General features: G+C 34.6%; 1 protein-coding gene and 2 pseudogenes across 1 annotated transcript; 2 read left to right on the top strand and 1 right to left on the bottom strand.

Annotated features, from left to right (window-relative positions):
- Positions 1–15,871: 15,871 nt before the first annotated feature.
- On the bottom strand, positions 15,872–26,320 carry LOC149207798 (disease resistance protein RPV1-like). The gene is made up of 3 exons (XM_089398150.1): positions 26,259–26,320; positions 22,906–23,439; positions 15,872–16,772 (listed from the first exon to the last, which is right to left on the bottom strand). Exons 1-3 carry the CDS (start codon positions 26,318–26,320, stop codon positions 15,872–15,874), a joined length of 1,497 nt encoding a protein of 498 aa, XP_089254276.1.
- A 24,424-nt stretch (positions 26,321–50,744) lies between these two features.
- Positions 50,745–50,842, top strand: LOC149207799 (U6 spliceosomal RNA; annotated as a pseudogene).
- A 12,356-nt stretch (positions 50,843–63,198) lies between these two features.
- LOC149207800 (U6 spliceosomal RNA) lies at positions 63,199–63,294 on the top strand (annotated as a pseudogene).
- Positions 63,295–72,089: the final 8,795 nt, after the last annotated feature.

Below are 72,089 nucleotides of genomic sequence, written 5' to 3' on the forward strand. Positions count from 1 at the left end.
CTTAACCACACAGCTTGGCATGTTGTTGATTTCGCTGCTACTTATTTTTCTTTTTTTGACGATATTGTCGCAATAGGCTTCTTCCTAGATTCCCATGCTATCACGCCTAAACCAAGATGGAACACACAACCAAAACTTCTTTTCCTATCATCCAAAATTCTTGCAAAATCATTGTTTATATATCTCATAAATTCCTCCTCTGTGCTTGCATACATTATGCCATAATATGTAGTTCCTGCTATGTATCTCAAAATTATTTTTCCTACTCTCCAATGTGTGCCTTTTGGAGTCTCCATAAATATGGAAATAAAACTCATTCCTTGCATAATATCTGGTCTTGTAGTTGTGAGATCCATGAGGCTGCCAACCAATCTTTTGAATAGAGTTAGATTGACATCTGATCCTTAATCATCTTTACTTAATTTTGTACCTATTACAACTAGTGTAGGGAGAAGTTTGCAATTATCCATCCTAAATATTTTCAACAAATATTTGGCATATTTATTTTGGCAAATAAAAATTACTTTTATAGATTGCTCAACTTCTATACTAAGAAAATATTTCATGATACCAAGATCTGTCATCTCAAATTATTTCTTCATGGTTGTTTTAAATCCATCTAACTCAAGATCACATGTATAAATCATGTGATCCACATAGTAAGCAAACAATCAAAATTTTTCCATTCTCATTTACCTCTGTGTACAATGTAGCCTCAATGTTTCTTCTACAAAATCCATTCTTGATCATGTAGCTGGCAATTTTGCTATACTGAGCTCTTGGTGCCTACTTGAGGCCATAGGAAATTTCTTCAACTTGTAAACCTCGTATTATTAACATTCAACTTCATAACATGAAGGTTGTTGCAAATAAATTTATTCTTCTAGAATTCCATTTCTTGAAGGTTGATTTCACATCCCTCTGATATACTTTCCATTTCTTCTGAGCTGTTGTGGCTAAGACTGCTCTTACAGTATCCAATCTGGCTATAGGAGCAAACATTTCTCCAAAATTTATTCCTAATTGTCATGAGAATCCTTTTGCTAGAAGTCTTGCTTTAAATCTATCAATTTCACCTTTCTCATTCAACTTTTTCTTGTAGATCCAATTCACACCAATGAGATTTTTGTCCTTTGGCAATTCAACTAAATCCCATGTATCATTCTTTTCAATAGCTTCAATTTCTTCATCCATTGCTTGCGTCCAATTTTCCTCTTTGATTGCTTCCTCAAACGAAGAAGGTTGGAATGACAACAATGCAAAGTTTGAACTAACATCCAAATCATTATAAATATCTTTCAAACTTCTCATTTTTATCTTACCATTGCCTGATTCACCAACTGATTGATTGCTGCGAGAATTTTGATCTGTTGATCTGCTTGAAGATCCATGTTGTTCAGAATATCTTGGATTCCTTGCTGGCATGACTCTGTAAGGTGTCTCCTCTTGTGATTCTAGTTGATCCTTTCCTTCTACAACCTTTTCTTACATCAGTGGCACTTTTGCATCAACTGTTTTTCTATACTACCATTCCATGACTCTCATTTTTTGAACACAACATCTCTGTTAATTATGGTCTTCTTGGCGAGAGGGTTATACAATTTGTAAGCTTTTGACTGCTCACTATAACTAGTAAATATGCATTTTTCACTTTTATCATCCAATTTTTATGTTAGCTCCTTAGGAACATGTACATAAGCTATGCATCCAAACACTCTAAGATGAGATATGCTGCAAGACTTAATTGAGCATGCTTCTTATGGTACTCTGTTCATCACACTCTTTGTAGGGGATCTATTTATCACATAAACAACACATGCAACTCACTTTGCCCAGTGCTCATTATAAAGTTTCTTCTTTTCAACATGTTAATGATTTTCATGTTATTTGCAGTAATCATGGAATTCCCTTGAATCATATTTCCCGCCATGATATGACCTCAATACCTTCATCTGTCAATCACTTTGGTTCTCTACTAAGGCCTTAAATTCTTTGAACTTTGCAAAAGTTTCATACTTATGCTTTAGGAAGTAAACCCAAGTCTTTCTTCTATAATCATCAATGAATGTGAGGACGTAACAACTTCCACCAATGGATTGTGTCCTCTTAGGTCTACACAAGTCTGTAGGCACTAACTCAAGACACTGATTTTCTCTATATGCAAGTCCCTTTGGAAAACATTCACGGTGTTGCTTTCCTAAGATACAACAGTCAAAATTATTAGCATGTTCTTTGATGGGAGGTAAATCTCTAACCATTTGTTTCTGCTACAATAATGTTAAACCAAAGAAGTGCAAGTGTCTAAATTGAAAGTTCCATAATCAATAATCATTAGAACACGCAACTATAAAAGAACTAACTTGATCATTGTAATTCATAATTAGAGGAAAGATTTTGTCCATCGTCATCTATACCTTTGTTATTAGCTGCTTGCTTGGGGGTTGTTATGTATAACTCATTTTTGTTCTTGAAAGATAACTCTATATTCTTTATGTGTCAATTGACCAACACTTATCAAACTATCTTTGAGACCAGAGACATAATATACCTCTGAAGTTCACTTTACCTACCCATGCTTGGTCATAATGTTTACCACTCCTTCACCATCTACATCCATAGTCTTTCTAGTCCCCAACTTTAACTCCATTTTCACAGATTGATACAAATTTGCAACCAAATTCTTGTTGCCTGTCATGTGGTTATTGCAACCACTTCTAATAGCAACACATTGTCAGAAGGTTCATGCATGGTATGGAAAGCTAGGAACAAGGAGTTAGCATTCTTTGTAGTGATATTAGATATTTCTTTTCCTTGATCAGTTATCCTTTTTCTACAATCACAGACATAGTGACCAAATTTATTACAATAATAACATCTCACCTTTGGTTTGTTAACACTTTAATTATTGTTTAAGCTTATATTTCTGCTCCCACTTTCATGTTCCTGCTCTTCTCTTCCATCTTTTTGAGCACCTGATATTTTGCCTCATCCTCTACCTTCGATCTACCTCTACCTCAACCTATGTCTCTTGAAATAGAAACCTTGCTTTTGAAAGCAGTTTCTAGAGTGGAATCCTTATTTCTATCTATCCTTGCCTCATGGGACACAAGTGATTCCATCAACTCATCAACTGTCAATGTTTCCAAATCCTTGACTTCTTCTATGGCTGCTACTACAACGTCAAATTTGGTAGACAAAGATCTAAAGACTTTATCAACCATTGTTTGATCTTTAATATCATTAGCATAAATTTTTAAATTATTTACGACAATCATGAACCAATTCATGAATGAATTGATGTTCCTTGTCTCCTTCATTTACAAACTTTCAAAATCTCTCTTGGTATTCTGCAACTTAATAATATTGATTTTGGTCATACCCTTATATCTTGTCCCCAAGGTCTCCCATGTTGACTTTGCTGAAGATGTGATCATAATTCTCTGGAACACTACTCGGTTCAGTCCCTGTTGGATAAGCTGCAATGTTTGTGCTTTCTTCTTTATGTCTTTCTTACATAGTTCCCTCTCTGCATTAGTGAGGGTTCTTTCTTGTATTTCATTCTTAGGTTTGGGAAATCCATCGTAACATAATCCGAAACATCATGCGCCTTCAACGTGGTCTCCATTGTAATTGCCCACACATCATAATTTTTCCCTGCAAATGGTGGAAACTAGGGCTAGAAACTTGATGACGCTATCTTAAAAAAAAATATCTTCCCTTATGAAACCTAAATTTCTCCTTTTATAAGCTTTGCAAAGCCTTTATAAATAATCCCACTATTATTTTTTTATATAAAAAAAACTATAAATCAATCACGCTATATAAGGTCCCGAAACGCTATATCAAACACTTTATATAGCCCTTTTCCAAAAAACCTTCCACCAAAACTTTAACGAAAAATAACTTTGATAAGCTCCACTCACAAATAAAATCTTAAGTAAAAAATCCACTCACGAATTTCGATGTGACCTTTGAACCTTTTGAATTAACGCATGACCTTTTTAATACTCACGGGATTTGCGCACCCTTGACACAGAGAAACTATGTAAATTTCGCGAATTTATTATCGCAGTTTTTACATTAACAAGGTGCAAATTTCACACCCAATTTGCACACTTCTAATTCCTTAAGAGTGCAACAATTTTACAATGCAATTTAAGAAAAAAGTGGTCAATCTTTTTCACTTGGCCCTCTCCTTACTGGCTATATTGGCTCCATGGATCTATATTCCTTCCATGACTCTTATACCAATTTGTTGGAAAGGAAGAGGAGGATATCCACAAAATAACACAAATAATTCACACGGAACACACACAAGATGCCGCTTTTATATTGATCACACAAAAGCTTGATGATTACAATAAACCGGATGAAGGGTATTTAAACCTTTTCCGACTAGTCACTTGCCTAAAATAACTTGACATGCAACCACAGACTAATTGGACTATGACTTAACTCAACTTAACTCAACCTGATTCAGTTAACCAACTCTCTAATTTTAGCCAACCTCTTCATGCTAGAGTAATTAGCTATCTTTTAACACAATTCAGCTTCGATTGAAAATTGACATCATTTGTGACAACATATCATATCTATTGATAGGTATATGATATCTAAGGCACCTATTAAATTTCTCTGCAACATTTCAGTAAGAAGAGAAAAACAATACAGTGATGTGTGTTTTAACGATAAGTTTCATTGGGTGAAGCCCACCAGACCGCGGTTCAAATCTCATTGAGTATAGTGTCCTCCTGTGATCTCTTCTCAAGGAGTAGAGTCTTGTTAAATCATAAGAATTTGGTATGTTGTGCTCCCTCAAATTAATCCAAACAATTGCGAATTCACCATGTAGTTAAAAAAGAAGAAGAAAAGAAATGTAGTTAAAAAAAAAGAAGAAATAAGTTGTGCTCCCTCAAATTAATCCAAACAATTATGGATTCACCACGTAGTTTAAAAAAAGAATAAAGAAGGAATGTAGTTGAAAAAAAAAGAAGAAAGAAGAAGAAAATTAATCCAAACAATTTGGGATTCACCATGTAGTTAGAAAAAGGAAGAAAGAAGAAGCAAGTTTCCAAAAGCCGAAATCACCATTCTGACTCTTGCTAAATCATAAGCCTCAAATTAATCCAAACAATTACAGATTCACCATGTAGTTAAAAAAAAAAAAAAAAATTAACAATTACGGATTCACCATGTAGTTAAAAAAATAAGAAAGAAGAAATGTAGTTAAAAAGAAAAAGAAAAAACAAGAAGCAAATTAATCCAAACAATTATGATTCACCATGTAGTTAAAAAAAAAAAAAAAGAAACAAGAAGTTTCCAAAAGCCGCAATCACCATTCTGATTCTTGCTAAATCATAAGCCTCAAATTAATCCAAACAATTATGGATTCACCATGTAGTTAAAAAAGGAAAAAAAGAAAAAGAGAGTTTCCAAAAGCCTCAATCACCATTCTCACTCTTGCTAAATCATAAGCCTCAAATTAATCCAAACAATTAGGGATTCGCCATGTAGTTAAAATGCTAAATCACAAGCCTCAAATTAATCCAAACAATTAGGGATTCACCATGTAGTTAAAAAAAGGAAGCAAATTAATTCAAACAATCACTGATTCACCATGCAGTGGAAAAAAGAAAGAAAGAAGAAGCAAGTTTCCAAAAGCCTCAATCACCATTCTACTCTTGCTAAATCATAAGAACTTGGTATATTTGGCTTGCAGGTTGTGATTCGCCATGTAGTTAAAAAAAAAAAAAAAAAGCAAATTAATCCAAACAATTACAGATTCACCATGTAGTTAAAAAAATAAAGAAGCAAGAAACAAGAGAAAGAAGAAGCGAATTAATCCAAACAATCACAGATTCACCATGTAGTTAAAAAAATAAAGAAGGAAGAAGCAAGTTCCAAAAGCCGCAATCAGTGTTCTGAATCATAAGAATTTGGTATATTTGGCTTGTAGGTTGTGCTCCCTCAAACTAATCCAAACAATTACTGATTTACTATGTAGTTAGAAAAAAACAAATTAATCCCAACAATTACGGATTCATCATGTAGTTAGAAAAAGGAAGAAAGAAGAAGCAAGTTTCCAAATACCAGCAGCAATCACCATCTGACTCTTGCTAAATCATAAGAATTTGGTATATCTGAGTTGTAGGTTGTGCTCCCTCAATCCAAACAATTACAGATTCACCATGTAATTAAAAAAAAATGGTATATCTCGCTTGCGGGTTGTGTTCCGTCAATCCAAACAATTACAGATTCACCATGTAGTTAAGAAAAAAAAAAAACAAGTTTTCACAAGCTGCAATCACCATTCTGATAACCCAGATATTTACCCAAAATAAGTATTAAATAAGTTCTCGTTATATTTTAAATATTCGAAGTTTTAGTTTTTATGGTGATATATTTTAATTTTTTTCAATTAGAACGCAATAATTTTCAGGACCATTTTTGTTCTTACCGTCGACTCATATTTAAAACAAGTAACGAAATAAAATGTGGAGAATTCCTTAGATCGTAGAAATCATTTATGGTTAAATACCTTTGAAGGTATACTGACATATCTATGAATGCAGTCGACTCATATTTAAAACAAGTAACGAAATAAAATGCGGAGAATTCCTTAGATCGTAGAAATCATTTATGGTTAAATACCTTTGAAGGTATACTGACATATCTATGAATGCAGCCTGTAGTGAGGAGGTGGCCTCTTGAGCAGGATTGTAATTATTGATTGATTTGATCGATTTTAATGACACGGATTACGGATTAGGTTGGACAGCATAAGCCATGTAAGCTATCAAGAACACTGGTGGGTTTCTTTGCAAATTTATTTCAAACACCAAAACTCTAGAGGCTGTAGTTGTTGATGGGACTTGCTTTTTTATTGCTTGTATTTCCCTACACTACAGCGTATGGGTGATGCCTCCAGAGATTTGAACATGGGGAGTGTAACAATCCTAGCTTATCTCTTTATTGAGCAAATTGTTTAATAAATATGGTGCATGTTGTTGATTTTTACCATATTCTTATATTAAACAAAAAAAAATATCTGCACATCTCCTAAAAAAGTGCCGTTCAGTTTCCATCGTACTTTTATATTGTAGAATATGTAAATTCTTTCTTCCTAAACATGCTTGGGTATCCACCTGTCCTGAGGTCATGTGATCTCTTCCTCAACTATGCAGCTAATGTTGGCGATTTGTCTGTCAAAATCCCAAAAACAATATAAACTGCGCACAGAGACAATACTCTGATGCTGCCACAGGATCTCTAACACAGCGGAAGTTTAAAAGATTGTTTTTTCAGTATGCTACGCTGCTGCGTATTACAAACATTCACTTGCGCTGCTGCGCTTCTGCACACACTCACTCTCTCTGCGGACTTCTGAGCACTACTACATTTTTTTTTACACAACTACATAAAAACTGATTACATACAAAATTTGAGCGAATTAATGAATGAGGATGGAGACCCATGCTGTGAGCTGCTCGAGGCTGTCCTTCTTGTCCTCGACTGAGTTTCATATTTACTGTGGTGGCTGAGAAATTCAATGTGAAAGAGTTGGATTGCAACCTGTTTCCTTCTTCGGCCATACTAAGAATTGAATGCAGTCGCCTACTGCTGTACTGCTTCACGTCCGCTCTTAACTAGCTCCGCGCCAATTCTCTGTTTCTCCTCATATTTGAAAATATATGAAAAGCACTGCAGAACACATAAAGTTTCCTTTTGACGGACTTCAAAAGTTAAACCATTATGCTTCGGAAACCCATCGGGTCCGGGCTTCATCGCATAGCACTCATATAAAAGATTGTGTACCCATGGTTTCCCCGATTGCAATATGTCGATCGCGCTATGGGCCGATACCTCCGATCATATATATATATATGCCTGAAATACATTAAAACACGAAAAAGAGCCGCTTACGGAACTGAAATAATATTAAACAAAATTTTGAATACCCGTCGGGTCCGAGTTATCGGGTCGCAACATAACCCATGGTAAAGCCTGCCATATTGAAAATGCCGATAGCGATACGCCGATGCGATACCGACGATCGCTCATCGCAATCTTTAAATGCATCTTTGTAAGTCCTCCACTGCAACTTCGCCGATGCGATATCAGCGATTGCTCATCGGTGATATTTCTTATCGCTGCCACTACCTGCCTGCGATTTGGATTTTTCTCATAATATTGGAGTGTTTATGCCTCCAGATCCTTGGTAACTTTCCGGCGCTGTTTTGGTAGGAATGCAAGCGCTCGGTCATTAGCTTAGTGCTGCTGCACGCCTCAACTGTTGCACAATTGAAATTACATTTTCAACACTCCCCTTTAATTTCAACTGTTGGGCATTCAATCATACCCAAACACTTCCTCAAAAATTCAAAGCTTTTCTGATCCAATGGCTTTGTCAAAATGTCTGCTACCTGTTCCTGAGTCCTGCAATGTTGTAAACTGATTTCTCCATTGCTTACCAATTCTCTGATATAATGAAACCTTGTATCAATGTGTTTCGTTCGCTTGTGAAACACAGAATTCTTGGACAACGCAATAGCTGAGCTATTGTCACAATAAATCACTGTTGCTTTTGCCTGCTCTTGGCCTAAGCTCCTCAACATTCTTCTCATCCACACTGCTTGACATGCTGCTGCTGTAGCTGCCACGTACTCTGCTTCTGCTGTAGACAACGCCACAATTGGTTGTTTCTTGGAAGCCCATGAAATGGCTCCTGAACCCATGTGAAAAACGTAACCGGATGTGCTTTTCCGATCATCCACACTTCCAGCCCAATCGCTATCAGTATATCCAACTAAATCTGAACTTTCTGAAAAAGTATATAAGATGCCAAATCCTTTTGTACCTTTGATATACCTCAGAATTCTCTTTGCTGCCTGCCAATGTGCCTCTTTTGGCCTCTCCATGAATCTGGAAATTAAACTAACAGCATGCATTATGTCAGGCCTAGTTGCAGTTAAATACATAAGACTGCCAACTATGCTCTTATATAAGCTAGGATCAAAATCCTTGCTGCTGTCCTCTTTGCTGAGTTTTAATCCCATTACCATGGGAGTGTTTGCTGCTTTGCATTCTTGCATATTAAACCTGCTCAACACTTCATTTACATATCTTGCTTGAGAGATAAAAATTCCATTTTCATTTTGATTTACTTCTATCCCTAAGAAGTATCTCAGCAAGCCCATGTCAGTCATCTCAAACTCTTCTTTCATGACTGATTTAAAATTTTCAATGAGGTAGTCATCATTACCTGTAAAAATCACATCATCAACATACAAGACAACTATTAAAATCTTACCATCCTTTTCTTTGATGTAGACAGTGGGTTCTCCCTCACATTTGTCAAATTCATTTTCCAGTAGATAGGAATCTATTCTACTGTACCACGCTCTTGGAGCTTGCTTCAGCCCATAAAGAGCTTTCTTCAATTTGCAAACTTTGTGTTCTTGGCCTTTCTTCTCATAGCCTAGAGGCTGCTCAATATATACCTCCTCCTTTAACACTCCATTTAGGAATGCTGACTTCACATCCATTTGGTAGACTTTCCATTTGTTTTGTGCTGCTATGGACAGCACTGCTCTCACGGTTTCCATTCTTGCAACCGGTGCGAAAGTCTCCTCATAATCTCTCCCATATTGCTGCTTGTATCCCTTGACGACCAGCCTTGCCTTATGTCTTTCAATTTTGCCTTCAGCATTGCACTTGGTCTTATAGACCCATTTGACTCCAATAACTTCTTTACCTTTTGGTAGCTCAACCAAATCCCATGTCTTGTTTCTTTCTATGGCATTCATCTCCTAATCCATAGTTTCCATCCATTTCTTATCTTTAATAGCATCTTCAAAATGAATAGGGTCTTCAACATGACAATACAAGGCAAATAAGGAATTCATTCCTTCATTATAAATGTCACTTAGATTCCTAAACTTCTTACCTCTTTCACTTGGTGTGCAAATGCTTGAAGATGCACTTGAATCTCCTCCTTGTGGTGTGCTTGGAGAAGCACTCTCATTTCTTCTCAAGGGTGTTCCTTGCTGTCCTTGTGTTGGTGCTGCTGTTTGGGGATGTATTTCAACCACCTCTTCATCATCTTCATCATGAGACAAACAGTTTTTAACATTAACTGTTTTCTCTATGCTTCCATCCCAAGCTTCCTCCTCAATGAACTGAACATCTCTGCTCACAAAGAATTTCTTGGTGGATGGGATATACAGCCTGTAAGCTTTGGATTCCTCACTGTATCCGATGAAGATACATTTCTCCCCTTTGCTGTCCAACTTCCTCCTTAGCTGATCAGGAATGTGTGCATAGGCCACACATCCAAAAATTTTCATGTGGGTGACTCCTTGTTTTCTCCCACTCCATGCTTCTTCCGGCACTTTGTTCATCACAGCTTTTGTAGGACACCTGTTCAAAATATATACTGCACAGTTTACGGCTTTAACCCAATAATCATTTGGCAAATGCTTTGCCTTCAACATGCTCCTCGCCATATCCATAATGGTCCTGTTCTTCCTTTCAGCAACTCCATTTTACTGTGGGGTGTACCTAGCTGTAAACTGTTTATGAATTCCATTTTCTCTGCAAAATCGTAGGAATTCCTTGGAGATATACTCACCTCCTCTGTCTATTCTCAAGACTTTAATACGCAGCCCACTTTGATTTTCCACAAGTGCTTTGAAATTTCGGAATTTTTCAAACACTTCCGATTTGTTCTTCAAGAAATAAACCCAAGTCTTTCTTGTAAAATCATCAATAAATGTTAGAAAATATTGGCTGCCAGCTAAAGATGGGGTTTGCATTGATCCACATAAATCTGAGTGGACAATCTCTAAGGGTGCTTTTGCCCTTATGCTTTTCCCTGATGGAAAACTTTCTCTGTGTTGTTTTCCCAATATGCAGCCTTCACAAAGGCTGTCAGGTTTCTCTATCAATGGTAATCCTCTTACCATTCCTTTTCTGCTCAACAAGTTAAGACCTCCAAATTTGAGATGTCCAAATCTCAAGTGCCACAACCAATTTTCATCCTTTGGCACACTTTGGAGAGCCTCTTGGGAAACTGCTGCAATTACTTCTTTGTTTTTCAATTCTGCTCTTATTCTGAGAGGGAACATCCTGTTCCTCGTCATCTTCACTTCAGCAATGCATCTTTTGCTGGGTGCTATATCCATGATGGTGCATACATCATTCTCAAAGAAAACATTGTAACCTTTTTGGACAAGTTGTCCAATACTCAAAAGATTACATCTCATTCCAGGAACATAATAGACATCTGCTATGGTTTTCTTTTCACCTTGCTTTGTAAATATTTTAACTTCACCTTTACCCATAACAGAAATTTTGCTATCAGTCCCAAGTGTGACTTGTGACTTTACACTTTGATCTAAAGCAGAAAACAAAGCTATGTTTCCTGTCATATGGTTGCTGCAACCGGAGTCTAGAAACCATATATCTTCACTGTTTGTTTCAGCCATATTACAAGCTAACAATACATTATCTTGGCTGACATTTTCTCTAGTAATATTTACATTAGATCTATTATTCACATCATGCTGCTTCTTCCTACATTCACTGGCATAATGCCCATATTTTTTACAATAATAACATTGGACATTGGATTTTTCATACCTTTGTCCTTGAGCATGATGTTGTCCTCTTTGTTGGCTGCTGCCTTGGCCTTGGTTCTGATTTGGATTGCTGCCTCTTCCTTGAGCATTTGCAGAGCTGTTCCTTCGACCTCGGTTTTGGCTTCTGCCTCTTCCTCTCTTGTTTCCTCTGCCTTGACCTCTTCCTCTTCCAAAGGACATCTGGGTCTTGAAGGCTTGCTCTAGAGATGAGTTTTCATTTCTACTCAACCTCTGCTCATGTGTGATCATTGATGCATGAAGCTCATTAACTGAAAAGTTTGAGAGATCCTTTGTCTCTTCTATGGTGGTGACAATCACATGGAACCTTGAGGGTAGGCACCTCAATAGTTTCTCCACAATCCTCCTTTCTTCAAGTATCTCTCCATGAGATCTTATTTGTGTGACCAGGCCAATTACTTGAGTGAAGAATGAGTCAATATTGTCTGACTCCTTCATGCACAGGTTCTCAAAATCTTTCCTTAGCAACTGCAATTTCGTTGTCTTCACTTTCTCCATGCCTTGATAGGCTGTCTTGAGAGTTTGCCATGCATCTTTGGATGTCTTAGCTGCTGCTAATCTTGGAAACATGCTTCCATGCACTGCCTGATACAAGAAGAAGAGGGCTTTTGAGTCCTTCTTCTTGTGGCTCTTTAATAGATCCTTCTCTCCCTGAGTTAATGCATTAAACTCATTTTCATTTGCTGGTTGTTCAAAACCATCTTCAACTATTTCCCATAAGTCTTGGGAAGCAAACAAGGATTTCATTGTTATTGCCCAATAGTCATAGTTTTTACCATCAAATAATGGGAGCTGCATATCCATGCTATTGCTGGTGCTGGTGCCAGCCATTTTTGCACTCTTAACTATGCTTCCAATACTTCACTGTGTATTTAAAATAACAGACTGTCTTCAGCAGCAACACTCAAAAAAACTTGAGAAATACTTTGGATTCTTTTGCCTGAGTCTTCACACTGCTGGAGAAGTTGCTGCAAAAAGAATCCTTCCTTCAACTTCTTTGAACCCTTCAAAGAGCCTGGACTTGGCTCTGATACCACTGTTGGGGATTTGTCTGTCAAAATCCCAAAAACAATATAAACTGCACACAGAGACAATACTCTGATGCTGCTACAGGATCTTTAACACAATGGAAGTTTAAAAGATTGTTTTTTCAGTATGCTACGCTGCTGCGTATTACAAACATTCACTTGCGCTACTGCGCTTCTGTACGCACTCACTCTCTTTGCAGACTTCTGAGCACTACTACATTTTTTTTTACACAACTACATAAAAAACTGATTACATACAAAATTTGAGCGAATTAATGAATGAGGATGGAGACCCATGCTATGAGCTGCTCGAGGTTGTCCTTCTTGTCCTCGACTGAGTTTCATATTTACTGTGGTGGCTGAGAAATTCAATGTGAAAGAGTTGGATTGCAACCTGTTTCCTTCTTCGGCCATACTAAGAATTGAATGCAGTCGCCTACTGTTGTACTGCTTCACGTCCGCTCTTAACTAGCTCCGCCCCAATTCTCCGTTTCTCCTCATATTTGAAAATATATGAAAAGCACTGCAGAACACATAAAGTTTCCTTTTGACGGACTTCAAAAGTTAAACCATTATGCTTCGGAAACCCATCGGGTCCGGGCTTCATCGCATAGCACTCATATAAAAGATTGTGTACCCATGGTTTCCCCGATTGCGATATGCCGATCGCGCTATGGGCCGATACCTCCGATCATATATATATATATATATATATATATATATATATATATATATATATATATATATATATATATGCCTGAAATACATTAAAACACGAAAAAGAGCCGCTTACGGAACTGAAATAATATTAAACAAAATTTTGAATACCCGTCGGGTCCGGGTTATCGGGTCGCAACATAACCCATGGTAAAGCCTGCCATATTGAAAATGCCGATAGTGATACGCCGATGCGATATCGGCGATCGCTCATCGCAACCTTTAAATGCATCTTTGTAAGTCCTCCACTGCGACTTCGCCGATGCGATATCAGCGATCGCTCATCGGCGATATTTCTTATCGTTGCCACTGCCTGCCTGCGATTTGGTTTTTCTCATAATATTGGAGTGTTTATGCCTCCCGATCCTTGGTAACTTTCCGGCGCTGTTTTGGTAGGAATGCAAGCGCTCGGTCATTAGCTTAGTGCTGCTGCACGGCTCAACTGTTGCACAATTGAAATTACATTTTGAACAACGAACAACCTTTTCTTTTCCTAGCTGTGCCTAAATATGTTTTCACAAAACTCTTTATGAAATGTCATCATAATTTAATGCTCGATGAACCCATTGCAGTTTTGGACACCCTGACACATGTAGCTCCTCCAACGACGTGAAATGCTCAATTAGGGGTAGCATTCGTATATTGGAACACTTGCCCACGTAAAGATATTTGAGACTTGTTAAGTTCCCGATTGAGTCTGGGAGCATATGCAACCTGTAGCACGTGTACAAGTTAAGAGTTCAGAGACTTGTTATGTTCCCAACCCAACTTGGTAGTGTTTGTAAAGTGGAGCAGTAGCCTAGGTCAAGACTTCTTAGGCTTTTTAAGTTCCCAATCGAGTTCGAGAGTGGCTGTAAAGTGGAGCAACCTTGCAAGTTAAGATTTCAAAGGCTTGTTAAGTTCCCAATCGTGAATGGGAGCCTCTGCAAAGTGGAACAACAACGCAAATCAAGACGTTGGAGGCTCGTTAAGTTCCCAAGAAAGTCTGGGAACATCTACAAAGTGGAGCACCCCGCCATGTGAAGACATTGCAAGTTCATTAAGTTCCCAATCCTGTCTGGAAGCGTCTGCAACCTGGAGCACCGAGTCAAGTGAAGCTTTTGAAGGCTAGTTAAGTTCCCAACTGAGTCTGGAAGCATCTGCAAATTGGAGCACCCCGCCATGTCAAGACTTTGAAGCCTTCTTAAGTTCCTAGTAGAGTCAGGAAGCCTTTGCAATGTGGAGCAGATGTGCAAATCCAGATTTTGAAGGTTTGATAACTTCCCAACTGAGTCTAGGAGCGTCTGTAAATTGTAGCAGCCGCACAAGTTAATATTTTGGAGGGTAGTTAAATTCCCAACTGAGTCTGGGAGAGTCTGCAAAGTAGAGCACCAGCACAAGTCGAGACATTGGAGGCTAGCCAAATTCCCAACCGACTCAGGGAGTGCTTGCAAACTAGAGAAGCTATGCAATTCCATACTTTGCAGGCTCGACATGTTCCCAACCATGTCAGGGAGTGCCTGCAAGGTGAAGCACCCGCGCAAATCCAGAACTTGGAGGTTCCTTAAGTTCCCAACTAAATCTGGGAGCATCTGCAATGCAGAACACCCATCTAAGTGAAGCCTTTGGAGTCTCATTAAGTTTCCAACTTCAGTTGGGAGCAAGGTCATTTTTGCACAGTATTTTAAGCCCACGTGTTTCAAGGAATGCAAATAACAGAATTCATGTGGCAAAGCTTCAAGGTAACTCCTGTAGAGTACAAATTTTTCGAGGTGCTTCAGTGTTCCAATGGATTTTGGTAACTTTGAAAGGGGAGCACCAATATACAATTCCCTTACCTGCAGAGGTGCCTGCAATGTTCACATACATTGTTAAAGTGGGTTCGGCCCCATAAATTTGAACCTTTTGGCACTATGGTAGTGCAATCAATTTTTACAATATGGACAAAAAGGAAAACAGCAATGGTAAAAATACCTAAAAAAAAACATGATTACCTCAAATTCATGTTTCCACAATGTTTCCAAATGACTTATCTTCTGAACATACAAAACTCGTAGATTCTACAAGGAAATCTAGGAAGGTTAGGACGAGTATGGACAGTTCTCCCATCAACGATATATTAGCTCTGGAAATCTCCCAACATTGAAAAAACATTCAACCGAATAACCTTTAGCCCTAACCACCTGCAACCTGCTTGGGTTGCAGCTTCGCTCTAGGGTTTCAAAAAATTGTTCAAAACCATTTCTGTTAACCTTGCTAACTCCAGGAACCTGAATTGTTCACTAGGAACCATTAGAAACTATAAGGATAATTTTCTGAGAACTCAAAACTTCACAGACACAATTTTTATGGGACAACGCTATTTTGAATGATGATAGAAAGATTAAAAATACTTACAGCTGATTGTTCAGAAAGACTATCAGTTGGGCACCAACGCCGAAGATGAGACCCAGAAGTTTCCTTGTCGAGATATCTACCAAGGTCTCTAAGCTAGTCATGCATTCTTATATAGTTTTCACTGTCCATCTCGGCCAGGCATCTATTCTGTAAGTTGTGAAGATCTAGTGATCCTTCCCAACCGGATCCATCCCATATCCTTATGGCCGTATCCTTGTCTTCTCCTATAAAGAAACATGCAATGTCAAAGAATATTTGTTTCTCCTCTTTATCTAGAGAGTCGTAACTAACTCTAAGTCTGCTTTGTATATCACTAGGAAGAACTTTGGAGGTTTTGTGTAAGTGGACATTCCAATACTCTAAATGATCTTTTCCACGAAGCAATCCCCCAAGAACTTTAATAGATAATGGCAAACCATCACAGACATCTAATAACTTTTCAATTACTTCTTCAAATCCTACATCAGGATGGGGCTGACCAAAGGCATGCCAACAAAACAGCGTTTGTGACTGCTGTGGATTGAGGCCTTTTAGTGTGTGAACAGATGACTCTACAATCCCTGAGCTTGTAAGCACATCCTTATTGTGAGAAGTAATTAGAAGTAAACTACCTGGATGAATGGTTTCCTTAACTGGTAAAAATAATGCATCTAGTTGATCAATATGATCAACATCATCTAAAATCAGAAAAACCTTGGGAGAAAATGGGAGATGCCTTTTGAGCTCCTCTATGCCTTCATCGACACTGTCTATTTGTACATTAGACTGAGTCATATCCTTGATAAGGATACTTTGCAGTGAAGGCAAAGATCTGGATTTGACATCGAATAAAAAACAGGAGCAATAGTAATTTGATCCTTCTCGGTTGAAAATTTCTTTAGCGAGGGTTGTTTTTCCAACCCCACCAAGACCCACAATTCCCACAATATTAGGCCTCCCGCTTTTCCTCTGTAACGACACTGTAATTTCCACATCTTTTACATTGTCGTCCAGGCTAGATGGATATTTAGCAACATTTAGAGGTGGTCTGCGAACTTTCTACAAAACTTGTTGGACGAGCATATCTAGAAACTGCCCCTCATCACTGAATTTTAGAAATTTTGATAAGTAATGTTTGCAAAAACCAAAAAACCATAAACCTATAAAACCAATAATGGAGAACTGAAAGAGTATTTTTTGGTATATTGTTTGTGGTATTTTTTGTCAACAATTGCATATGGAAGACATGAATTGGCAAACAACATAGGAGGATCTCACAGGTGCGGATCACCAGGAGCTCCTACAAGGAAATATGCCACTTAGGCTTCACATTAAACTCCAATAATAAATAGATACACATTGTTAGGGATAGTAAATCAAATCCCTAAATGATAGGAACTAAATATCCAAGAAAAGCACAATCACAACTATGTAACATTAATCACCTAATCTCCATTAATTCTAACACTCCCCCTTAATGGAGAAAGGGTTCTTAAACACACCTAATATATCCCTAAACAAATCAAACTTTAGTCTTCCCAAAGGCTTAGTAAATATATTAGCCATATTATCACAAGAATTACAATATTTGACACAAATCTCTTTGGATTGCACCTTCTCCCTGACAAAATGAAATTGAGTGTCTATGTGTTTAGTGTTTTTATGAAGCACAGGATTATAGGCCAGTTTGATGGAACTTTGATTATCGCAATTGATAATCGTAGCTTCTGTTTGTTCTTCTCCTGCATCTTGGAGAAGTCTGCACAACCAAATTGCCTCACATGTTGTTGCACACATAGCTTGATATTCTACTTCTACTGATGATAAGATAACAGTATGTTGCTTCTTGCTACACCAAGAGATGACCCCAGACCCAATGTTGAAGGCATAACCTGTAATTGATCTTCTATCATCTAAATTTCCTGCCCAATCAGAGTCTATATAACTTGTCAAACTAATATCAAATAAGTCGGAATACAAAATACCAAAGTCTGAAGTTCCTTGCAGATACCTTAGCACTCCTTTCGCTGCAATCCAATGGTTCTCATGAGGTCAAGTCATGAAGTGACTCAAAACACTCACTGCATAGGCTAGATTTGGTCTCATTGTAGTCAAATAAATAAGACTACCAACCAACTATCTATACAATGTTGCATCTGCATATTTCGAACCATCATTCACCTGAAGTTTGTTGTTCTACTGTAAAGGCACAAATGCAGCCTTGCACTCATCCATTTTGAATTTAGTCAATAAACTCTTAGCATACTTACCCTGGGACAAGAAAGTTTGGCTTGAATCTCTCCAAACTTCTAGACCCAAATAGTAATGCATTTCTCCAAGGTCCTTCATCTCAAATTTCTGTGATAACTGCTGCTTGATTTCTTCAATGAGATTTTCTGCACTCCCTGTCATGATCAGATCATCTACATATAAATAAATCAACACTATCTATCCCTCATCATTAAACCTAGTACACATTGGGATCATTTTTGCTTCGTTTATAACCATGCATGAGGAAAAATGAGTCAATTTTTTCGTACCAGGATCTAGGAGCTTGCTTTAAACCATATAAAGCTTTCTTTAATCTACATACTAAGTGCTCTTCTCCCTTCTTAAGAAACCCCTCAGGCTGCACTAAGTATACTTCTTCTTTTAAATCACCATTTAAGAAAGCAGATTTAACATCTAGTTGATGTATTTTCCAATGATTTCTAGTGGCTAAAGCAATAATTAGTCTAATGGTATTTAGTTTTGCAACAGGAGAAAATGTTTCCTCGAAATCAATACGTTCTTTCTAGGAATACCCCTTTGCCACCAACCTTGCTTTATGCTTATCAATAGACCCATCTGCTTTAAATTTCAACTTAAATAACCATCTGCAACCTATGCATTGTTTATCATTAGGAAGCTTTACTAGATCCCAAGTATTGTTCTTAATAATAGATTCATATTCCTCTTTCATTGCTTCCTTCTGTTTAGAACTCTTACTAGCTTCATAAAAATTAGAAGGTTCTGCAAATGTTTAACATACTAATCATGAGCGCACAATCCCTATATCGAGCTGGTAACTGTTTCGGCCTACTAGATCTCCTGAGCGGCAGGGGTTCAATTATTCTATTATGTTCTTCTCTTTGTGGACTGAACTCGATTTCTTCCTCTTTATCCTGCTGCTGCTACTGTTGTTCTTACTGTTGTTGTTCCCGCTGCTGTTGTTGTTGCTAACTGATCCCTATTTCACTATCCTCATCTGAAAGTAAGGGTTCATTCCATTCTTCATTGTTTTGAACATGATTTCCATCATCAACCTGTTCATGGAATACTACGTCTCTACTAACAAACACCTTGTGAGTATAAGGATCAAACATTTTATAAGCCTTATACTCACTGTAGTATCCAATGAAGGCACATTTAATGGCATTTGAATCTAACTTCTTCCTGTTCTCTTTGGGAACATGCAAAAAATCTTTACAACCAAATACTCTAAGGTGACTTACTGCAAGCTTGAAGCCAAACAATGCTTTAAAAGGAGTTTTATAATCAATACTTTTAGTAGGACTCCTATTCTTCAAATATATTGCAGTATTGATAGCTTCTGCCCAAAAACCATTAGTTAGATTCTTACCTTTCGACATACTGCGAGCACACTCCACTAGTGTTCTATTTTTCCTCTCAGCTACTCCATTCTGTTGAGGAGTGTAAGGTGTTGTAAATTGTTGTTGTTTCCCATGCTTGTTGCAATATTTGATGAAAACCCCTTTCTTGAATTCTCTGCCTTGATTTGATCAAAGAATCCTGATGAACTTTCCTGTCTGCTTCTCAATCATCTTTCTCAATTGCTTCAAATATTCAAAAGCATGACTCTTCTATTTAAGAAAATATACCCATGTGAATCTTGTACAGTCATCAAGAAAGATTAAAAAGTAGTAGGGCCCCCCTAACGATCTTGTCTGCATCGGGCCACATAAGTCAATGTGTACAAGTTCGAGTATATCCCTCCATTTCCTATCTTTAATAGTAGGAAATTCATCTCTATGTTATTTACCGAATGCACATGCCTCACAATCAATATGCAACTTTTTCAAAACAGGAAGACCATCTACCATACCTTTGTTCTGCAATAGAAGGAGGTCACTGAAATTGATATGCCTAAGTCGTTGATGCCACAAATTTTCAGCAGACTTATCCGATGACATCAAGGCTTGTTGTGGCATACTCTTCACATCCAGTTTGTAGAGTCCTCCTATATGAAAACTTATAGCAATAGGCTTCATCTGGTCCAACAAGTCTTTAATAATACAATGAGATTTAAAGAATTCTACCTTGAGATCCTAATTTGTAATCTTTGACACAGACATTAGATTCTTCTTAATACCATAAATATACCACACATCAAATATATTCCGGATCTTTCCATCAGGTAGAGTAACAAGGGCATCTACATGTCCCTTGATCTCGTACCCTCTTTTATCTCCAAGGTATACTTTTACTCCAGTGTTGGATTCTCTGAAATTTTTGAACCATTGCTTTTCACCTGTCATAATGGAGGAGGCTCCAGAATCTACGAACCAAATATCTAATTCATCGTCCTCATTAGCTAAAGCAGTCTCAGCCTCAACCATAAACAATCTGACATCTTGATTTTGTTTTTCATCTACATCAGCCAAATGACCTGCATGTCTTCTCTGTTTGTACCTCTCCACATTTGTGTTTTTCTTATGGAAAAATTTAGCAATATGGCTTATCTTATCACAATAAAAACATTTAGGAGCAAAGTCATGTTTATGTGAGGTCATACCTTGTGGTGTCCTTTTTTTTGATGCGCTACCTCTCCTGCGATCAACCACTGCTTTCCCTTTTGGCTTGAACTTTGTCATCAATGCAAGATCTGAATTTTGAGGTTTGAGAGACAACCTCCTTTCCTCTTCCTGTAGCAAAATCCCAAAGAGCTCTTCAAAGCCTGGAGGCTTTTCTCTTGCATTCAATCTAGTTATAAACATCTGATAATCATCTGTCATGCCATTCATGATAATTGTCACTAGATCATCATTTGCCACGATTTTACCGATATCAGATAGTTTATCTTTAACTTCCTTTGTCCGAGATATGAATGAAGAAACAGACTCATTCTCCTCCATCTTGATTGAGAAAATCTTCTTCCTGAGTAACAAGGTTCGACTGGTGTTCTTGACCTCATACACCTCTTTGAGAACTGTCCAGATGTCATTCGTTGTTTTTCAATCTCGAATGTGAGGGATGATGCAATCTTTCACTGATAACTTGAATAGCACCTTTGCCTTCATCTCCGTTTTCTCCTAGTCTTGAATTGTTGTATTCGATCCACCAGTTGCAGTAGTCAACTTGACTTCATCACTGATGGCAATGCTATAAGCATTGTGTCCCTCAAGTAGAGTCTAGAGCTTAAATTTCCAATTTGTGTAATTGGAACCATCAAACTTATTACTGTCATTGAGATAAGCTTCGGCAATTTGATTATTCATCTTGAATGAATAAAATCTTCAACAATTTGAGCAAACCTCAAATGTAAAAAAAATACCCTGTTCACTGCAAATTTCCTTCACAAAAAAAAAAAAAAAAAAAAAAAAATTGCCCTCCTCCAATTTCACTTAAAAGAATTCCAGATCCTCTTTTTCTTTTTAAAAAAGATCACTCCAAAATAAACTCCCTTTTTTAATAAATAAGGATTCCTTAAAAAAATAATGAAATTCCTTTTTGTTTTCAATTAAAGAATTAAAATCTTTAATTAAAAAATCTTCCCAAATTCAGAAATCCGCGTAAAGCTTTAATGTAAAAAAAGGTGGGTAAAAAAAAATCCACCTAAAGCTTTAAAGTAAAGAGTGGCTTTAAAAAAGATGGATAAATACTTTACAATTTAAAAAAAAACTTCACTTGTGGCAATGTGTTGCGAAAAGACAACCACCGTTAATCTCCTTCAAACGCAGGCACAAATTTAATCTCCTCTCCTCAAATTTAACGCAGCAAACAAACGCAGTCTTTAACCACCGCAGCCACTACTTTTCCACTGCTTTAATTGTCGTGGTTGTACACCAGAAACCTGCGACGATGTCTGAATATAAAAATCGCATAGTCTCGAATAGTATCGTCGCGAGTACTCTTCATTCACATGTGACGACATCCCAATTTTATATTCCTCAACTCATCATACAGGCCTCTCCTTCCTGCAGCTCTGATACCATGTCAACAGTTGCATATAGAAGACATGAATTGGCAAACAACACAAGAGGAGCTCACAGGTGCGGATCACCAGGAGCTCCTACAAGCAAATATTGCACTTAGGCTTCACATTAAACTCTAATAATAAATAGATACACATTGTTAGGGATAGTAAATCAAATCCCTAAATAATAGGAACTGAATATCCAAGAAAAGCACAATCATAACTACATAACAATAATCGCCTAATCTCCATTAATTCGAACATTTTTGGTATATTGTTTGTGATATTTCAAATGGGATAAAAATTTGTTAAATTACAGATTTGAGTTATATAACACGTATAATTTAAATTATTCAAGAGTAAGAATTACATTTTAAACCATCAAAATTTAGAAGATTATTCACAATTATATTTTAAAATACCCCACAAAAAAAATTAAATTTTTTTCACTGACAATTACATGTAATTTCATTGACAATTATATCACCTTAGTGTATTTCTATCCCAAAACCCAAAATATAAAATAGTTTTATAACTCACAATACCAAACCCAAAAACAACATAAAATTGTTAAACAATACTCACTCAAAAAAAAGAAATCGTCATACTACAAAAAGCAAAACATAAAATGGTTAGAAAACACTCACTCAAAAGAAATGGGAGCCTTACCCGTTACATGCATTCAGCTCAAAGCCGCTTATTTGTGAAACATCATAAGGAGCTTTCCTCCATTTCTCAATAGTTGTAGAGTCATGTCGTGGCTTCTTTTTATTGTTTCGAGAATCGAATGTTGTCTTCCTTTTGGAGTGTGCTCAGTGATCGGGCATACATTCCATTTCGGCGCCGGCTGCACAGGATGATGCATAGGATGATACTTAAGAGAGCACATGGGAGTAATCTTAATAGGATGCTCAAGGGTATACACAGCAGGATGCTGAGGGTTTGAGCAGACACTCTATCTCCGCCCCGCGTCCACGTAAGTTCTGAAGGTTCAGCATTGTAGAAGACAGGAAGAATGGTTGATCCTGACTCCAAGACGAGTAGGATTTCATCGAGACACCAGTGTGAATTTGCATATCCTGGAGAAAAAATTACCACATGGACCGAGGTTGTTCGAATAGCCCGTTCGATTTGAGGAGTCATCCTCTCCCCCTCTTGCAATTCCTCACGGTCCAAAAACACTCTCAATCCATGTAGAGTAAGGCGACGGTAGATATGGCTGGCCAGGCCTTTCTTGACGTCAGGACCGCGGTGACTTGTGAATACATCATAGACATAGTTGTTCCTATTGCCATGTGAAGTGGGTGTGGAGGAGGATGCCAATGCTGTAGGCTCAGGGTCTGGTGTCAAGTTAAGTTCTGCCATCGAATACTGAATAACGAAGAAGATCCAAAATGTTGGGAATGAGCGCTCGAGCTCAGTATTCTCTCGCCTGATCGATCTCCCCAGAGCAAAGAACCACAACGCTACACCTTTGGCACTCCGTCTGCATATGATAACTAAAGACTTAGCCAAACGATTGAAAAGCTAACAGGACTCATGTCTCACAGAGTTTGAGTTTCATATTGCGTTGACCTAATGACCTCGGAAGGGAATTAATTCTCCTCTCACATCCTCATAAGCGAAATTAATTATCTTTTTATTTCTCTAAATTGTTTATTTAGACGGCTGCTGGCAATGCCACTTGTTTTTGCTTTTTGTATTTTTCTCGAAATTGTTTTTTAGCGGGCTGCTAAAAAACAATTAAGTAATTATTTAATATAAAGTATAATTCTAAATAATTATTATGTAATGATAATAAAATGTATGTATTAATTAATTTTACAAGTTAAAAACGGAAATCCAAATATGAAATACTATTGAGTATCTCAAATATTTATATTCATAATTATTTTAAATTATATTTATTCATTTATAATTATTTTTAATTATATAGTTTTATTACTTTTAATTATGTAGTTTTAAGGGTTAGTTTAATTAGCTCTAGTTAATTAGCAAGGATTAGCTAATGGGAGGTCACAAATTTCTTGTGGTTAGGCTAGTCATATAAATAGGCCGGATTTAAAGTGATTCCTTGGGGTGGATATCCATGAGATTGTTTTAGTGAAAGTAGCAATCACTCATCTCACAAAGAATGAAACCAAAAAGTGGAATAGAGATTGTTCTTTTCAATATTCAAAATCACTAAATAGATTACATTGTAAACATCAATAATAAATGACTAAAGTAAAAATCGACACCTATGGAGTAGAACTCAAGTAAAACTAAACTCTCTATGACACCTTGCAGACAACAAAATCAAATGTGATGACACCCAACTGACAACTAACTAACACTGACATTAATATCTCAACATCTCCTAATCTGAACTGTTACATGTAGAGACACTTACAATCCCTAGGTTTTCTCTTTGAAATTCAAATACTTGCAGAGTGGCTGTGTGAAAATATATGCTAATTGATCTTCAGAACCAAAAAAAGAAAGTACTAGGTCCCCATCATTGACAAGCTCATGGATGAAATGAAAACGAGTGTCAATGTGCTTTCCTTTCTTGTGGAAAACATGATTTTTTTATAAAGAAAATGTTGAATTGTTATCACAGTAGATTGGAGTTGGCTGCTTCTGAATGTTTGAAATATCTTTCAATAATCTTCTCAACCACACAACTTGACAAATTGCTGAATTTGTTGCTACATATTCTGCATTTGCAGAAGATATTGCAACGATTGACTATTTCTTGGATGTCGATGAAATCAGATTGGTTCCAAGATGAAAAGCATACATTGGGGTGCCTTTGTGATCATCTAAATTCCCTGCATAATCGCTATCAGTATAACCCGAAAGTGAACAATTTTTAGAATGTGTATAAAATAAACCATAATCTATTGTGCTTGCAATATACCTTAAGATCCTTTCTATAACCTTCCAATGAGAAATCTTAGGTGACCGCATAAACCTGGAAACAAAACTGGTTGCAAACATAATATTAGGTCTAGTTGAAGTGACATATAACAAGCTACCAACTAGACTTTTATATAGTATGGAACCAACTGGTGGTGCAACATCTTCTTTGCTCAGTTTTGTACCTTGAGAAATTGGTGTATCTGTAGGTTTGGATGATATCAGTAGCATATTTTTGCTAACCGACAAAAATTCCATTAGCATATTGGTGAATTTCAATGCCTAAGAATTATTTCATGACTCCTAGATCTGTCATATCAAACTCTTCTTGCATTGTTGCTTTGAAATCCTCTAACATCATATTTCCTATATAAAGAAGATCATTTACATAAAGGCATACAATAAGAATTTTACCTTCATGCATTTTGGTACACAAAGTTGGCTCATGATTGCTTATGCAAAAACCACTTTTGATGAGATAGGTGTCAATGTGACTGTACCAGGCTCTTGGATCTTGTTTCAAACTATACAAGGCTTTCTTCAAACTGTATACCTGATGCTCCTGTCCTGGAACTTCAAAACTAGGATGTTGCTCTACATAAACTTCTTCTTACAATATACCATTTATGAAAGTAGATTTTATATCAAGCTAAGAGAATTTCCATTTGTGTTGAACTGTTGTGGAAAAAATGGTTCTAACAGTGTCTAACCTTGCTACTGGAGCAAGGGTTTCACCATAGTCGACATAAAACTGTTGTGATAATCCTTTGGCAACCAACCTTTCTTTATGTTTCTCAATCTCTCCTTTTTCATTCAGCTTGGTATTATATACCCATTTTACATGAATTTTGGTTTTGTTGCTTGGGAGATCAACTAATTCCCAAGTCTAATTCTTCTCTATGGCAAAACTTTCTTGGTTCATTGCATCTACCCAATTCGTTTCTCTAACTTCTTCTTCAAAATGAGTTGGTTGAGATGAAAGAAATGCAAACATATTTTGCTGGTCAAACTCATGTTCCTGCTCATATATTTCTGGGATTCTTCTTGTTTTTTGATTGTCTTATGAAGATGTTGAATCACTGGTGGATTCACTACTTGAAGATGTACCATTTTCATAATGGTATGGTTCTTCTTCAACTTATAATCTTGGTGGCTTGGTGGATAAAAAAACTAACTTAAAGGTTCATCAACTTGATCATACCAAGATTTATTTCCAAACAAATTTACATCTTTTCTTAAAACAAATTTCTTTGCAACTGGATTATAAAGTTTGTAGGCCTCTAACTACTCACTATAGCATACAAAAATACATCTTTCACTCCTATCATCAAGATTCTTTCTTAGCTTCTAAGGAACATGTGAAAATGCTACTAACCAAAAAATTATAAAGTGAGATGCATTTACCTTATTACCATCCCATGCTTCTTGAGGTACTGTATCTTGGAGACTGGTTGTTGGAGATCCATTGAGAACATACACTATTGTCAAAACTTCTTCAGCCCAATAATTGTTTGACAACTTCTTCTCACGAAACATACATCTAGCCAAGTTAATGATCGACTGATTTTTCCTTTCTGCTATTCCGTTCTATTTTGGAGTATATATTGTTGCACTTTGCATTATGATTCCTTGTTGTTGACAAAAAGCTTTGAAGTGATTGGATTTGTACTCTCCTCCTCTATCGGATCTTAGTACTTTCAAAGGCTTTCTACTTTCTTTTTTTGCTTCTTCATTGAACCTTGAGAATGTATTTGATTTGTTTTTGAGAAAATACACCCATGTATTCCTACTATAATCATAAATGCATGTCAAAAAATAAAGAATACCACTAATGGACTATGTCTACATTAGGCCACATATATATCTATGGACAAGCTCTAAAGGAACTTTTTCTCTAGAGGAAGATTTGGGAAAGTTGTCTCTTTTATGCTTGGATAGAACGCAAATTTCACAATTACAATGTTTTTCATTCATATCAGGGAGACCAATGATGATTGATTATTTCTGAAGCTAAATTAGACTCTTGAATGGTATGTGGCCATATCTAGAATGCCATAGCCGAGAGTCATCTATTCTTAACGCATTGTGGACAAAAATGTGAGAGATTTCGACTTCTAAGAGTCAAAGTAAACATCCTATTCCTGGTTTTTCCAACCTTATCTATTAGTTTTCTATTTGGAGATTTGTTATAGATATAAGCTATGTTCATTTGAAATATTACAGCATAACCATGTTCCAACAGTTGTCCTACACTAATGAGGTTATGCTTCATATTTGGAACATAATAGACATCAAGAATGTATTTCTGCTGATTTTGCTTAGTAAGAATAGGAACAATAACTTTTCCTTCAACTTTAATGCAAGAAGGTGTTGGACACAAATTGTCATTGATGTCAATATGGCAATATTCAAGGAAGGAGACAGAGCCAAAGAAGAGGAGCACATAGATCCAAGAGGAGCCAAGAGGAGTAGAGGTAGTTAAGCATTGTATGAAGTTGTTGGTGAACGCTGTGAAGGCTGTTGCAGTTGTTGAACACTGATGAGACACTTGGAGAAAAGTTGCTGAAACACCAATTTCTCCATTGCTGAAACACCAACACTTGTGAAAAAATTGCCGATACACTAGTTTCGACATTGCTGAAACACCAATTTCGGTGTTGCTGAAACACCTCCGCGATGACATTATATTTCAGTTTTGCTGAAACACGTTCGCGACGACATTATATTTTCGTGACACCATCAATCGAAGGTAATCATGAGGAAGATAAAGTGAATGGAGGAGGGAAGCCAGAAGGTCGAGCGAGTGTTGAGGAAGCGGAAGCTCAAGCGAGCGAGGAGGAAGCCAAAGAGCCATTGAGTAAGCAGAAACGAATGGACAAAGGCATGAGAATGTATAAAATAGTAAAAACAGATAACTGTTGTCGCTGTTGGTGTGGTGAAGACCCAGAGTGTGAGGTAGTAGAAGTAGCAGAGGCTGTAGAGGCAGTAGGAGCAGCAGAGGCGGAAGAGCAGGAGTGAGACAATCTTAGCTGAATAGTGTGCAGCAGCATACCTGTTTATACTAAGGTTGGGTTGGAGCCCAAGAGGTTGGCACCTCAGAACTGAACTGGACTAAAGTCATTGGGGGTAGGTGCTCCTAAGTGCAGAACCACTGCAAAATAGAGTTGGTGCTCTCGAGGTTGGAGCCTCACTGAAGTCCAGGTTGGAGCTTGGAAACTATTCACAACCAGATTTATACTTGTATTTATTTCATTGCATTGTTTTGAGTTTTAATAAAAGAACTAATTTCAGCTGTTGATTTCTGTGTTCTGTGTATACATACACATATCTATATATGTTGTTTGCAATCACTAGAATAATTAAAAAATAGATAAATAATAAGAAATACTGATTCACTCCCCTCTCAGTATTTCCAAAAATTGGTATCAGAGCAGGCTTCTTCATATTAGCCTAACAGCTTGAAGAAGGATCCGCAGCCATGATGAGAAATCACGAAGCATCAGGAAGACCTCCTCTATTTGATGGCACTAACTTTGGTTTCTAGAAGAAAAGAATGACCTACTATTTAATGTCCCTTGGACCCAAAGTCTGGCATTTTGTTCAAAATGAATACAAAATGACTACCACTCTTCCAACGAACCAAGACGAGAGGAAAGCCTACATCGCAAATGCAAAGGCCATGAACTCCATCACTAGTGGAATTACCGATTCTGATTTTACAAAAATCATGCACTGTACATCTGCTAAAGAAATGTGGGAGAAGCTAGTTTGCTTGTACGATGGAGACTCAAAAGTAAAAAAGGCAAAGCTTCAAACTCACCGAAGACAATTTGAAAGCTTGAGGATAGAAGATGAAGAAGACATTGCAGCATACCTACTCCGAGTAGCTGAAGTGGTAATTCCCTGAAAGGATTGGACGAAAAAGTTGAAGAAAGTACCATTGTTCAAAAGGTATTAAGGTCTCTTCTAGACATATTTGACTCCAAAATAAGCACTATAGAAGAAGCAAAGGATCTAGATACCCTCAAAATGGATGAACTCCATGGAATTCTCACTGCCTATGAAATGAGGAAAGGTGGCCCAAGCTCCAAAGATGCAGCATTCAAGGCCTCAAAGTCAAAGAAGGGGAAAGAAAAGAATGACTGTAGGGATGAGTATGATGTGGAATCCGAATTGGCTCAATTTGTACGAACGCTGAAGAGAGGATCTAAGCTTAAAGGCAAGTATCCTCTTATCTGTTTTAAATGTGGTAAAATAGGTCATTATGCAGCAAAATGTCCTCACAAACATGATAGTGATGATGAAAGAAATTCTAAAAGAATGGCACATAAAAAGAAAGGGTTCAATAAGAAAAACTTCTCTCCAAGCAAGATGAGTCTGATGAGGATGAGTTTACGGTCATCAAAAAGAAATCAGATGAGGAAAGTGATCATGATGAAAGGCAAGAAGCATTATTCATGGCACTCACAAATGATGATGACTCAGGGCTGGAAAGAAATGTAGATGAACTATTAATAAGCACCATTGAAGAAAATGAGAAACTACGGAACAAAATCATTTCTCTCAAAGTGGAAAACGAGGAAATAAGAAGGAGAGAAGATTTCTTGGAATCAAACCTTAAAGAAAAAGAAGAGACTTGTGAAGAACGCGAGGTTGAAATAGTATCTTTGAGAAAGGAGTTGGAGCAAATTAAAAAGGGTTGTAAAAGCTCTCAAATAATTGAGACTATTCTGAAAAATCAAAAACCTCAACATGACAAGTCTGGAATAGGTTTCAAAGGAGAATCCTCAAGCACTAAGAATAGTGTGAAAAGCTATGCCAATGCACTTTCCTGCAATCCAAAAGATGGAAAAATATGTTATCAAAAGTGCATCCCAAACCCCAAGAATGAAGAGAGAATTACTCCAAAGAAGAATGTGGAGTCGAATCATGGACACTACAGCAAATACAAAACTGTACTCCACCAAGGGCCCATCGCAAATCCGAAAAACGAGGGAGGAGTAATTCCCAGGATGGAAATCAACTCAAATCATGGTTGCTTCAACAAGTACAAAACCATCTTTCTTAGACATTGCTTTCACTGTAAAAACTTCGGTCATCAAGCCAGACATTGTATGGCTTGCAGAAGTGAAGAGACAAATCTAAAGGACTGAATAATCAACTCATATGCCCCCAAAAGGCAGGGACAAATCAAAACGTTCAATCCATTTGATCCCTTGACCAAATTTGATCTGATTTGCTCTTTTTGCTACAATAATGGACACTATGGACAAGATTTCCCACTTAAAGGAAGAAATACAAGTAGCAAGAACCCCAGCATGGACAAATGCGGCCTGGCTCTATATGCTCAAAATAATGAAAACCAGTGGTTTGTAGATAGTGGGTGCTCCAGACACATGACAGGAGATAGAAGGAAGTTTGTCTCACTGAGAAAAAAGGAAGGGAATGTGTCCTTTGGAAGAAGATCAGGAAGAATTACAGGAAAAGGAACAGTTACTCTAATCAATGGAAAAGGAAAAGCTCAAGATGCTCTGCTAGTTGATGAACTCAAACACAACCTCTTGTGTGTCAGCCAAATCTGTGATCAAGCACATAAGGTTATTTTCAGCACCAAAGACTGTGAAATAAGGAACTCTGCCTCAAGGAAACTTGTGAAAAAGGGGTGAGAACACCAAACAACATTTAAATACTGAAAAAAGATTCAAGAAAATAAATGCTACGTGAGTCAGACAGATGAGAGTTGGTTGTGGCACAAGCGACTTGGGCATACAAGCTTCGAAAATCTAATCAATATCAGCAAGATCAAAGCTGTACGAGACATCCCAAAACTATTCAAACCAAATCAGGGAGTATGTGGTCCTTGTCAACATGGAAAGCAGACCAGAACCAGCCATAAGACAAAGTAACACTATACATCGAAGCCCTTGGAAATCTTCCATGCTGATGTGTGTGGGCCAACTAGAAATCAAGCACTCCATGGAGAAAGGTACTTTGTGTTATTTGTTGATGATTATACTAGAATGATGTGGATATATTTCATAAAGTATAAATCTGAAACTTTTGATTGTTTTAAGAAGCTAAAAGCCCTTGTAGAAAATGAAAAAGATTCAAAAATTAAATGCCTCAGAATAGACAGAGGAGGAGAGTTCACATCAAACGAGTTTAGTGAATTCTGTAACATTCATGGAATTAAAAGAGAATTCTTGGCTGCCAGAACACCTCAGCAAAATGGGGTAGTTGAAAGAAGAAACGAAACAGTCTAAGAAATGGCAAGAACTATGCTATTAGCAAGAGACTTACAACCTAGATTCTGGAGAGAAGTAGTAGGGACAGTTGTCTATACACTGAATCGAACTCAATTAAGACCAAATTGTGAAAAAACTCCTTATGAGCTATGGAACGGAAGACCTACTTCGGTGAAGTATTTCAAGATTTTTGGAAGCAAGTGCTTCATAAAAATAAATGATGGTTCACCAGGAAAGTTTGATTCTCGGGTTGATGAAGGGATATTTCTTGGATACTCTACACGGAGCAAGGCTTACAAGTGCTACAATTATCGACTGAAGAAAATAGTGGAAAGCATTGATGTAAAGGTTGATGAAGAACTTCCAGAAAAGGAAATTGAAGAACATGAAGATGACTTTCTCCTTGAAGAAGAAGAACCTAAAGAAGAAGAGATAGTTGATGATGAAGAAGAAGAGAAAAGAGAACCACCTCATACCCCTTCAAAGATGAAGTATGTCGAAAGATATCATCCAAAAGAACAGATCATTGGCAATAGAGATGAAGGTGTGTAGACCCAAAGAAGGATAACAACCTCACTGAAGAGAAAATTCATTGCCCTCCTATCTATGATAGAACCAGAAACATTTGTAGAAGCAAGTAAGGATCCTCATTGGGTAAAAGCCATGGAAGAAGAAATGTCCCAAATTGAGAAGAACAAGACATGGGAGCTAGTACCTCGTCCAAAGGACAAAAACATAATAGGAACCAAATGGGTGTTCAAAAATAAAATGAATGAGGAAGGACAGGTTATCAGAAACAAGGCAAGACTTGTCTGCAAAGGCTATTCACAAATTGAAGGAATTGACTTTAAAGAGACATTTGCATCAGTGGCCCGCATGGAAGCTATCAGGATGTTCTTAGCATTTACTTGCTCAAAAGGATTCAAAATCTATCAAATGGACGTGAAATCGGCATTTCTAAATCGGGAACTCAAAGAGGAAGTCTTCATGGAGCAGCCAGAAGGTTTTCATCTGATAGCAGGAAAGGACCTAGTTTGTAAGTTGAAAAAGGCTTTATATGGATTGAAACAAGCTCCTAGAGCTTCGTATGCAAGATTGGATCACTACCTACAACAACAAGACTTCGAAAAGGGAGTGGCTGGAAGTAATCTATACATAAAGACAGATCAAGGTAAGTTACTAGCTGCTCTTGTTTATGTCGATGATCTGATTTTTGCTAGTAATAATGATGAAATGAGCCATGAATTTTCTCAAAACATGTCAAAAGAGTTTGAGATGTCAATGATAGAAGAGCTGTCCCACTTTCTCGGACTTCAAATATCTCAAACCAAAGCAAGATTGTGTATATCTCAAACCAAATATCTAAAAGACATGCTCAAAAAATATGGAATGGAGGACTGTGCACCCATGAGCACACCTATGACCACAAACTGCAAACTGAGCAAAGATGATGACTCCCCTCTAGTGAATGCAACTCATTACAGGTCAATGATCGGAGCCCTTCTTTACTTATAGCTACATGACCAGACATAATGCAAGCAGTAGAAATGGTGGGAAGATTTCAATCTGCTCCCAAACAATCCCATTTATTAGCTATAAAAATAATTCTCAGATATCTGAAGGGAACTTCTGATTTCGGTCTTTGGTACCCAAAGAACTCAACGCTGACTGTAACTGCATACACCGATGTTGATTGGGCTGGAAGTATAGATGATCGGAAAAGTACTAGTGGAAATGAATTCTTCTTAGGAGACTGTTTGGTATCCTGGCTCAGCGAAAAACAGTCATCCATATCATTATCCACAACGAAGTCGAGTATATTGCTGCAACAAACTATTGTACTCAGATACTATGGCTGAAGGAAGCTCTAAAAGATCTCGACATATGTACAGATTAACCAATTACTGTCTATTGTGACAACACAAGTGCTATCAATCTTAGCAAAAATCCAGTGATCCACTCAAGAACCAAACACATACCAATCAAGTATCATTTCCTCCATGAGCAAGTAGCTGAACAAAACATTGTCCTAGAATATATGAGTACTAAGGAGCAGATAGCTGATATTTTCGCAAAACATCTTCCTCGAGAAGCATTCAAACATCTGCATCAAAATATGGGGGTTATTTCTTTATCATCACTCAAGTTCATTCATAAAGATGTAGCAGGACAGGGGGAGCAGGTTGATAGGGGGAGTCTGTATGCATTCCTTTGCCATTGATGTCAAAGGGGGAGAGAGAGAGCAGAAGAATATTGCCATCAATAACAAAGGGGGAGATTCTTGGACACAGATTGTCATTGATGTCAATATGGCAATATTCAAGGAAGGAGACAAAGCCAAATAAGAGGAGCACACAGAGCGAAGAGGAGCCAAGAGGAGCAGATGTAGTTAAGCATTGTATGAAGTTGTTGGTGAACGCTGGTGAAGGCTGCTGCAGCTGTTGAACACTATTGAAACACTTAGAGAAAAGTTGCTGAAACACCAATTTCTCCATTGCTGAAACACTGACACTTGTAAAAAATTTGCCAATACACCAGTTTCGACATTGCTGAAACACCTCCGCGACGACATTATATTTCAGCGCTGCTGAAACACCTCCACAAGGACATTATATTTTCGTGACACCATCAATCGAAGGTAATCATGAGGAAGATAAAGCGAATGGAGGAGGGAAGCTGGAAGGTCGAGCGAGTGTTGAGGAAGCCGAAGCTCAAGTGAGCGAGGAGGAAGCCAAAGAGCCATTGAGTAAGAGGAAACGAATGGACAAAGGCATGAGAATGTATAAAACAATAAAAACAGAGAATTGTTGTTGCTGTTGGTGTGGTGAAGAACCAAAGTGTGAGGTAGTAGAAGCATCAGAGGATGTAGAGGCAGTAGGAGCAGTAGAGGTAGAAGAGCAAGTGTGAGACAATCTCAGCTGAATAGTGTGCAACATCATACCTGTTTATACTAAGGTTGGGTTGGAGCCAAAGAGGTTGGAGCCCCAGAACTGAACTGGACTGAAGTCATTGGGGGTAGGTGCTCCTAAGTTTAGAACCACTGCAAAACGGAGTTGGTGCTCTGGAGGTTGGAGCCTCACTGAAGTCCAAGTTGGAGCTTGGCAACTATTCACAATTAGATTTATACTTGTATTTATTTCATTGCACGGTTTTGAGTTTTAATAAAAGCATTAATTTCAGCTGTTGATTTTTGTGTTCTGTGTATACATACACATATCTATACATGTTGTTGGCAATCACTAGAACAATTAAAAAATAAATAAATAATACGAAATATTGATTCACCCCCCTCTCAGTATTTCCAATAGAATGATCTACAAGAATAATTTCTGATATTATGGAATCAACAAGATAAGAAAGTATATTTTTGTTACCTGACATATGATTGCTGCAACCACTGTCCAGTAACCAACGATCCTTATTGTGAGTGTCTTCAGAAAGATTTCATGAAAGAAACATTGTTTCAGAGGATTCTCCTTCATTATTGGAGAGACAGACATTGCCTTTGTGTTGATTTGGCTGTTTATTTTTGCATTCATGTTCATAATGCCCAAATTTCTTGCAGTAATAACATTAGTCATTATATTTTCTCCATGATCTTCTTCTTTGAGTTTGGTTTTGTGGAGGTCTTCACTGCTCTGTTGCATGATAATGTTATGATATGCCTTTGCCTCTCTTGTTTCCACCTCTATTTCCTCTGCCTCTCCCAAAAGAAAGTTGTGCTTTGAAAGCTTCTTCCATGGAATCATTTGTTAAGTTGAGTCTTGTTTCGTGTGCTAGAAGCGATCCAGTCAACTATTCTACTGCGAAAGTTGTAAAATCTTTGGATTCCAGAATGGTAATTATAATCATGTCGTATTTCTTAGGCAGACTTTGAAGTAATTTCTAAACAATTTTTTCATCTGAAATGGTTTCACCGATGAGCTTCATCTGATTGACTATTCCCACGAATCTATTCATGAAGTGATCAAAATTTCCTGTGTGAGTCATCTTTAGGTTTTCAAACCGTGATCTCAATGTATGTAATTTCACTATCTTCACTGTATCATTACCTTGATACACAATTTTCAATATTTCCCAACCTTCATGTGTTGTGGATGCCCCTCTTATTTTATCAAAAAATAGAGTCATCGACTGAGTTTTGTATCCAACATTTGGCTCTCTGTTCTTTCTTTCTGAGTTCAATAGTTGCATTCCTCTGATTATTAGTCATGGCCTCCCATGCTTCTTGAGTCGGCTCTACATAGGGAGTCTGAAGTGTATCCCAACACTCTTGGGCTTACAGAAACGTCTTCATTCTCAAAAACCAAAACTCAAAATTTTTTCCAAGAAGAGTCGAGGTCTGTGGCAAAGCGTTAGAAGAAGCCATTCCTTTGAATGCAAAATGTGCACCTTTTCTTGCAAATCTCCTTTCGAAAATTAAAAGAAAATCTCCTTTTCCTTCCTAAATTTTTATTTTAAAAAAAAATATTTTCCTACCCACTTTTTAATTTAAAAAAAAAAAAAAACTTTTAAATTTGTTTATAACAAAGCGTTTTTTTAATAATCCTTTTTAAAATATAACAAGGCCACCTTCCTTTTTTAAATCATACGTTTAAAAAAATAATTCATTAAACATATAAACGTATTTTGAAAGGAGTCACGAGTACCTTTCTTAAAACTCGTGAAGTTCGACATTTGAATCAAAAAATCAAAACTAGAGTGTTTTGTCTTGTACATTTGTCCTAATATTGTTCATCGTTGCCATGGAGCGTGAGGCCGAAAGAAGTGTAAGGAATCTCAACTAATGCGAGCTTTCGTCTAACTGTTTAGCGTTAGTAACGCTATATCTCCTCTCGTGCTTTGGGTGAGTGTTAATAACGCTCTGATTTGACTCTTAGACTACGTTATTCTTCAAAATTTGAATACAAGTTTTCCCTTCAATGACCTTGCAGCAACCTTCTTTTTTGCAGTATGAGGTGTTTCACACCTGTTTCACTTCGCTACAATCTCTGTTCTACTTTTTGGTTTCATTCTTTGTCAGCGACCTCCTTTTTTGCAGTAGGAGGTGTTTCATAGGTGTTTCACATGTGTTTCACTTCACTATGATCTTTGCTCTTTTCTTGTGAATGCACACACATATGAAATGTTGCTCTCAAGGAGTCTTATACAAACTTCTCTATTTCTCTCTCAAAGAGTCTTATGTAGTCTAAGGTCTTATACCATGACAAAGAATTAAACCGAAAAGTGGAGTAGAGATTGCACTTCTCAATATTCTGAATCACTAAATAGATTACATTGTAAACATCAATAATAAATGACTGAAGTAAAAATCACTCAACACCTATGGAGTAGAACTCAGGGAAAACTAAACTCTCTATAACACCTAGCAGACAACATAATCAAATGTGATGACACTTAACTAACAACTACAGAATCAAATGTGATGACACCTAACTAACAACTAGTGAAATTAACATCACAACATGATCTCACATGTCCATGAACCACATTAAAAATATAATTTTTACTATATAAATTAAATAATTATATGATATTTATTTTTTTCTCAATAATTTATAGAAAATTTAAATCAATAATCTATTATAAGAAGTAAATTTTTTTAAGAGTACATCTATTTACCGTAAACCTAAAACCCTATAAACCATTGTATAATATTTATTAAAAAAAATATTTAAATTTGATTTTATTTTGTAAGCTAGGTGGGACTATATAACTTCATCATGTCCAATATATCACTTCTATCAGGGAAAGGAATTGAACCAATGACTTCACATCAAGGAATGCCTTAACAAAACATCCAATCATCATCTATCCAATACCCTATGAACCAAACCAAAGAACTTTCTCATAAATGACTGACCAATTGAAGGTGAAAATGAGAATTTACTCTTACTGAGAGGAGGAATTGAAGCATATAGACGAGAGACACCAAATATTTAAAAGTGGGATTCCTCAGCTGCCTTTTCAACTACTCTTTGCACTATGAATCAACCACTAAAATCATCCATTAAAGGAAAACTTAACAGAAATGAAACAATTCAAGCAAGAATGAAATTTAAATTAAGTTGGGCCTGTAGTCTTCAGTGGAAGCAGTAGTGCTCAAGCTCAATAAATACGGCATCATTGTTGAAACTCTTTGCTATTTCTAAACTTCGGGTAATCTTAATCATACAATCTTCTAATTTACTTCTACATTTATCTTTTAGCGGGCTTGATACATTTTTTTTGAAGGTAGTATTGTGGTGTTTGGCTGTTGCGCTTAAAATTGTCATTGGGCCACTGATAAACTAGAAAATAGAGGGCTAAACCCTATCATCTCATTGTGGTTTGAGTTAATTGTTCGGTATTCTAGTCGAGGTAGTGAGCCTCTTAGGGGTTTCTCTCCTATTATTGTTTGTAGTCTATGTGAAACCATTACCTTTGTTTCTTTTGACTCTATTCCAATTAGTGCCTTCTACCTTTGTAGGGGCTTTGTCTTGGTCAATAATTGGAGGATTGGGCGGGCATCCTCTGGGGATTTCCTTCCATCATCGAGTTTGGTTATTTGTTGGTGTTCAAGGCAGTGGGTATTGGGCGTGGATTCTTATCGCCTCTTAGGTTTGGTACAAGGGATGGTTCTTTTTATTCAAGAAAGTTGGTGGTGGCAGGGAAACTCTTGTTCAGTGGTTCTTTTGGTAGTGTGTACCACTACCTCTGTGTTTAATTGCGATACAATAGTGAGGTTGATCTAGGTGGATGTTGGTGGCCACCCACCTATCCCATTTGGACCCCCACAACTGTCTCTTTTAGCATTTTCAGTTTCCTAAATTGCAGCACAATTTACTATTTTTAGCAGTTTTTTGAGTCTTGAACTTCCGGAGTCGTTTTGAGACCCTAAACAACGTTTTTTGGGAAATTTGGGGGCAACGTGGGTCCATCGATGCTGCTCTTCCCAAAGCTGTAGTGCTCGGATAGATGTTTCTAACAAGCTATTGTACGCATCAAACGGAGATCGTATGCCAAAGTCATGACCCCGAGAAATTGATGTACCAATTTACCCAAAAGGGGCCCACAAATGTGGCGTTTCATCTTCTAGGGTTAGGTTTTGGGATGTTAAGGGTTTGTCATTGTTTCTCAATAATAAATAGGCCTTTGAGCCTCATTTTAACACAGTTCAGAGGCATGTAGCCGCCACATCTCTTCTCAGAGATAAGCTACCATCGCCCTGGCTCGTTTATTTCCATTGTTGTTTGTAAGAATATTTCAGTATTTTACATTAATGAAATGAAGTATTATTTCCGCTACATATCTGTGTTTATGGTTATCTCTGTAATTTGTTGCATTCCTATTTAAATCCAGATTAGTGGTATCAGAGTAGTCTCCCTTTTCTCTGTTTTTCTTTGGATGTCCCCAACGAGGTTGGGATATAAGGAGTTAGGGCTTGAACTGGTCGAACCTTTGCAAGACCGGCCTCGCAAATCCTGATGGCCTCCCATGGCGGATGAAAAGAAAGACGAGGGGGCAAGAGATCCTATCAAAATATTGCTTGAAAAAGCCCTCGAGCGCCAAAGGAACGCGATGATGGATAGCTTTGCGCAGATCCTTCAATGGCTACCCATAGGTGACGCATCCGCTTTCAACAGCTATTCTGGAAACGCCACACCCTTTAACGTACAAGTTAATTTTGAAATCCCCACCTTTGAGGGTCAAATAGACGTAGATGCCGTAGATAAATGGTTAAATCTACTAGATAGGTATTTTTTTGTTCAATAATTTTCAAGTCGGGAAAAGATTGTTTTTGCTCTTCTCAAAGCAGCCTCCCACATTAAGAACTGGTGGGAAACCTACTGTGAGCAGAATAATGAAAGCACAGGCTCACTATTTTCAGCTGCACCCACTTGGGATTCATTCCGGGATGCTGTCAAGGAGCAGTACTACCCTGTCAAAAGCTACGAGGACAAATACATAAAGTGGACTACGCTGCGGCAAGGAAGGGACCAAGATGTGCCAGAGTTCACAAACATTTTTTATACCCTTCGCACACAGTTGGGTATCAAAGATTCTGATCTGCAACTGGTACTCAAATACCGGGGCTGCCTACACAAATACATCCAGGAAGAGATGGAGTTCTTGAACATCTCCTCGCTCAGCACGGTGTATCGATACGCTGTCAAAATCGAGCAAAAGTTCAAACAGAAGAAGCGAGACTTTGGATCTGCAAATCTGAAGCCTAAAGGACAAAGCCAAGGTGGGTTTACCGAAGACAACCCATGGAAGCCGTAAGAAAAGAACAACACCACAAAGCCGAAGAAGGACACAGGAAAGTGGTGTGAGTTCCACAAGAGTCCCACTCATAACACAAGTGAGTGTCAGACCAAGCAGTCATTGGTCGCTGAGTTGAAGGCTTCCGAATCAGATGCATATTCCAACACTGAGCCAGAACCCGACAAGGGGAATGGCAAAGGGACGCAGATCATTGATGCAGATCCCAGTGCCATTGTTGCCACCGCCAAGATCTAGAAAAATAAGCCCGAAAATGTAGAGGAAGGGGAGCATCTTTTTCGCTCACAAATGTGGGTGAAGGGTTTGCTACTGCAATTCATTGTTGACAGTGGAAGCCAAAAGAACCTCATTTCAGCAAAGGTCGTGAAGCGGTTGGGCCTACTGACTACACCACACCCGTAGCCATACAGTATCGGGTGGCTCCATGAAGGACGAGATCTCAAACTTTTCTAGCAGTGTCGCCTTCTGTACAGCATCAAGCCTTTCACAGACGAGGTATTGTGTGATGTTACACCTCTGGATGTGTGTAATGTTTTATTAGGCTAGCCATACTTGTGGAGACGACATGATGTGTATGAGTCAAGGCCTCGCCTTGTTATTATTTCTTTGGATAATTCATTATACAGGATACCGGAGGTAGCCCCACCTACCGCCACCTCTTTGATCACTGCCAAGAAAGGCAGCAAGATCATATCACAGACTAGGAAATTTATTTTCTGTCTGGTCCACTCCCAAAGTAAGGGGAAGATCGTTGCTACATCCATGACCCTCGCAAAGGGTTCCTCCATGCAATAACAACAGCAAAGGGATACGGTCATGACAGAACATAGGAATAACTTCTCCTCACCCACAGGGGTACCACACAAGTTTCAGGTGGGTGACAAAGTTTGGTTACATCTGCAGAGAGAATGCCTTACCAGAACCCATGAGAAACTCAGACCACTCTGACATGGTCCTTACACTAGTACCAAGGCTACAGGAAACAATGCTTTGAAGCAAGCATTCCTTCATTCCTTCACTTGCACCGAGTGTTCGATGTGGACCATCACCGACCATGCTTCCCACCATTTTTGGACACATCAAAGATTGCAGAACAGCTCACTGGAGACCCAGATCAGCAAAAGCTTCCTCATCTCAGGGAGGAACTCAACGCAATGGGGACCATTACTTCCCAAGGGGGGAGGAATGATCCAAGTGGATGTTGGTGGCCACCCACCTATCTCATTTGGACCCCCACAACTATCTCTTTCAACTTTTTCAGTTTCCTAAATTGTAGCACAATTTACTATTTTTAGCAGTTTTCCGAGTTCTGAACTTCCGGAGCCGTTTTGAGGCCCTAAATGACGTTTTTTGGGAATGTTACGGAGATCGTATGAAAAATTTACAACCCCGGGAAATTGATGTACCAATTTACCCAAAAGGGGCCCACAATTTAGCGTTTCATCTTCTAGGGTTAGGTTTTGGGATGTGAAGGGTTTTCCATTGTTTCTCAATAATAAATAGGCCTTCGAGCCTTATTGTAACACAGTTCAGAGGCATGTAGCTGCCACATCTCTTCTCAGAGATAAGCTACCATCGCCCTAGCTGGTTTATTTCCATTACTGTTTGTAAGCATATTTCAGTATTTTACATTAATGAAATGAAGTATTATTTCCACTGCATAGCTGTGTTTATGGTTATCCTTGTAATTTCTTTCATTCCTGTCTGAATCCGGATCAGAGGCCCAGTGCATTCAAAAGTGTCAACACACTGTGTATTGGGTTGAAGCTTGGTGCCGCAAGGCTGAATCTTGAAAAGCTATGCAATGACAACATGGTTGTGCACGTAGGAGTCATAGTCCATGGGGTTGTGGAGCATAGAATTTGGAAGACATGGCATTTCAATGAAGAGCTAGATCAATAAGCCGATCAATCTAGGAAGAATAGAAATACCATCTCTATTTGATTTTTTGAAGAACCAATTTCAACAAGTGATTTTTCTCTTGGGACAACTTGTCAGAGACTACCATCATGACAAGAACGGAATTATCACTTTCATGAATGACTTCTAGCATAACCACTAGCACATGATGGACGTACTAGTACTAGTCTTTGGAGCAATTCCAAAAACAAATACATGTGAGGCTGGATTGAATAGATCCCAGAATAGAACATATGGAGGGCCAATAACCTGGACATTCAAGATTTTGGTAACCTATTAGACCACCAATGGTTATTCGGTGCTTTCTCCTGATTTTTTGATATTTTTAGCCTATCTGTATGTGGTCTCTTAGTCTGCTTCTGTTGATGATTACATACTTTTGTTATTATCTCCCTGTCAACAAATTTGATAAAAATAAGACCAAAATTATTTTTCTTATCTGCTCACACTATATATTTTTAACATGAATTAATAGAAAATTAAGATTCACAAAAATTATTATATTAATAAATTTTATGATAAAAATATTTAATAGATAACCATAAAAATTTAACCTATTTTTTTTATATATATTTTATTATTTTAATATAATAATAAAAACAAATGTGAATGAAATAAAATGGAAAATATTTTTTTATATTTACAGAGTATAAACATTAAATAACTAAAGGCATAAGAATAATATTCTTTAACGAAAAAAATTATTTGAAAATAATCAGCTCTCTTCATAGAAACTTTCACACGATAATGTTGTATTGTTTCTTACAGGAAATGTCATGTGCATTGTGTGTTTTATCTATATATGATATTGTATTTAATATGCGAAATAATATGGGAAATGTTATTGTATTTTTAAAAGATAGAAATTAGAAAGTAATAAAAATAATAAATCTGAGTCCAGAGGTATTATATAACTTAGTATAAAAGAGATATGAAGAGTAATGTAAAAAGATTTGTTAACATTTTAAATAACAAATAGAATCTATATCAATAACACTCTATGTGGCCAGATAAACTGTACCAATAACACTCTTCGCCGCAATATATCTGTAGCAACAACACTACTGGGGCAAATATACTACTCGGTAGTTACCCTATGCAGGCAAACACTCGGTCTCCCCATTCTGTTGTAAAATATACTCTTGCACGAATCCCTGGGCAACCGTTCGAAACCATAAACTGACTATCGCAGGCTGCCTACACACTAATCATTTTGCGGTTTGAACGAAAAAAAATTCCTGTCTAATGAATTTGTGGTATAAAATGCAAGTGTGACATTTCGGAAATTAGATGCATGATTCTATTTCCGTTATTTGTGCATCATTTTGTGGGTTAAAATCTTCAGTGTAACCAATTTATGGTATAAACTGCAATTTTGACAATTTGGAGTTTAGACGGAGCACGCAATTTTGAAATTTGGTAGAAGCTCCATGAAAACGATGTGAACCACATTTTTGAAATGATGGACTACCATGCAACTTTCACTATTTGTGATTTAGAAGTATCAACCGCAATTTTGACAATTTCGCATTTAAAGATACAAACCGAAAATTTGACAATTTGGAGTTCAGTCGACAATTTGGGATCTAGATGTCTCATGAAAACGATGTAAATCACATTTTTGAGTTGATGGATCATCATGCAATCTTAACAATTTTGGATTTAGTAAATTCATGAAAACTCTGTAAATCATATCATTTTAATTATCGGGGTAATGTGTTTTTTAATTACATTTTGATTTAGTCGAATTACATAGAAATAAAATAAAATAATAATTAAAGTAAAATAGTGCACTTATAAATGGCAGTCTTTGGATTCTAGATTTTAAATACAATATTTTAATTTTAAAACATAATGTAATCTTTTTCATTTTTAAATAAAATTATTCATTTTCTGGCTTTGGAACATAGTATGGAATGGAAGATGTGCTGCCCTTTCCTTTAAACAATAGAAATAAAATAATAAAAATAAAGATACCTTAAAATAAAATAATTTTTTGAGTCATTGTATTCACCATGATTTTTACTATAGTATTTTTGTTTCATGGTTTCTTCCATGGTATCATCTTTTAATGTAGGTTATTTGAAAACATGCATTCTCCGTTTCTCCAAATAAAAGGATATGATTGGGGATTTGAGTGGTATCTATCTGTTGTATCCCCACACATTATAATAGTCATTTGTAGCTAATGTTCCATGGTTAAACATTGAAGCCAAAGAATAATCAGAATCAAAACAATAAAAGGTGAAAATGCCAAATATATTCACCTCTTGAGTTGATTTATGCTTAATTTTGTGAAGTTCAGTGTTTTTTTATGAAAATTTCGTCGAATTTTCCATTTAAATCACATTACAAAAGTTTTATTTAATAGGGCCAATAATAATAAAAAACAACCCAAAAAAAAACATTTCAAAGCATACTAATGGAGATCTGCTCGTCGAAGTCTTTGGAACTCAATATTAGTGAAGACTTCATTGTTTATGGGTAATAGGAGGTCAATAATTTGCTACAGAGAATCGTGTGCAACACTTCTAATATTTTCCCCTTATTTGTATTTTCATTATTATTTACATGTGACTGATATTTCTAGTCTAGTCGAGTGGTTGATTCATTAAGATCAACCACGGTCCAATGTCGCATTGTGATAAAGAATGTGTTGATATGAAAATCAATATTAGTTAAATATGAACAACCATGGTCCAACATCACATTTTGAAAAAGATTATCTCGATATGAAAATTAACCATGGTCAACTATGGTCGACATTGTTTATTTTAGAGTTTATAATATTTACCTTACAATTTATATACCTTGGGTTTGTAATATTATTCCCTTGAGTTCAATATTATTCATTTGGGTTCATAATCCCTTGGGGTTCTAGTATTAATCCTTTGGGTTTATTATGCCCTTGGGTCTATAATATCAGCCCATTTTGTTTATTAATCTAATAGGTTCACATTCCCACGATTTATTATTCCCTTGGGTTTATTAATGTAAGGTCTAATATTATTTCATTGGGTTTATAGTCGCTTGGGTTTTAAGTATTAATCCCTTGGCTTTATTATTCCCTTCAGTTTATAATATCATGGTCAACCTAGGTCAATCATGGTCAATGAATATCAACGATGTTTTGCAAAATCAATCATGTTAAATCATGGTCCAACGTTGCATTTTGACAAAAATTGTCTCAATATGGAAATAAACCATGATCATCTATGCTCCATCGTTGCATTGTGAAAAATATTGCCTTCATATGAAAATCAATCATCGTCAACCATGGTCCAACGTCAGATTGTGACATTGATTGCCTCAATATCAAAATCGACCATGGTCAACTATGTTTATTTTAAGGTTTATAATATTTATCTTAGGGTGTATATACCTTGGGTTTATAATACTAATTCTTTTGATTTAATATTGTTTCATTGGGTTCATAGTCCATTGGAGTTTTGGTATTAATCCCTTTGGTTTATAATATCAATCCCTATGGTTTATTAATCTAGGGGTTCATATTTATAGGATATAATACTAAAACCCTAATGGAATAATATTAACCCAAGGGATTAATATTAGAAACCGAAGGGATTAACACTAGAAACCCATGGGCATAATATTAAACCATAGAGATTAATATTATAAACCCAAGGTATATAAACCCCATGAAATAATATCAAACCGGTGGGTTTATTAATCCCTTATGTTTAATATACCTTTAGTTTATAATATTGGATTTATATACCTTGGGTTTATAATATTTATCCCTTGGGTTTAATATTATTCCCTTGGGTTTATAATCCTTTAAGTTTATATTTATATATATATATATATATATATAATTTCAAATTATAATCCATTGGGTTTATAATATTTCTATTATCAATTAATATTACTACTAATATTACCAATTAATTTCATTAATTGATAATACTATTATTATTAAATAATTAATTTATATTACATTACTTAAAATTAAATAATTATTATTATTTATAAATAAATAACATTTATTTTTAATAAATATTAAATATTTATTTATTTGTAATAAGTAACATTTAATATTAAATAATAATAATTAATTATAATGATAATAATAATATTCTTACTACAATAATTTTTTTTTTTTTAATGGTTAAGTTTTCCATTATATCAAATACATTATAATAGATTAATGTGGTTGTGCTATAATTTATTAGCTTTTGCTAATCACTTTCTTAAAATTTCTATAATATTTTTTAATATTCATTATATATATATATATATATAAATAAAATTTTATTCGAAAATAAAACGATTTTCACTTTCATATATGATATGAGAGATGCTTTTTCTTTTTTAAATTTTGAAATATATTATTTAGATTTGAATTAAATAAAAAAATATATGTTATATTATTTAGAAAATGATAGCTTAGATTAAGTGCTTTGGATAAACAAGTAGCATAAATGATAGGAAGTGATGCTTTTAACCTTTAACTTAATATCAATATTGTGTTAGTATTATATGTAATTTCTTTAATTAATGTTAAAAAATGATAAATTAACTTTTAAAAAATATTAAATTCCTTATAATTATATAAAAAATTAAATATATTTTTGTGAAAATAATATTATTAATTATGTTAATATTAGAGAGAAATTTATATATATTATTATTATCGAATTTTAAGGTTATGGTCAAGCTAGACTATATTCTAAGTCGTTTATGAAGGCATACATTATCTATTTTTCTAGTTTTGACCTTGTAACTTTTTAAAAAGAAACGCATGCTTTTAATCATTAAGACCACTCAAACTATATATATATATATATAATAAGTTATGCGAAAATTTACTCATTCTTAATTTTTCATATAGATTTTTTTAGTGGAGATAGTTGTATTTAAAGTTGAAAACTTTGGAAATGGTTAAAATTGAAAAACATTTGAGAGAAGTAGTGATACATCAGAGTATTCTCTTTGTTTTTTTTTTTCCCTGGCAGAGTATTCTCTTTGTTATTATTGCCTTCCCACAACAAGATAATAACGTATTAAAAAATATTGATGTTAACATTAATTTAAAGTGACCAAAAATTAAAAATGATTTCACAAAATTTACGTTACAAATTAAAATAATATATTTTTAACAATATTTTAATTATTTTTTATAATTTTGATTGGCTAATTTATAGCTGGGTATTATTGTGATATGATGATGCCGCTGCCAATACGTCCATTTGCCAAACCTGAAGCCTAACCAGCACTACGCTGCCGTACATTTTTATTAATACTACTCGCAAAATCAACGCAAATCCTCATGCTCAACCTATTAATGTTCAATATCCAGCGCTGCGCTGCCGTATTTCCTTATTAATTCTACTCGCAAAATCAACGCAAATCCTCAGCCTATTAATGTTCAATATCATTGTACATCATGCACAGTCATGCTCCTCATAAATATCTTGCATGATGATTATAAGATACTAATTACATTCTCAAATTTAAAGCCTTTTTCTCTTTTCAAAGGTGGGATTTCTTTTATATTATATGTGGGAAAAAAGTTATTACACATAACGAAGAGAGTTCTAGCTGTCTCTACATAAAACCTTTCATGATGTCTTATGAAGTTCATAGCTTGAGGTTTTTTCAAAACAAAGTTAAGGATTTTTATATGCAATTACACCGTTGGGATTTGAAACAGAAATGGAAAATAAGAAAATAGAGTTCCCGAGGTTGAAAATTACTTTATTGTTTTTGAAAGTTAAAAAAAACATATAAAAAATACAATGTTGCAAAGAAAACTAGACTTAAGTCTTTATTAGCTGGTTTAAATTCTTTAAAAAATATATAAAAATATAGAGTTACAAAGAAAACTAGACTTAATAGTCTAAGTTTTTATTAGCTAGTTTATATTATTATCTAAAAGTTAGAAAAAAAACATAAAAAAATATAAGGTATAAAAAAACTAAATCTAAGTTTTTATAAACTAGTTTGCATCTTTACCTAAGAAGATATGATGTTGTGGATCCATCTTATCTGTTAAATCTAAATGTCATTAAATAGTATTGGAAGAGCAACATACATCTACATAGTATTAATGATCCTTGGGCAATTTAGATTTCTAGGATAATGTCATTTTGAAATGAAAAATAAGTAAAAGCAACATGTTTTGGATGAGCCACCATAGACTAGAGTGAATTGAGATGTAGTTGAACTTGTCTTGTCAAATGAAAATAAGTACTCCAACCTAGTTTTGACTTAGAATGACTTTGTTTTTTTAACAAAATAAGAGTTGAGAGGGATCAAATCTCTTGAGCTGCAAACCCTTTTTATAATGAAAAACTTAAAAAAATTACACCTCCAAAGATTGCATCCCTCTAAGGACTAGATAGATTATGATTAATTTCTCTCTCTCTCTCTCTCTCTCTCTCTATATATATATATATATATATATATATATAGATATTCAACCCCTTGAGCCCCAAGGGTTAGATCAGTTGGTCAAAATCAGCGCTTCGCCATCGAAAGGCCACAGGGTCCAATCTCCCCTAAGCCGCCCCTGGGGTCAGGCCTTGCTAGTGGGCCGCGGGGCTAGATTCCCTTCGGGGTCAATCAGCTCAGATTTTTCTGTCGACGTAGCACCACCTGTTAACCAGGGTGTCCGTGAACCACAACCTAAAAAAAAACCCTTGAAAATCATTGAATACATGGAATAAAATAGATTAAACGTACAATTCCAACAAATATTTACTCCATTCAAAATTAACCCTTAATAAAACGGTCAAATTGTAAAATAAAAAATACTATAAGAATAAGAATTTAATTTTTCAATTACTTTATATAATATATAAACATCTTATTATTGTTATTATTACTGTAAACGATTGACATTGAAATAATTTAGTTACCCTGAGCATTGAGATATTACATTGTACAAATTATAGGCTTTTTTAAATATATTTTAATATTTCTTAATTTTATGATACACATTGAATTTTTTTAAGTATTATTAATATTTTTTAAATGTCAGATATTAATTTTATATTAAAAATTGAATTAGTTACACATCTCTTTATTATTATTATTCCTTGCAACACCAAAGTAATATCTTATTCAAAAAATAATAATGTTGACACCAAAATAATATCTTATTCAAAAAATATTAATATTGACATTAATTTTAAAGTGATCAAAAATTAAAAATAATTTCACAAACTTTCATTACAAACTAAAAAAAATATATTTTAAACAATATTTTAATTCATTTTCTTTTAATTTTCATTGGTTATTTGTAGTTGGGTCTTATTGTGAGGCAATTCCTATTTCCAACCCCATTGAAACATAAATGCAGCCTGACATGCAAGGGATATAGCAGTTCTCTTGTATTTATGTTTCAATGGGGTTGACTTTGGCATTTTAGCAACAAAGCAACTGCTATATCCCTTGCATGTCAGGCTGCATTTATGTTTCAATGGGGTTGGAAATAGGAATTGCCTTATTGTGATATGATGATGCCGCCCCGGATACGTCGATTTGCCAACCCTTAAGCCTAACCAGCCCTACGCTGCCGTACTTCCTTATTAATACTAGCAAAATCAAATATTCTGAATTAGACGGATTAAATAGTTTTATCAGCCGTTGGTATTCTTAAAGCAAGGTAAACTTGATCTGATATGCGGTATGATTACTTTTACTTTTATTCTGTGTTTTAATGCTCGCCCACAGGAACGAAGCATTCTAAAACACATTACTTGTCTTTTATCTTTATTCTTTGACAACAGTACAAAAAAATTCAAAAAAATCATTAATCTGCCACTATATGCTAGTTTCAATTAAAATCCTCTCGTTACAGAATAGCAAATAAATATTTCATATCACACTAACCTTCTACACTTCCTTGTTTTGTTTGGCACTACTTTCATTAAAAAATCTTAAATTGATTTCTTAGATATGATGTGATGCCACCATCATGACAATACAGAAAACAACGCCTTAAATTATTATTAGGATTATTTGGATGAATATATACATTACAAGGTGATCTCAATAGTTTTAATTGTATATGTGCAGCAATAAATTGAAAATAATTCTTATAAAATATTATGATATTTTCTTTCTAATTCACTAACAATTTTGAGTAATGTCAAGTTAATTTCATAAAATAAAATATTATAATAAATGTAAATTAATTATATTTAATGTAATATTAACAATATGTTTGAGTTGGAGAATAGAATTTTTATATAATATAATTTCTTTCGAGCTAGTATTTTCTAATTCACTAACAATTTTGAGTAATTTCAAGTTAATTTCGTAAAATAACGAAATTCCTATAAAATATTATAATAAATGTAAATTAATTATATTTGATGTAACATTAACACCATGTTTGAGTTGGAGAATACAATTTTTGTATAATATAATTGCTTTCAAGCCAATATTTTTACTTTAATTTCACTATATTTAAACTAAGCGTCATGAACGCTAGCTATGCAACCTTGTTATTCCCTCCCACGACGGGGTAATAACTTAATCAAAAAACATTGATCTTGATATTAATTTTAAAGTGACAAAAAATTAAAAATGATTTTACAATGTTTACATTATAATATTTAAATTTATTTTTATTTAATTTATTTATTTAAATATCTATTGGTTAGAACCTTATTGTGCGATCATTGTACTTGACACTATGACAGTGAGTCATCAGCAAATTAGCCATTAAGGCATTTAATGGAAACAATAAGATATGTCATTTCAAGTCTGTATTTCCAGGCTTTGCCTCAATGAAGTTTCATTGTTTATTTCAATGAATATTGAAAAAGTTATTAAACTGTTAACACCAAATATGAATCACAAGAAACCGAACACAATCTTCTTCTTGATATTGCGAGTTCATTCTCCTAAATATAAAAAAATTAACTATTCCATTTCCACTCATATATAAAAATTATGTAAAATATATTATTGATATAAGACAAACACTTGTTGGACTTGACCAACACGTGATGCAAGTTAGATTTTTTAAAAGACCAAGTTACTATGTATAGACATTGCAGTAAATTAAGTTAATTTTTGAAAATATTAATTAACGAATTGTTATTACTTATTGTTATTATTATTAAGATAAGTTATATCGCTTTTTTTGTATTGGTTCAATTACTTTTAATATAATAATTAATTCATACATTTCAAAAGTCAATAATTGAATTAAGTGGCAGGGAAATGCTAGCTATGCAACATTGTCTTCATACTATTATAAAATTAGATGAATCAACGTCTAGATATATATATGATGCCTCTAAGGAAACTTTTGGTTTAGTGATACACTCATGTAAAGAGAGTTCATGTGTTGAGCCACGTGTTGATTAGATAATGGAAGTGAAATACCAGATGACATTGATTTCTGCGAAAAGGATTTTGCTGAACATGAAAATCCAGCCATCACATAACCTGATGCATCTCTGTGCAAGTGGATGTTAAGATTGTCTCTCCGGAGACATCCGATAAAATTTGAACGATACAGAGAAAATTAGCATGGCGGCTGTGCGCACAAATCAAGAAATAGTACAAATCCAAATTTTATGCGTTCGTCAAGGTTATATGTGGTGACTGCCATTCTCTGAACTATTAGTTGATATAAAAGCATTAATGAGATTGCAGGCTCTTCTTGCACCTCACACCTCACTATCACTGGTAGTCACCAGTCGAACAACTATTTCTTTGCTTTCATGTAACACAAGATTCCATGAAAATAAGCAGTGGCATAAGGAAGTTCTGTAATTGAACTACATAAACTGAATAAATATATAAATCCTAGGTCATTCAACCCTTTCAATGCACAAACAAATGAAAGTAACTTGAACATGCAATAATGCAGTAACAAGACTTATTAAGGTATAACACCCTCAGTAACAATGCACTAACAAGACTTATTAAGGTATAACACCCTCAGTAACAATGCACTAACAAGACTTGTCAACGTATAACACCATCGGTAACAAATATCCTTCTCCCAACATGATCTTTCAAACCTCCTCGTGATAGCGAACATATGGCCTTCGCAACTGGTTTCTGTGCTTCTACTAATCCAACCCTCAACAATCCAAGCATAGTAAGTACGCAACCTCCCAGCAATACTTTCATCTTAAACTCTTCCTTCCTAGATTGGACCGCTACTATCGGAGAATATGATAGGCTGCTAAGAACAGATTAAAAAATATAATGAGAAGTGAAGTATATTTTCTTCATTCATAGATAAAGCGACGATTAAATATCACAAATTCATTTGAACAAATTGAGATGGGAAACACTACTAAAAATTGTTCATAAACATTGCTACTACGTCATAATTCTTAGACAAACAATTCTACCACAATATGACTGAAGCTTTTTGAAGTAGTGAAACAGAAACGACGGACATCAGGGATACGTCAAAGATCAAAATTATTTTGGACTAGAGAACTCGCGTCAAGCAGTGGTATTTAGTACCATTTGGCGGTTGAGGCAATTTCTTACATTTCCAATTGAATTATCTGTAATCTAGAAACAACAAAACGTAAAGGCATTGAATGTGAAATTCCAATTTAAGCGAAAACACAATTGTGTTTAAGGTAATACAACTCACTTAATTGGCATGAACTTTGTACTTTGTTATTTATTTGGTAGATTTTTGTGTTGCCTCCAAATATGGACCTAGCTGCTAAAGAAGTGGCTCTTCAACTAAGATCCAGAATGAGTATCAATTATGTAGGATAAAAATATATGTCAAATTAAAGAAGATATCTTTCTCAAGAGTTAGTGATTGTGTTTGAGTGCAATTTGTTGGAAAGGTAGAGGAGGATAGGCACAAAATAACGCAGATAATTCACACAAAACACACAAGAGCTGTGACTTTTCTACTGATCACACAAAAATTTGATGGTTACAATGAGCCCGGTGAGGGATATTTAAACCTTCTCCGACTAGTGACTCACCTAAAATAACTTGACATGCAACCACACAATAATTCAACTATGACTTACATCGACTTGAATCGACTTGACTTAAATAATTGTCTCTAATTTTAGCCAACTTCTTCATGTGGGAGTAATTAGCTATGTTTTACACTCACCCTTAATTATGACTGCTAAAATAGAACATGACTCATGACCACTCAAACCTGTCTGTTGGTCTATGTCTGAACTAGGCTTACAACACCCAAGTTTCCTCTACGAAACTAAAACACATATTTTGCTAATGTCTTAGTAAATATATCAACCAATTGATCACTCAATTTACAAGGCTTTAAGCAGACTTCTCCATTGCTCACAAGTTCTCTAATAAAATGATATCTAATATCAATATGCTTTCTCTTTTGATGATACATACTACTCTTCGATGGTGCAATTGCTGAGGTGTTATCACAATATATTGTTTTCGATACTTGTTGTTTATGCCTGATTCCATCCAATACTCTTCTTAACAACACAGCTTGGCATGTTGATGATGTCGCTGCTACATATTTTTCTTTTGTTGACGATAGTGTCAGAATAGGCTTCTTCTTAGATGCCCATACTATCACACCTGAACCAAGATGGAACACATAACCAAAAGTGTTTTTCCTATCATCCAAACTTCTTTCAAAATCACTATTTGTATATCCAATCAAATTATTCTTCTATACGCTTTCATACATTATGCCACAATCTATAGTTCCTACTTTGTATCTCAAAATTCTTTTTCTTGCTCTCCAATGTGTGCCTTTTAGAGTCTCCATAAATATGGAAATAAAACTCACTCCTTGCATAATATCTGGTCTTGTAGTTGTGAGATACATGAGGCTCCCAACCAATCTTTTGAATAGAGTTAGATTGACATCCGATCCATAATCATCCTTACTTAATTTTGTACCTGATACAACTAGTGTAGTGAGAGGTTTGAAAATATCCATCCTAAAGCTTTTCATCAAATATCTAGCATATTTATTTTGGAAAATAAAAATTCATTTTATAGATTGTTCAACTTCTATGCCAAAAAAATATTTCATGAGACCAAGATCTTTCATCTCAAATTCTTTCATCATGGTTCTTTTAAATCCATCTAACTCAAGATCACACGTATAAATCATGTCATCCACATATAAACAAACAATCAAAAATTGTCCATTCTTGTTTACCTTTGTGTACAAGGTAGGCTCAATGTTGCTTCTACAAAATCCATTCTTGATCATGTAGCTGTCAATTTTTCTATACCAAGATCTTGGTGCTTGCTTGAGACGATAGGTAATTTCTTCAACTTGTAAACCTCGTATTATTTACCTTCAACTTCATAACATGGATGTTGTTGCACATAAATTTATTCTTCTATAATTCCATTCAAGAAGGTTGATTTCACATCCATCTGATTACTTTCCATTTCTTTTGAGTTGTTATGGCTAAGACTACTCTTACAATATCCAATCTAGCTACCAGAGCAAACATTTCTCCAAAATATATTCCTAACTGCTGTGAGAATTGTTTTGATACAAGTCTTGCTTTAAATCTATTAAGTTCACCTTTATCATTCAACTTTCTCTTGTACATCCATTTCACACTGATGAGATTTTTGTCCTTTGGAAAATCAACTAAATCCCATGTTCGTTCCTTTCAATAGCTTTGATTTCTTCATCCATGGCTTGCACCCAATTTTCATCTTTAATTGCTTCTTCAAATGAAGAAGGTTGGAATGACACTAATGCAAAGTTTGAATTAACATCCAAATCATCATAAATATCTTTCAAACTTCTCAATTTTATCTTACCATTGCTTGATTCACCACTTGATTGATTGCCGGGAGAATTTTGATCTCTTGATCTACTTGAAGATCCATGTTCTTCAGAATATCTTGGATTCTTTGTTGGTGTGACTCGGTTAGGTGTGCTCTTGTGATTCTAGCTACTCTTTTCCTGCGACACCGTCCTCTCACATCAGTGGCAATTGTGCATCAATTGTTTTGTCTATACTACCATTCAATGATTCTTGTTCTTTGAACACAACATATGTACTCATTTTTTTTAAGGTTTCAGGTTGGATGGTTGGAAATATAATATGGTTGGATGGTTTCAGGTTGGATGGGTGAAAATAATCAGCTCTCTTCATAGAAACTTTCACGCGATAATGTTGTATGGTTTCTTATGGGAAATGTATGTGCATTGTGTGTTTTATCTATATATGATATTGTATTTAATATGCAAAATAATATGGGAAATGTTATTGTATTTTTAAAAGATAGAAATTTGAAAGTAATAAAAATAATAAATCTGAGTCCAGAGGTATTATATAACTTAGTACAAAAGAGATAGGAAGAGTAATGTAAAAAGATTTGTTAATATTTTAAATATTAACCCAAAATATTTAAACAATAAAAAAATATCAGCTCAATATTTTTGTAATAATCAAATCAATGTGTCTAGCTATATGTTTAGTGAAATCTCTCAATCACAATCAGTAGCGTTCTTTGCAAAATTATATTCTACCTTTGTATCCTCATGTGCAACAATATAGTCTATAATACTACGCTCTTTCGTAACCCTCTGCTACATTGAAAATTAGACCATGCATGAAAGAATTTGGAGAGGTTATACACTACCGCACTACTAATACAATCTGTGTGGCAATAGAATCTATATCAATAACACTCTATGTGGCCAGATAAACTGTACCAATAACACTCTTCGCCGCAATATATCTGTAGCAACAACACTACTGGGGCAAATATACTACTCGGTAGTTACCCTATGCAGGCAAACACTCGGTCTCCCCATTCTGTTGTAAAATATACTCTTGCACGAATCCCTGGGCAACCGTTCGAAACCATAAACTGACTATCGCAGGCTGCCTACACACTAATCATTTTGCGGTTTGAACGAAAAAAAATTCCTGTCTAATGAATTTGTGGTATAAAATGCAAGTGTGACATTTCGGAAATTAGATGCATGATCCTATTTCCGTTATTTGTGCATCATTTTGTGGGTTAAAATCTTCAGTGTAACCAATTTACGGTATAAACTGCAATTTTGACAATTTGGAGTTTAGACGGAGCACGCAATTTTCAAATTTGGTAGAAGCTCCATGAAAACGATGTGAACCACATTTTTGAAATGATGGACTACCATGCAACTTTCACTATTTGTGATTTAGAAGTATCAACCGCAATTTTGACAATTTCGCATTTAAAGATACAAACCGAAAATTTGACAATTTGGAGTTCAGTCGACAATTTGGGATCTAGATGTCTCATGAAAACGATGTAAATCACATTTTTGAGTTGATGGATCATCGTGCAATCTTAACAATTTTGGATTTAGAAAATTCATGAAAACTCTGTAAATCATATCATTTTAATTATCGGAGTAATGTGTTTTTTAATTACATTTTGATTTAGTCGAATTACATAGAAATAAAATAAAATAATAATTAAAGTAAAATAGTGCATTTATAAATGGCAGTCTTTGTGGATTCTAGATTTTAAATACAATATTTTAATTTTAAAACATAATGTAATCTTTTTCATTTTTAAATAAAATTACTCATTTTCTATCGTGACTACAGTGGCTTTGGAACATAGTATGGAATGGAAGATGTGCTGCCCTTTCCTTTAAACAATAGAAATAAAATAATAAAAATAAAGATACTTTAAAATAAAATAATTTTTTGAGTCATTGTATTCACCATGATTTTTACTATAGTATTTCTGTCTCATGGTTTCTTCCATGGTATCATCCTTTAATATAGGTTATTTAAAAAAACGCATTCTCCGTTTCTCCAAATAAAAGGATATGATTGGGGATTTGAGTGGTATCTATCTGTTGTATCCCCACACAATATAATAGTCATTTGTAGCTAATGTTCCATGGTTAAACATTGAAGCCAAAGAATAATCAAAATCAAAACAATAAAAGGTGAAAATGCCAAATATATTCACCTCTTGAGTTGATTTATGCTTAATTTTGTGAAGTTCAGTGTTTTTTTATGAAAATTTCGTCGAATTTTCCATTTAAATCACATTACAAAAGTTTTATTTAATATGGCCAATAATAATAAAAAACATACCCAAAAAAGACATTTCAAAGTCTACTAGTGGAGATCTATTGGTCGAAGTCTTTGGAACTCAATATTAGTGAAGACTTCATTGTTTATGGGTAATAGGAGGTCAATAATTTGCTACAGAGAATCGTGTGCAACACTTCTAATATTTTCTCCTTATTTGTATTTTCATTATTATTTACATGTGACTGATATTTCTAGTCTAGTCGAGTGGTTGATTCATTAAGATCAACCACGGTCCAATGTCACATTGTGATAAAGAATGTGTTGATATGAAAATCAATATTAGTTAAATATGAACAACCATGGTCCAACATCACATTTTGACAAAGATTATCTCGATATGAAAATTAACCATGGTCAACTATGGTCGACATTGTTTATTTTAGAGTTTATAATATTTACCTTACAATTTATATACCTTGGGTTTGTAATATAATTCCCTTGAGTTCAATATTATTCATTTGGGTTCATAATCCCTTGGGGTTCTAGTATTAATCCTTTGGGTTTATTATGCCCTTGGGTCCATAATATCAGCCCATTTTGTTTATTAATCTAATAGGTTCACATTCCCACGATTTATTATTCCCTTGGGTTTATTAATGTAAGGTCTAATATTATTTCATTGGGTTTATAGTCGCTTGGGTTTTAAGTATTAATCCATTGGCTTTATTATTCCCTTCAGTTTATAATATCATGGTCAACCTAGGTCAATCATGGTCAATGAATATCAACGATGTTTTGCAAAATCAATCATGTTCAATCATGGTCCAACATGGTCCAATGTCGCATTTTGACAAAAATTGTCTCAATATGGAAATAAACCATGATCATCTATGCTCCATCGTTGCATTGTGAAAAATATTGCCTTCATATGAAAATCAATCATCGTCAACCATGGTCCAACGTCAGATTGTGACATTGATTGCCTCAATATCAAAATCGACTGTGGTCAACTATGTTTATTTTAAGGTTTATAATATTTATCTTAGGGTTTATATACCTTGGGTTTATAATACTAAATCTTTTGATTTAATATTGTTTCATTGGGTTCATAGTCCATTGGAGTTTTGGTATTAATCCCTTTGGTTTATAATATCAATCCCTATGGTTTATTAATCTAGGGGTTCATATTTATAGGATATAATACTAAAACGCCAAGGGATTATAAACCTAATGGAATAATATTAACCCAAGGGATTAATATTAGAAACCGAAGGGATTAACACTAGAAACCCATGGGCATAATATTAAACCATAGAGATTAATATTATAAACCCAAGGTATATAAACCCCATAAAATAATATCAAACCGATGGGTTTATTAATCCCTTATGTTTAATATACCTTTAGTTTATAATATTTATCCCTTGGGTTTAATATTATTCCCTTGGGTTTATAATCCTTTAAGTTTATATATATATATATATATATATATATATATATATATAAATATAATTATAATTTCAAATTATAATCCATTGGGTTTATAATATTTCTATTATCAATTAATATTACTACTAATATTACCAATTAATTTCATTAATTGATACTACTATTATTATTAAATAATTAATTTATATTACATTATTTAAAATTAAATAATTATTATTATTTATAAATAAATAACATTTATTTTTAATATATATTAAATATTTATTTATTTGTAATAAATAACATTTAATATTAAATAATAATAATTAATTATAATGATAATAATAATATTCTTATTGCAATAATTTTTTTTTTAATGGTTAAGTTTTCTGTTATATCAAACACATTATAATAGATTAATGTGGTTGTGCTATAATTTATTAGCTTTTGCTAATCACTTTCTTAAAATTTCTATAATATTTTTTAACATTCATTATATATATATAAATAAAATTTTATTCGAAAATAAAACGATTTTCACTTTCATATATGATATGAGAGATGCTTTTTCTTTTTTAAATTTTGAAATACATTATTTAGATTTGAATTAAATAAAAAAATATATGTTATATTATTTAGAAAATGATAGCTTAGATTAAGTGCTTTGGATAAACAAGTAGCATAAATGATAGGAAGTGATGCTTTTAACCTTTAACTTAATATCAATATTGTGTTAGTATTATATGTAATTTCTTTAATTAATGTTAAAAAATGATAAATTAACTTTTAAAAAATATTAAATTCCTTATAATTATATAAAAAATTAAATATATTTTTGTGAAAATAATATTATTAACTATGTTAATATTAGAGAGAAATTTATATATATTATTATTATTATCGAATTTTAAGGTTATGGTCAAGCTAGACTATATTCTAAGTCGTTTATGAAGGCATACATTATCTATTTTTCTAGTTTTGACCTTGTAACTTTTTAAAAAGAAACGCATGCTTTTAATCATTAAGACCACTCAAACTATATATATATATATATATAAAATAAGTTATGCGAAAATTTACTAATTCTTAATTTTTCATATAGATTTTTTTAGTGGAGATAGTTGTATTTAAAGTTGAAAACTTTTCATATAGAATTTGTTAGTGGAAATGGTTAAAATTGAAAAACATTTGAGAGAAGTCGTGATACATCAGAGTATTCTCTTTGTTATTATTCCCTTCCCACAACAAGATAATAACGTATTAAAAAATATTGATGTTAACATTAATTTAAAGTGACCAAAAATTAAAAATGATTTCACAAAATTTACGTTACAAATTAAAATAATATATTTTTAACACTATTTTAATTATTTTTTATAATTTTGATTGGTTAATTTATAGTTGGGTATTATTGTGATATGATGATGCCGCTGCCAATACGTCCATTTGCCAAACCTGAAGCCTAACCAGCACTACCCTGCCGTACTTTTTTATTAATACTACTCGCAAAATCAACGCAAATCCTCATGCTCAACCTATTAATGTTCAATATCCAGCGCTGCGCTGCCGTACTTCCTTATTAATTCTACTCGCAAAATCAACGCAAATCCTCAGCCTATTAATGTTCAATATCATTGTACATAGAGTCACTTCATGCACAGTCATGCTCCTCATAAATATCTTGCATGATGATTATAAGATACTAATTACATTCTCAAATTTAAATGCCTTTTTCTCTTTTCAAAGGTGGGATTTCTTTTATATTATATGTGGAAAAAAAGTTATTACACATAACGAAGAGAGTTCTAGCTGTCTCAACATAAAACCTTTCATGATGTCTTATGAAGTTCATAGCTTGAGGTGTTTTCAAAACGAAGTTAAGGATTTTTATATGCAATTACACCGTTGGGATTTGAAACAGAAATGGAAAATAAGAAAATAGAGTTCCCGAGGTTGAAAATTACTTTATTGTTTTTGAAAGTTAAAAAAAACATATAAAAAATATAAGGTTGCAAAGAAAACTAGACTTAAGTCTTTATTAGTTGGTTTATATCTTCTTTACAAAAACATATAAAAATATAGAGTTACAAAGAAAACTAGACTTAAGTTTTTATTAGCTAGTTTATATTATTATCTAAAAGTTCGAAAAAAAACATAAAAAAATATAAGGTATAAAAAAACTAAATCTAAGTTTTTATAAACTAGTTTGCATCTTTATCTAAGAAGATATGATGTTGTGGATCCATCTTATCTGTTAAATCTAAATGTCATTAAATAGTATTGGAAGAGCAACATACATCTACATAGTATTAATGATCCTTGGGCAATTTAGATTTCTAGGATAATGTCATTTTGAAATGAAAAATAAGTAAAAGCAACATGTTTTGGATGAGCCACCATAGACTAGAGTGAATTGAGATGTAGTTGAACTTGTCCTGTCAAATGAAAATAAGTACTCCAACCTAGTTTTGACTTAGAATGATTTTGTTTTTTAATAAAATAAGAGTTGAGAGGGATCAAACCTCTTGAGCTGCAAACCTTTTTTATAATGAAAAACTTAAAAAAATTACACCTCCAAAGATTGCATCCCTCTAAGGACTGGATAGATTATGATTAATCTCTCTCTCTCTCTCTCTCTATATATATATTTATATATATATATTTATATATATTCAACCCCTTGAGCCCCAAGGGTTAGATCAGTTGGTCAAAATCAGCGCTTCGCCATCAAGAGGCCATAGGGTCCAATCTCCCCTAAGCCCCTGGGGTCAGGCCTTGCTAGTGGGCCGCGGGGCTAGATTCCCTTCGGGGTCAATCAGCTCAGATTTTTCTGTCGACGTAGCACCACCTGTTAACCAGGGTGTCCGTGAACCACAACCTAAAAAAAAAATCCTTGAAAATCATTGAATACATGGAATAAAATAGAAACCCTTGAAAATCATTGAATACATGGAATAAAATAGATTAAACGTACAATTCCAACAAATATTTACTCCATTCAAAATTAACCCTTAATAAAATGGTCAAATTGTAAAATAAAAAATACTATAAGAATAAGAATTTAATTTTTCAATTACTTTATATAATATATAAACATCTTATTATTATTATTATTACTGTAAACGATTGACATTGAAATAATTTAGTTACCCTGAGCATTGAGATATTACATTGTACAAATTATAGGTTTTTTTAAATATATTTAAATATTTCTTAATTTTATGATACACATTGAATTTTTTAAGTATTATTAATATTTTTTAAATGTCAGATATTAATTTTATATTAAAAATTGAATTAGTTACACATCTCCTTATTATTATTATTATTCCCTGCGACACCAAAATAATATTTTATTTAAAAAATATTAATGTTGACATTAATTTTAAAGTGATCAAAAATTAAAAATAATTTCACAAACTTTACATTACAAACTAAAAAAATATATTTTTAACAATATTTTAATTCATTTTCTTTTAATTTTCATTGGTTATTTGTAGTTGGGTCTTATTGGATATGATGATGCCGCCCCGGATACGTCGATTTGCCAAGCCTTAAACCTAACCAGACCTACGCTGCCGTACTTCCTTATTAATACTAGCAAAATCAAATATTCTGAATTAGACGGATTAAATAGTTTTATCAGCCGTTGGTATTCTTAAAGCAAGGTAAACTTGATCTGATATGCGGTATGATTCCTTTTACTTTTATTGTGTTTTAATGCTCGCCCACAGGAACGAAGCATTCTAAAACACATTACTTGTCTTTTATCTTTATTCTTTGACAACAGTACCAAAAAATTCAAAAAAATCATTAAGCTGCCACTATACGCTAGTTTCAATTAGATTAATTATTGAACGTCCGGAAAATCCTCTCGTTACCGAATAGCAAATAAATATTTCATGTCACACTAACCTTCTACACTTTCTTGTTTTGTTTGGCCCTACTTTCATTAAAAAATCTTAAATTGATTGCTTAGGTATGATGTGATGCCACCATCATAACAATACAGAAAACAAGGCGTTAAATTATTATTAGGATTATTTGGATGAATATATACATTACAAGGTGATCTCAATAGTTTTAATTGTGAAAATAATTTTTATAAAATATTATGATATTTTCTTTCTAATTCACTAACAATTTTGAGTAATGTCAGGTTAATTTCATAAAATAAAATATTATAATAGATGTAAATTAATTATATTTAATGTAATATTAACAATATGTTTGAGTTGGAGAATACAATTTTTATATAATATAATTTCTTTTGAGCTAGTATTTTCTAATTCACTAACAATTTTGAGTAATTTCAAGTTAATTTCGTAAAATAACGAAATTCCTATAAAATATTATAATAAATGTAAATTAATTATATTCGATGTAACATTAACACCATGTTTGAGTTGGAGAATACAATTTTTATATAATATAATTGCTTTCAAGCCAATCTTTTTACTTTAATTTCACTATATTTAAACTAAACGGCTTGAACGCTAGCTATGCAACCTTGTTATTCCCTCCCACGACGGGGTAATAACTTAATAAAAAAACATTGATCTTGATATTAATTTTAAAGTGACAAAAAATTAAAAATGATTTTACAATGTTTACATTATAATATTTAAATTTAATTTTATTTAATTTATTTATTTGAATATCTATTGGTTAGAACCTTATTGTGTGATCATCGTACTTGGCACTATGGCAGTGAGTCATCAGCAAATTAGCCATTAAGGCATTTAATGAAACAATAAGATATCTCATTTCAAGTCTGTATTTCCAGGCTTTGCCTCAATGAAGTTTCATTGTTTATTTCAATGAATATTGAAAGAGTTATTAAACTGTTAACACCAAATATGAATCACAAGGAACCGAACACAATCTTCTTCTTGATATTGCGAGTTCATTCTCCTAAATATAAAAAAATTAACTATTCCATTTCCACTCATATATAAAAATTATGTAAAATATATTATTGATATAAGACAAACACTTGTTTGACTTGACCAACACGTGATGCAAGTTAGATTTTTTAAAAGACCAAGTTACTATGTATAGACATTGCAGTTAATTAAGTTAATTTTTGAAAATAGTAATTAACGAATTGTTATTACTTATTCTTATTACTATTAAGATAAGTTATATCGTTTTTTTTGTATTGGTTCAATTACTTTTAATATAATAGTTAGTTCATACATTTCAAAAGTCAATAATTGAATTAAGTAACAGGGAAATGCTAGCTATGCAACATTGTCTTCATACTATTATAAAATTAGATGAATCAACATCTAGATATATATATATGATGCCTCTAAGGAAACTTTTGGTTTAGTGATACACTCATGTAAAGAGAGTTCATGTGTTGAGCCACGTGTTGATTAGATAATGGAAGTGAAATACCAGATGACATTGATTTCTGCGAAAAAGATTTTGCTGAACATGAAAATCCAGCCATCACATAACCTGATGCATCTCTGTGCAAGTGGATGTTAAGATTGTGTCTCCGGAGACATCCGATAAAATTTGAACGATACAGAGAAAATTAGCATGGCCGCTGTGCGCACAAATCAAGAAATAGTACAAATCCAAATTTTATGCGTTCGTCAAGGTTATATGTGGTGACTGCCATTCTCTGAACTATTAGTTGATATAAAAGCATTAATGAGATTGCAGGCTCTTCTTGCACCTCACACCTCACTATCACTGGTAGTCACCAGTCGAACAACTATTTCTTTGCTTTCATGTAACACAAGATTCCATGAAAATAAGCAGTGGCATAAGGAAGTTCTGTAATTGAACTACATTAACTGAATAAATATATAAATCCTAGGTCATTCAACCCTTTCAATGCACAAACAAATGAAAGTAACTTGAACATGCAATAATGCAGTAACAAGACTTATTAAGGTATAACACCCTCAGTAACAATGCACTAACAAGACTTGTCAAGGTATAACACCATCGGTAACAAATATCCTTCTCCCAACATGATCTTTCAAACCTCCTCGTGATAGCGAACATATGGCCTTCGCAACTGGTTTCTGTGCTTCTACTAATCCAACCCTCAACAATCCAAGCATAGTAAGTACGCAACCTCCCAGCAATACTTTCATCTTAAACTCTTCCTTCCTAGATTGGACCGCTACTATCGGAGAATATGATAGGCTGCTAAGAACAGATTAAAAAATATAATGAGAAGTGAAGTATATTTTCTTCATTCATAGATAAAGCGACGATTAAATATCACAAATTCATTTGAACAAATTGAGATGGGAAACACTACTAAAAATTGTTCATAAACATTGTTACTACGTCATAATTCTCAGACAAACAATTCTACCACAATATGACTGAAGCTTTTTGAAGTAGTGAAACAGAAACGACGGACATCAGGGATACGTCAAAGATCAAAATTATTTTGGACTAGAGAACTCGCGTCAAGCAGTGGTATTTAGTACCATTTGGCGGTTGAGGCAATTTCTTACATTTCCAATTGAATTATATGTAATCTAGAAACAACAAAACGTAAAGGCATTGAATGTGAAATTCCAATTTAAGTGAAAACACAATTGTGTTTAAGGTAATACAACTCACTTAATTGGCATGAACTTTGTACTTTGTTATTTATTCGGTAGATTTTTGTGTTGCCTCCCAATGTGGACCTAGCTGCTAAAGAAGTGGCTCTTCAACTAAGATCCAGAATGAGTATCAATTATGTAGGATAAAAATATATGTCAAATTTAAGAAGATATCTTTCTCAAGAGTTAGTGATTGTGTTTGAGTGCAATTTGTTGGAAAGGTAGAGGAGGATAGGCACAAAATAACGCAGATAATTCACACAAAACACACAAGAGCTGTGACTCTTCTATTGATCACACAAAAATTTGATGGTTACAATGAGCCCGGTGAGGGATATTTAAACCTTCTCCGACTAGTGACTCACCTAAAATAACTTGACATGCAACCACACACTAATTCAACTATGACTTACATCGACTTGAATTGACTTGACTTAAATAATTGTCTCTAATTTTAGCCAACTTCTTCATGTGGGAGTAATTAGCTATGTTTTACACTCACCCTTAATTATGACTGCTAAAATAGAACATGACTCATGACAACTCAAACCTGTATGTTGGTCCATGTCTGAACTAGGCTTACAACACCCAAGTTTCCTCTACGAAACTAAAATACATATTTTGCTAATGTCTTAGTAAATATATCAACCAATTGATCACTCAATTTACAAGGCTTTAAGTAGACTTCTCCATTGCTCACAAGTTCTCTAATAAAATGATATCTAATATCAATATGCTTTCTCTTTTGATGATACATACTATTCTTCGATGGTGCAATTGCTGAGGTGTTATCACAATATATTGTTTTTGATACTTGTTGTTTATGCCTGATTCCATCCAATACTCTTCTTAACAACACAACTTGGCATGTTGATGATGTCGCTGCTATATATTTTTCTTTTGTTGACGATAGTGTCAGAATAGGCTTCTTCTTAGATGCCCATACTATCACACCTGAACCAAGATGGAACACATAACCAAAAGTGTTTTTCCTATCATCCAAACTTCTTTCAAAATCACTGTCTGTATATCCAATCAAATTATTCTTCTATACGCTTTCATACATTATGCCACAATCTGTAGTTCCTACTTTGTATCTCAAAATTCTTTTTCTTGCTCTCCAATGTGTGCCTTTTAGAGTCTCCATAAATATGGAAATAAAACTCACTCCTTGCATAATATCTGGTCTTGTAGTTGTGAGATACATGAGGCTCCCAACCAATCTTTTGAATAGAGTTAGATTGACATCCGATCCATAATCATCCTTACTTAATTTTGTACCTGATACAACTAGTGTAGTGAGAGGTTTGAAAATATCCATCCTAAAGCTTTTCATCAAATATCTAGCATATTTATTTTGGAAAATAAAAATTCATTTTATAGATTGTTCAACTTCTATGCCAAAAAAATATTTCATGAGACAAAGATCTTTCATCTCAAATTCTTTCATCATGGTTCTTTTAAATCCATCTAACTCAAGATCACACGTATAAATCATGTCATCCACATATAAACAAACAATCAAAAATTGTCCATTCTTGTTTACCTTTGTGTACAAGGTAGGCTCAATGTTGCTTCTACAAAATCCATTCTTGATCATGTAGCTGTCAATTTTTCTATACCAAGATCTTGGTGCTTGCTTGAGACGATAGGCAATTTCTTCAACTTGTAAACCTCGTATTATTTACCTTCAACTTCATAACATGGAGGTTGTTGCACATAAATTTATTCTTCTAGAATTCCATTCAAGAAGGTTGATTTCACGTCCATCTAATTACTTTCCATTTCTTCTGAGTTGTTATGGCTAAGACTACTCTTACAATATCCAATCTAGCTACCGGAGCAAACATTTCTCCAAAATATATTCCTAACTGCTGTGAGAATTGTTTTGATACAAGTCTTGCTTTAAATCTATTAAGTTCTATCATTGAACTTTCTCTTGTACATCCATTTCACACCGATGAGATTTTTGTCCTTTGGCAAATCAACTAAATCCCATGTTCGTTCTTTTCAATAGCTTTGATTTCTTCATCCATGGCTTGCACCCAATTTTCATCTTTAATTGCTTCTTCAAATGAAGAAGGTTGGAATGACACTAATGCAAAGTTTGAATTAACATCCAAATCATCATAAATATCTTTCAAACTTCTCAATTTTATCTTACCATTGCTTGATTCACCACCTGATTGATTGCCGGGAGAATTTTGATCTCTTGATCTACTTGAAGATCCATGTTCTTCAGAATATCTTGGATTCTTTGTTGGCGTGACTCGGTTAGGTGTGCTCTTGTGATTCTAGCTACTCTTTTCCTGCTACACCATCCTCTCACATCAGTGGCACTTGTGCATCAATTGTTTTGTCTATACTACCATTCAATGATTCTTGTTCTTTGAACACAACATCTCTACTCATTATGGTTTTCTTGGCGATAGGGTTATACAATTTGTAAGCTTTTGACTGCTCATTATAACCAGTAAATATGAATTTTTCACTTTTATCATTCAATTTGTCTCTTAGTTGCTTAGGCACATGTGCATAAGCTATGCATTCGATCACTCTGAGATGAGATACGTTGCAAGACATACTTGACCATGCTTCTTCTGATACTTTTTTCATCACACTCTTTGTAGGGGATCTGTTTATCACATAAACAACGCATGCAATTGTGTTTGCCCAATACTCATTAAACAAGTTTCTTCCTTTCAACATATTCATGATTTTCATGTTATTCCTCTCTGCTACACCATTTTGTTGTAGTGTGTACCTGGTTGTAAAATACCTTCGAATTCCACGTTGTTTGCAGTAATCATGGAATTCCTTTGAATCATATTCTCCACCATGATCTGACCTCAATACCTTGATCTATCAATCACTTTGGTTCTCTGCTAAGGCCATGAATTCTTTGAACTTTGGAAAAGTTTCATACTTCTACTTTAGGAAGTAAACCCAAGTCTTTCTGCTATAATCATCAATGAATGTGAGGAAGTAACAACTTCCACCAATGGATTGTGTCCTATTACATCTACACAAGTCTATATGCACTAACCCAAGAGGTTGCTTTGCTTTGTATGCAACTCCCTTTGGAAAAATTTGACAATGTTTCTTTCCTAAGATACAACACTCATAAGTACTAGTAGGTTCTTTGATGGGAGGTAACTCCCTAACCATTTGTTTTTGCTACAACAATATTAAACCAAAGAAGTGCAAGTGTCCAAATTGAAAGTTCCATAACCAATAATCAATAGAGCATGCAATTGTAAGAGAACTAACTTGATGATTGTAATTCATAATTAGAGGAAAGATTTTTCCCATCATCATCTGTACCTTTGTTATTCATTGTTTTCTTGGGGGTTTTCATATATAACACATTATTGTTCTTGAAAGATAACTCTGTATCCTTTCTACATCAATTGACCAACACTTATCAAATTATGTTTGAGACAAGAGACATAAAATACCTCAGAAATTGTCTTTACCTCTCCCTGCTTGGTCATAATGTTGATCACTCCTTGTCCATCTACATCCATAGTCTTTCTAGTGTCCAACTTTACCTCTGTATTCACAGATTGATCCAAATTTTGAACCAAATCCTTAATAATGGTGAACAACCTGATCAGAGCTTCAGTTAAAAAACTCTGATGAAGTTCATGCATGGTATGGAAATCCAGGAATATGGAGTTAGTATTCTCTGTAGTGATATTAGATCTTTGGTTTCCTTAATCATCTATCCTCTTCCTATAATCATAGACACAGTGACCAAATTTATTACAATAATAACATCTCACCTTTGATTTGTCAACGTTTTGATTATTGTTGAAGCTTATGTTGTTACTTCCACTTTCATGTTCTTGTTCTTCTCTACCATCTCTTTGAGCACCCGATATTCTGCCTTGTCCTCTGCATCTTGAGCTATCTCTGCCTCGACCTATGTCCCTTGAAATAGAAACCTGGGTTTTGAAAGCAGTTTCTAGAGTGGAATCCTTATTTCTGGCTATCCTTTCCACATGGGATATAAGTGATCCCATCAATTCATCAACTGTCAGTGTTTCCAAATCCATAAATTCTTCTATGGCTGCTACCACAACGTCAAATTTGGTAAACAAAGATATCAGGAATTTATCAACCATTGTTTAGTCTTTAATATTATCACCATAAAATTTTAAATGATTTACGACAATCATGACCCGATTCATAAATGAATCGATGTTCTCTGTCTCCTTCATCTACAGACTTTCAAAATATCTTCTAGTGTTCTCCAACTTAACAATATTGATTTTGGCCATACCATTATATCTTGTCCCTAAGGTCTCCCATGTTAAATTTGCTGAAGATGTGATCATAATCCTCTAGAACACTACTCGGTTCACTCCTTGTTGGACAAGCTGCAATGCTTGTGATTTCTTCTTTATATCTTTCTTCCATAGTTCCCTCTTTGCATTAGTGAGGGCTAGTTCTTATGTTTCATTCTTAGGTTCAAGAAATCCATTTGTGACACAGTCCCAAACATCATGCGCCTTCAACGTCGTCTCCATTTTAATTTCCCACACATCATAATTTTTCCCTGTAAACGGTGGAAACTGAGGCTGCAAACATAATGAAGTCATCTTAAAAAAAAATATCTTCTCTTATAAAACCCCAAATTTCTCCTTTATAAGCTTTGAAAAGCCTTTATAAATAATCTTGATATTAGTTTTTTATATAAACAAAACTATAAATCACTCACTCTATATAAGGTCTCGAAACACCATCCACCAAAACTTTAATGAAAAATAATTTTAATTAGCTCCACTCACAAATAAAATCTTAAGTCAAAAATTCACTCACGAATTTCGATGTGGCCTTTGAACCTTTTGAAATAACACATGACTTGTTTAATACTCACAGGATTTGCACACCCCTGACATAGAGAAACTGCATAAATTTCGCGAATTTATTGTCGCAGTTTCTGTATTAACAAGGTGCAAATTTCTCACCCACCTTGCGCACTTCTAATTCCTTAAGAGTGCGACAATTTTACAACACAATTAAAAAAAAAAAAAAAAGTCAACCTTTTTCACATCGCCCTCTCCTTACTGGCTTTGTTGGCACCATGGATTTGTATTCCTCCCTCAACTTTGTTGGAAATAATAATCCCAACCATCATCTTAAACATGCTCACAAACACCATGCTTTCCTAGTCAACTACTGAATGATTGCGATTTTGTTTGTAGGTGAAAGGACTGAAGTTAGAGGAGAAGTACAACGCTAACCATTCCGCAACAGAACAGATATTTTAGGGCACTTAATGAGGTTTGGTAAATAAATATGGGCAAGAATTCACTCTACGACTATTGCCCACACTCCACAACACCTACAAGTTGAAAAAACCATTTACTATGTAAAATCACCCATGTTGTGTATTAATTATTTTCTTTGTCATGTGTTAATGTGAAATTTGTATGTTGAGATAAATATGAATGTAAAAGTCATTTGCATTCTTGGAAAGTAGAGAGCGAGAAAGAGGTTGAAAGTATATTAGGAGGTACCGACGAGAAATCTGTGGAGGAAATATTGGTGGGCTCGTGAAAACCAGTTTTACATAATTTCGCAGAAATTTACTCCACAACCCTAGTGATATGTCAATTACCACAAGTGTTTTGTGTTTTTCACTTGGATCTGCAGCCTCCATTTATCATGCGAATGTATTTCCTTATGTTTTGACATATAATATAGATTGTGGCTTGTTGCATTATGGTATTAATATTTCCCAAGTATATTTACCGCAACCTTTTTTGTTTTACTCTGTTTTGCCGTGAATGAATTCTATGTTTTAGTAAGCCTCTGTGTAGTTGCGATTTCCTTGTCGCAACATAGGATTAGTTGTGATTTCCTTGCTGCAACTGAATTTTGAGCAAGACTCCTCTCCTTTGCCCCCGTGAAATTTTATAACATGGTACCACAGTAGGTTAATCTTTATTGGTGTAAAAACAAGTGTTTTTTACTAGCAATTGAAAAGTGTTTTGAGGGCAGATTGTTTTTTCCTTTGGAGTGAATTTACCAGCAGGTAGAAATTGTTTTTACACTTAGAAATGGAAACATCGAGCACAAGCTTGACTAATCCTCTGATACCTCAATTTAATGGAAAAAAATATGATTATTGGGCTATTACAATGAAGGCCCTGTTTTCGTCTCAATACATTTTGGATTTGGTTGAGAATGGTTTCCAAGAACTAGCAGATGCAGCAGGATACAATACCTTGTCTCAAGTAGAAAGGGATCTGTTGAGGGAAAATAGGAAGAAAGATGCAAAATACCTCTTCTACATTTTTCAAGAAGTTCATGAAAGTGTTTTCCCAAGGGTTGCAACAGCAACAAAGTCCAAGCAAGCATGGTACACCCCCTAGATAGCCTACTAAGGCATGGCAACATGCAAGACAACAAAGATGCAAATCTTGAGAAGAGACTTTGAAACACTTTATATGAAAGATTCTAAGAATGTGGACCCATTTTTTACACATGTAATTGAGTTGGTTACTCAAATCAGGTCTCATGGTGAGACACTTGAATAACAGAGAATAGTTGAAAAACTTTTGAGAAGTTTGCCAGAATGGTTTGATGCCATTGTTGTGGCCATAGAAGAGGAAAATGATCTCTCATAGTTCTAAGTGGTTGAGCTTCATGCATCACTGGTTTCCCATGAACATAGACTAAATAGATCAGCTAGTTCTTCTTTGGATCATGCCTTTAAGACACAAGTTTCATTTGGTCAAGGGTGAGGCAGAGGAAGATCATATGCTAGAGGAAGAGGAAGAAGCCCACTCAGAGTTGGAAGAAGCAACCCTTCAAGTTCAAGTGAAAGAGGCAACAATCAAAATCCGAGTCAAGGCCTAAACCAAAATCAAGCACAAGATTAGAGGTATGAGAAATCTCAAGTTCGATGTCATTACTGTAAGAAGTATGGTCATTATGCAAATGAATGTAGAAATAAGAAATATGAAATTAGTAACAAACCAAGTGTAAATTTCACAAAAGAAAATTAGAACCATGATAGCATGTTTTTATCTTGTAATATAGCACAGGAAAAACATAGTGATGTATTATATCTAGATTTAGGATGTAGGAACCACATGTAAGGGAACATAGAAATGTTTTCGAATCTAGATGAAAGTGTGAAACCTGAAGTGACATTAGGGACTCATAGAAAAGTCTCTATCATGAGAAAAGGAAGAGTTAATATCCCAACAAATAAGGGGGAGAAGAAGTACATCTCAGATGTTTACTTTGTCCCCAGTTTGAAGCATAACCTCATAAGTATTGTAGAGCTCATGCAAAAGGGCTACAATGTGTTCTTCAAAAATGATGTGTGCACAATTTTAGATAGGCCTTCAAGCAGACAACTTATTGCATAGGTTCAAATGACAAACAATAGAATGTTTCCCCTAAATATAAGATCAGATTTGAAGGAAGAAGGTGCACAATCACAACTATCAATGAACTCACAAGAGGATGGAAGAAAAGATGCAGGTGTCACACAAGTGAACTATCAAGCAAAGGTCAAACATGAAAATTGGTTATGGCATTTTAGATTTGGACATCTCAGCTTTGGAATTTTAAATTTGCTACATAAGAAAGGAAGGGTGAAGGGATTTCCACTCATAGAAAAACTGAACAACTTATGTGAAGGATGTAGCTTGGGAAAGCAACATAGCGAGACATTTCCAATAGGAAAGTCAGTAAGGGCAAAGGCACCTTTGGAGATTGGCCATTTAGATTTATGTGGACCAATGAAAACACCATCAATTAGTGGCAGCCACTATTTATTGACCTTCATTG

This window comes from Pinus tabuliformis, chromosome 1_2, assembly GCF_031772625.1.
Source record: "Pinus tabuliformis cultivar Carrire ecotype Pingquan chromosome 1_2, CPIR1, whole genome shotgun sequence".
In the NCBI taxonomy this organism is placed as follows: domain Eukaryota; kingdom Viridiplantae; phylum Streptophyta; class Pinopsida; order Pinales; family Pinaceae; genus Pinus; species Pinus tabuliformis.

Bases quoted from the DNA above. Each gene is read 5' to 3' on its own strand.
- LOC149207798 (XM_089398150.1), bottom strand. From the start codon at position 26,320: ATGGATCTCCAACAACCAGTCTCCAAGATACAGTACCTCAAGAAGCAT. The intron at 23,440-26,258 runs GTAAATGCATCT...TATCATATGCAG, and splicing joins AAGCATGGGATGGTAATAAG to ACGGAGTGCCAAAGGTGTAG. The intron at 16,773-22,905 runs GTCTGCTCAAAC...ATATCCATCTAG, and splicing joins ACGCGGGGCGGAGATAGAGT to CCTGGACGACAATGTAAAAG.